The following is a 71,623-nucleotide window of genomic DNA, read 5'->3' as shown; positions in this document are numbered from 1 at the left end:
AGTCTAACTCTTACTCTAGTCTAGGTCTAGGTCTAACCCTTACTCTAGTCTAACTCTTACTCTTACTCTAGCCTGGGTCTAACCCTTACTCTAGTCTAGGTCTAACTCTAGCCTGGGTCTAACCCTTACTCTAGGTCTAACCCTTAGCCTAGGTCTAACTCTAGTCTGGGTCTAACCCTTACTTTAGGTCTAACTCTAGCCTGGGTCTAACCCTAACTCTAGGTCTAGCCTTGGGATGGCGCCATAACAACGATGTCCGAGATGCATTCACACAGTTAGCTGAAGATGTTAGCAACCCTTTGCTTTAGAGTGTTAGAATGGAATCATTTCTCTTTAAGTGTTGTCAGGATACAGACGTATTGAAACGATTAAATAAAAGGTTAATACATGTTGGGGGAAAGAACATTTAGAGCATCTGTTCAGGTCTCATTATTGACCATAGAGCCACAAAGCACACTGTGTTCTCCCAGGGTCCCTGAATGTAGCACGAGGTTTGACAGCTACACAGCCAAACATGGCGGCTGCTAGCTAGCGCACCAGAACCACCGTATTCTGTCCGCGTCCAGCGGGCCGCACAGCAGCAGGCCGGGGGACGGTGAGAGAAAGACCGTGGCCCGTCGCCCACCTCTCCGGGGTCTTATCCCGCCTCTCCGGGGTCCTATCCCGCCTCTCCGGGGTCCTATCCCGCCGCTCGGCTCTCTGGTAACGTTACGTGAAGCGGGCTGCGAGCCTAACGCCGCAGCGCAGCGGGCTGCGGCGCACTGGTCCTGCAGGCTTTCTCCTCTGTTGGCCGGCATGTTCCTCAGGTAAGACCCGGTGACACGGTGTGTCGGTACCTTCTTCATGTGCGGCTGTGTGACCGTCAGCAGAATGTCAGATAATAGAGGATATGTTGACAAGATAAGAGCTTATATGTACCTCCACAGAAGGAGCACTTATTAATTACGTCGTTGTATTGTATGCTCAAATAAACGGCATCCTTTAGTTTGTAGACAGCGACCTGCACTCAAACTAGTTATGCTCCACCTTGGAGGAGTCATGTTCATCACGTCATGTTTATCATCTCATATTCCTGCTCCCAGACTAAGCACGGGCACAACAGCCTACTGTCAACTATCAGATCTCACAATGCATGGAGGCATGCCCATAGGATACATGACGTCAGAGGCCCTTCCTATGACGTCAGAGTCCTTCCTGTAGTGGCGTTCCAGGAGCCCATAGCATACATGACGTCTGAGTCCTTCCTGTAGAATCCTGAGAGGGTTTCCATCTCTGCAGCTCTCACCACAGTTACTGTACAAAGATCCAGCAACTAGTTCTGAATGTTCCTGAAGAAAGACATGTGAACCAGCTGAAGTCCATAGGACCAGTCCTTGCTGTGTAGAGGGGCTGGTCCTACCTGTCTAGCTAGCTACCTACCTACCTACCTACTTACCTGTCTAGCTACCTACCTACCTGTCTAGCTAGCTACCTACCTACCTGTCTAGCTAGCTAGCTACCTACCTACCTACTTACCTGTCTAGCTACCTACCTACCTGTCTAGCTAGCTACCTACCTACCTACCTACCTACTTACCTGTCTAGCTACCTACCTACCTGTCTAGCTAGCTAGCTAGCTACCTACCTACCTGTCTAGCTAGCTAGCTACCTACCTACCTACCTACCTACCTGTCTAGCTACATACATACCTACCTACCTACCTGCCTAGCTACCTACCTGTCTACCTACCTACCTGTCTAGCTACATACCTACCTGCCTAGCTACCTACCTGCCTAGCTACCTACCTGTCTAGCTACCTACCTGTCTACCTACGTACCTGTCTAGCTAGCTAGCTGATGGATCATGTGATCCATCATGTGAGCTACAGACAGGTGTCATTGGGATCCATCATGTGAGCTACAGACAGGTGTCATTGTGATCCATCATGTGAGCTACAGACAGGTGTCATGTCATGTGAGCTACAGACAGGTGTCATGTCATGTGAGCTACAGACAGGTGTCATGTGAGCTACAGACAGGTGTCATGTCATGTGAGCTACAGACAGGTGTCATGTGAGCTACAGACAGGTGTCATGTCATGTGAGCTACAGACAGGTGTCATGTGAGCTACAGACAGGTGTCATGTCATGTGAGCTACAGACAGGTGTCATGTGAGCTACAGACAGGTGTCATGTCATGTGAGCTACAGACAGGTGTCATGTCATATGAGCTACAGACAGGTGTCATGTCATGTGAGCTACAGACAGGTGTCATGTGATCATCATGTGAGCTACAGACAGGTGTCATGTGATCATCATGTGAGCTACAGACAGCTGTCATGTGAGCTACAGACAGGTGTCATGTCATGTGAGCTACAGACAGGTGTCATGTGATCATCATGTGAGCTACAGACAGGTGTCATGTGAGCTACAGACAGGTGTCATGTAATCATCATGTGAGCTACAGACAGGTGTCATGTGAGCTACAGACAGGTGTCATGTGATCATCATGTGAGCTACAGACAGGTGTCATGTGAGCTACAGACAGGTGTTATGTGATCATCATGTGAGCTACAGACAGGTGTCATGTGAGCTACAGACAGGTGTCATGTGATCATCATGTGAGCTACAGACAGGTGTCATGTGATCATCATGTGAGCTACAGACAGGTGTCATGTGATCATCATGTGAGCTACAGACAGGTGTCATATGATCATCATGTGAGCTACAGACAGGTGTCATGTGATCATCATGTGAGCTACAGACAGGTGTCATGTGATCATCATGTGAGCTACAGACAGGTGTCATGTGATCATCATGTGAGCTACAGACAGGTGTCATATGATCATCATGTGAGCTACAGACAGGTGTCATGTGATCATCATGTGAGCTACAGACAGGTGTCATGTGAGCTACAGACAGGTGTTATGTGATCATCATGTGAGCTACAGACAGGTGTCATGTGAGCTACAGACAGGTGTCATGTGATCATCATGTGAGCTACAGACAGGTGTCATGTGATCATCATGTGAGCTACAGACAGGTGTCATGTGATCATCATGTGAGCTACAGACAGGTGTCATATGATCATCATGTGAGCTACAGACAGGTGTCATGTGATCATCATGTGAGCTACAGACAGGTGTCATATGATCATCATGTGAGCTACAGACAGGTTAGGGTTAGGCTGGAACATGGAAACCTTCCATGAAAACCTCACCAACGCTTTGCAGTGACCTTTGTATCTCTGAGCTCTGCTTATCTCCTGCTGCCTTCTATAAACTCTTTATCATGTGATGAGGTCATCAACCATTTGGCTCTGTTGCATACATGTTATCCAGTTTTCCTATGAATGGACTAACCATTTCTACCCCTGTCTGTAGCTCACATGATGCATCACATGACACCTGTCTGTAGCTCACATGACACCTGTCTGTAGCTCACATGATGCATCACATGACACCTGTCTGTAGCTCACATGACACCTGTCTGTAGCTCACATGATGATCACATGACACCTGTCTGTCACATCACATTCTCTCTGGCATCTGGGTGGAGTCCAGCATTCCATAAGTGGATACCCAGCCACAAGTGACTTCATGTTGTCTGTAACCGGCCCTGCCTCCTGACTCCCTCTGCTTCCTGTGATGTTGTCCCTCTGCAGGTGATCTCAGGTGATCTCAGGTGACCTCAGGTCTCTGTGAAAGCTGATGATGTCATCGGCAGCAGCAAAGCCCCCCTCCACCTCCCGGCCCCCCGGATCCCGAGGGGACTCTCTGTCCATGTCTTCGCTCCTGTCTGGGGACCTGGAGGATGAAGGTGAGGGAGGAGGAGGAGTCGGGCTGGCAGACCTGGAGGTGAACCCGTATGACGGCCTGCCCTTCTCCTCGCGCTACTACGCCCTGCTGGAGGAGCGCCGCCGCTTCCCCGTCTGGAGGCTCAGGCGCCGGCTGCTGGAGCGCCTGGAGGCCCACAGCATGCTGCTGCTCAGCGGGAGGAGCGGAGCGGGCAAGAGCACCCAGGTTGTTAACGATCTTTTACACTGAAATAAGACGTGACCACGTTTCACCTCAACCGGAGCTCAATGCCCTCGCACTGACATGAAGGCAGCCGCTCTCTCACCGCTTTCATTCGCTTGCTTTTGATAATTTATTAGCTAAATGAAAAACACAGGTTTCGCATTTTGCTAATAAATGAAACGCACATATAAATTCACATTTATAGCAGCAATGAGCTGCTATTCAGCTTGTGTTGAGGATGAATGGAGTCCGTGAGAGGGGGCGGGGCCACAGGACCCCCACAGAGAGAGGTGGGGTCACACAGAGGGGCGGGGCCACAGGACCCCCACAGAGAGGGGTGGGGTCACATAGAGGGGCGGGGCCACAGGACCCCCACAGAGAGAGGTGGGGTCACATAGAGGGGCGGGGCCACAGGACCCCCACAGAGAGGGGTGGGGTCACATAGAGGGGCGGGGCCACAGGACCCCCACAGAGAGAGGTGGGGTCACATAGAGGGGCGGGGCCACAGGACCCCCACAGAGAGGGGTGGGGGTCACATAGAGGGGTGGGGCCACATGACCGTAGAGAGGGGTGGGGCCACATGACCATAGAGAGGGGCGGGGCCACATGACCGTAGAGAGGGGCGGGGCCACATGGCCGTAGAAAGGGGCAGGGCCACATGACTGTAGAGAGGGGTGGGGCCACATGACCATAGAGAGGGGCGGGGCCACATGACCGTAGAGAGGGGTGGGGCCACATGACCATAGAGAGGGGCGGGGCCACATGACCGTAGAGAGGGGTGGGGCCACATGACCATAGAGAGGGGCGGGGCCACATGACCGTAGAGAGGGGCGGGGCCACATGGCCGTAGAAAGGGGCGGGGCCACATGACTGTAGACCCCACGCTACAAAGACTTGTCCTCAGTCGCTGCTCCACCTTCATGTTCAAGTGTCCAGTGTTCTGTTCACTTCCTGCTGACCTGTCTGTCTTCTTTAAAGTGTCCAGTGTTCTGTTCACCTCCTCCTCACCGGTCCTCTCTCCTCTGCAGGTGCCCCAGTGGTGTGTGGAGTATGCGTTGTCCTATGACTTCTCTCAGGGCCTGGTGTGTTGTTCTCAGCCCTCCTCGGTGACAGCGGTGAGTCTGGCGCTGCGCGTGGCGGATGAGATGGACCTCAGTCTGGGCCTGGAGGTGGGCTACCGGGTGTCTCACGACGACAGCTGCACGCCCGACACCCTGCTCAGGTTAGCGTGCACTGATGCTAGCATCTAACTAACATCTGACCATGTTGGGCGTGACTCTGGTTTCCAGCTACCGGCCACTGTCCCCATCAGTCATTCAGTGGAGGTAACGAGCCACCAAGAAGGAAAAGAGCCAATCAGAGCTGAGCTGCAGCTGTCAGTCACTCCGATCAAACTGCCAAGCAGTTCAAATATGAATCAATATTATATGTTCGTTACTGTCTATTCTAAACTGAGAAGGCATGTTCCGGCCAGTGGGCGGGGCTTAGTTCTGGCTTAACAGTTTTTAACTCGGAGGCCGGGTTTCATTTTACAGCAAACACATTAAACAGCAGCTGAAATGTTTCTTGCAGCTGATCATCTGTCTCGTGTTATAGTGACAGGATGGAGTGAAATCTGATATAACTCTTCGCTCTTAGAGGCTGACATCAAAGCAGTGTCATCTGCATCTTCAACTCACTGATAGTGAAGCTATGCACATTTATCTTTATAGACCAACATGTCAAACATTTATTTACAAATGACATAAACTTGAACTGTTTAAAAGATGAATGAATGAATGAATATATACTTTATTAATCCCCAAGGGGAAATTTAGTGTCACGTAGCAGCCATTTACACAGAAAATAAGATAAGATATAAAAACAACAGGGATGAAAGATATATGCAATAATAATACTAATAGAATAAAGATAAAAATAACAACAACAATAAAATAGCTGTATGAAAGAAAGAATAACAGACTATTAATTTAGGAATTAAATTAACTTAAACAGTAGAAGTGCAAGAGTATGTAAGTATGTATGTGCATATTAAGGTGTAAATAAAAATAACAACAACAAACAATAGGAGAGTGCAAAAATGCAGTAAATGTATATAATATGATATGTTAAGTGTTAAATGTAGGTAACTATGAACATGTACAGTGTTTACAGTGTTTAATCCACAGAGGAACTAGCAAGCGGTGACTTGTTGTAAAGCCGTATAGCTGACAGCAGGAATGTTTTCCTGTAGCGGTCCTTGTTGCAGCGGAGCGTGAGGAACCTGTTAGAGAAAGTGCTGCTCTGGCCCTGCAGCAGGTGGTAGAGAGGGTCGTCCAGGTTGTCCAATATGGACAAAAGTTTCTTCAGCGTCCTCCTCTCCACCACCTGCTCCACAAACTCCTGCTTGCAGCCGATGATGGAGCCGGCTTTCTTCATTAGCTTGTTAAGTCTGTTGGTGTCACCGGCTCCAATGCTGCTCCCCAGCAGACGATGGAGAAGTACAGGGCGCTGGAAACCACCGACTGGTAGAACATCTCCAGCATCTTCTGCACACATTGAAGGATCCAAGCTTCCTCAGGAAAAAGAGTCGACTCATCCCCTTCTTGTACACAGCGTTGATGTTGGCCTTCCAGTTCAGTCGGCTGTCGATGGAAACACCAGGTACCTGTACTCCTCCACCATGTGATGAGACACCAGGTACCTGTACTCCTCCATGTGATGAAACACCAGGTACCTGTACTCCTCCATGTGATGAGACACCAGGTACCTGTACTCCTCCACCATGTGATGAGACACCAGGTACCTGTACTCCTCCACCATGTGATGAAACACCAGGTACCTGTACTCCTCCATGTGATGAAACACCAGGTACCTGTACTCCTCCATGTGATGAAACACCAGGTACCTGTACTCCTCCATGTGATGAGACACCAGGTACCTGTACTCCTCCATGTGATGAGACACCAGGTACCTGTACTCCTCCATGTGATGAAACACCAGGTACCTGTACTCCACCATGTGATGAGACACCAGGTACCTGTACTCCTCCACCATGTGATGAGACACCAGGTACCTGTACTCCTCCACCATGTGATGAGACACCAGGTACCTGTACTCCTCCACCATGTGATGAGACACCAGGTACCTGTACTCCTCCACCATGTGATGAGACACCAGGTACCTGTACTCCTCCATGTGATGAAACACCAGGTACCTGTACTCCTCCAAGTGATGAGACACCAGGTACCTGTACTCCTCCACCATGTGATGAAACACCAGGTACCTGTACTCCTCCATGTGATGAAACACCAGGTACCTGTACTCCTCCACCATGTGATGAGACACCAGGTACCTGTACTCCTCCAAGTGATGAGACACCAGGTACCTGTACTCCTCCTCCATGTGATGAGACACCAGGTACCTGTACTCCTCCTCCATGTGATGAGACACCAGGTACCTGTACTCCTCCTCCATGTGATGAGACACCAGGTACCTGTACTCCTCCTCCATGTGATGAGACACCAGGTACCTGTACTCCTCCAAGTGATGAAACACCAGGTACCTGTACTCCTCCAAGTGATGAAACACTAGGTACCTGTACTCCTCCACCATGTGATGAGACACCAGGTACCTGTACTCCTCCAAGTGATGAGACACCAGGTACCTGTACTCCTCCAAGTGATGAAACACCAGGTACCTGTACTCCTCCTCCATGTGATGAGACACCAGGTACCTGTACTCCTCCAAGTGATGAGACACCAGGTACCTGTACTCCTCCAAGTGATGAGACACCAGGTACCTGTACTCCTCCACCATGTGATGAAACACCAGGTACCTGTACTCCTCCACCATGTGATGAGACACCAGGTACCTGTACTCCTCCAAGTGATGAAACACCAGGTACCTGTACTCCTCCAAGTGATGAAACACTAGGTACCTGTACTCCTCCACCATGTGATGAGACACCAGGTACCTGTACTCCTCCAAGTGATGAAACACCAGGTACCTGTACTCCTCCATGTGATGAGACACCAGGTACCTGTACTCCTCCACCATGTGATGAGACACCAGGTACCTGTACTCCTCCAAGTGATGAGACACCAGGTACCTGTACTCCTCCAAGTGATGAGACACCAGGTACCTGTACTCCTCCACCATGTGATGAAACACCAGGTACCTGTACTCCTCCAAGTGATGAAACACCAGGTACCTGTACTCCTCCACCATGTGATGAAACACCAGGTACCTGTACTCCTCCAAGTGATGAAACACCAGGTACCTGTACTCCTCCACCATGTGATGAAACACCAGGTACCTGTACTCCTCCACCATGTGATGAAACACCAGGTACCTGTACTCCTCCACCATGTGATGAGACACCAGGTACCTGTACTCCTCCACCATGTGATGAAACACCAGGTACCTGTACTCCTCCACCATGTGATGAGACACCAGGTACCTGTACTCCTCCTCCATGTGATGAGACACCAGGTACCTGTACTCCTCCAAGTGATGAAACACCAGGTACCTGTACTCCTCCACCATGTGATGAAACACCAGGTACCTGTACTCCTCCACCATGTGATGAGACACCAGGTACCTGTACTCCTCCAAGTGATGAAACACCAGGTACCTGTACTCCTCCACCATGTGATGAAACACCAGGTACCTGTACTCCTCCACCATGTGATGAAACACCAGGTACCTGTACTCCTCCACCATGTGATGAGACACCAGGTACCTGTACTCCTCCACCATGTGATGAAACACCAGGTACCTGTACTCCTCCACCATGTGATGAGACACCAGGTACCTGTACTCCTCCTCCATGTGATGAGACACCAGGTACCTGTACTCCTCCAAGTGATGAAACACCAGGTACCTGTACTCCTCCTCCATGTGATGAGACACCAGGTACCTGTACTCCTCCATGTGATGAGACACCAGGTACCTGTACTCCTCCATGTGATGAGACACCAGGTACCTGTACTCCTCCATGTGATGAGACACCAGGTACCTGTACTCCTCCATGTGATGAGACACCAGGTACCTGTACTCCTCCAAGTGATGAGACACCAGGTACCTGTACTCCTCCTCCATGTGATGAAACACCAGGTACCTGTACTCCTCCATGTGATGAAACACCAGGTACCTGTACTCCTCCATGTGATGAGACACCAGGTACCTGTACTCCTCCTCCATGTGATGAAACACCAGGTACCTGTACTCCTCCACCATGTGATGAAACACCAGGTACCTGTACTCCTCCATGTGATGAAACACCAGGTACCTGTACTCCTCCACTATGTGATGAGACACCAGGTACCTGTACTCCTCCACTATGTGATGAGACACCAGGTACCTGTACTCCTCCACTATGTGATGAGACACCAGGTACCTGTACTCCTCCACTATGTGATGAGACACCAGGTACCTGTACTCCTCCATGTGATGAAACACCAGGTACCTGTACTCCTCCACTATGTGATGAAACACCAGGTACCTGTACTCCACCATGTGATGAGACACCAGGTACCTGTACTCCTCCTCCATGTGATGGAGACACCAGGTACCTGTACTCCTCCTCCATGTGATGAGACACCAGGTACCTGTACTCCTCCTCCATGTGATGAAACACCAGGTACCTGTACTCCACCATGTGATGAGACACCAGGTACCTGTACTCCTCCATGTGATGAGACACCAGGTACCTGTACTCCACCATGTGATGAGACACCAGGTACCTGTACTCCACCATGTGATGAAACACCAGGTACCTGTACTCCACCATGTGATGAGACACCAGGTACCTGTACTCCACCATGTGATGAGACACCAGGTACCTGTACTCCACCATGTGATGAAACACCAGGTACCTGTACTCCACCATGTGATGAGACACCAGGTACCTGTACTCCTCCATGTGATGAGACACCAGGTACCTGTACTCCACCATGTGATGAGACACCAGGTACCTGTACTCCTCCATGTGATGGAGACAACCAGGTACCTGTACTCCTCCACTGTGTCTACGTCCTCTCCCAGAACACTCAGAGGACTCGGAGCTGGTCTTGGCCACGTTCAGAAGCAGGTGATTCTCACCGGCCCACTCCACAAAGTCACTCACTACTGCCCTGTCCTCCTCCTCCCGTCCATCCCTAATACACCCGACCACTGCAGAGTCATCAGAGAACTTCTGCAGATGGCATGACTCTGTGTTGTACTGGAAGTCAGTGGTGTACAGGGTGAACAGGAAGGGAGACAGAACAGTTCCCTGTGGGGCTCCAGCATCACTGACCACCGTCCCAGACAGCACACGGCCCATTCTGACACACTGTGGTCTGCCTGTGAGGTAGTCAGTGATCCAGGAGATGGTGGACGAGTCTACCCCCACCACCCGCAGCTTCTCCCCCAGTAGCAGTGGTTGGATGGTGTTAAATGCACTGGAGAAGTCAAAGAAAGTGACTCTCACAGAGACACCGGTTCCATCCAGGTGCGACTGAGCTCGTTGCAGCAGGTAGATGATGGCGTCGTCCACACCCACATGAGGCTGGTAAGCAAATTGTAGAGGGTCCAGCGACGATTTCACCTGCGGTCGGAGGTGAGCCAAGACCAGCCTCTCCAGCACCTTTATCACATGGGAGGTGAGGGCTACCGGTCGGTAGTCGTTGAGGACGGATGGAATCGACTTCTTCGGGACAGGGACCAGGCACGACGTCTTCCACAGCACCGGGACCTCCTCCTGCCTCAGGCTGAGGTTGTAGAGGTGCTGCAGGACACCAGACAGCTGGGTGGCGCAGGTCTTTAGGACCCTGGGGCTGATGCCATCAGGTCCTTCAGCTTTGCCTTGGGGGAGTTTCTCCAGCTGTCTTCTCACCTGGTCAGTCGTCACAGAGAGAGGGGAGAGGGTGGAGGAGCCCATTGTTGTTGAGGGCTCATTGGGAGAGCCACCAAGTGTTGAGGGCTCAATGGAAGAGCCATCGGGTGTTGAGGGCTCATTGGGAGAGCCATTTGGTGTTGAGGGCTCATTGGGAGAGCCACCGGGTGTTGAGGGCTCAATGGAAGAGCCACCGGGTGTTGAGGGCTCATTGGGAGAGCCACCGGGTGTTGAGGGCTCAGCGAAGGTGCAGCTCAACAGGGGGGCACAGGGGGAGGTGTGGAGGTGAGGTGAGAGGAGGAGACGGATGAGGGCTGTGAACTAAACCTATTGAAGAAACAGTTCAGCTCGTTGGCCCTCTCCAGGGAGCCCCCTGGTTGTCTCCCTCCCACCTTGAAGCCGGTAATCTGCTTCATCCCGGTCCACACCTCCCTCGTGTTGTTCTGCTGGAGTTTGGCCTCCAGCTTCCTCCTGTAGGAGTCCTAGCCCTCCCTGAGCTTCACCTTCAGGTCACGCTGGACTCTCCTGAGCTCATCCCTGTCCCCAGACCTGAAAGCAGCTTTCTTCTTATTAAGAAGAGCCTTCAGGTCCCTGGTGATCCAGGGCTTGTTGTTGGGGAAGCAGCGCACAGTCCGGGATGGTATGGTGGTGTGTTCACAGAACTTGATGTATTCTGTGATGCAGTCTGTCATGCTGTTGATGTCCTCCCCATGTGGTCCACACAGCACATCCCAGTCCGTCGACTCAAAGCAGTCCTGCAGGGCGTCGTTAACCTCCTGAGACCACCTCCTAACAGTCCTGGTGGTCGCAGGCAGCCTCTGCACCAGAGGAACATACCTGGGTGTCAGCAGGACCAGGTCGTGATCAGACCTGCCGAGGGGGGGAAGGGCAGTGGCCCTGTATGCATCCTTAGTGTTTGCATACAGGAGGTACAGAGTTGTATTGTTTCTTGTGGGGCAGTCAACATACTGTATACAAGTAGGCAGAGCTTTGTCCAGTGTTGTGTGATTAAAGTCACCAGTTATTGTCATAAAAGCACCTGGCTGTTGACTCAGCAGTCCAGACACAGTGGAGTGGATGGTGTCCACTGCTTCCTCAGTGTCAGCTGATGGTGGCACGTAAACGGCGACAACAATGGCAGACGTAAACTCTCTCGGCAAATAATACGGGCGCATCCCCACGGCTAACAGTTCAATGTTCGGGCTGCAGAAACGCTCCTTCACACAAACATGGTCGGGACTGCACCACCTCTCGTTCACATACACTGCAATCCCTCCCCCTCTCTTTTTGCCGCTCAGTGTAGCGTCTCTGTCCGCCCGTACAGTCCTGAAGCCGGGCACCGACGCACTGTGGTCCGGAAAATCCGTGTGCAGCCATGTCTCCGTGAAACACAAGATGCTGCACTCACGGAAGATCCTCTCAGTCTTTACCAGCGCGCCTAGCTCGTCCGTCTTATTCGCCAAAGACCTCACGTTCCCCGTTATAATGACCGGTACCGAGGGTTTGTATTTCCTCTTTTTTGCCCTCCTTTTGGCACCCGACCTGCAGCCCCGAGCCCTTCTCCGGAGCTCCAGAGGGATCACAGGCCCGGCTCCGGGCTGCGGTTTGCACAGCGCAATCAGCTGAGCGCGAGAAAAAACAATAGTTCCAGTCATTGTTTGTTTGTGGCTCTCCGTTGCAAGCGGAAAAGTATTCAGAAAGCCACGAGAAGGTTGAGAAAAAGTTACGGTCCATTGTCCAGGCGTAATTTAAACCAAACATGAAATAAAAGAAAAAGAAGAAGAGAGGAAAGTAGAAAAAAAAGACTATAAAATAAAGAAACATCAGGCAGCTGCTGCGACAGGCAGCCGCTGGCACGGCGCCATCTTGTGCAATCCCAAGATGATCAAATACAGGCCATGTAAGAGTAACAAAGGCTGATAGTGCAGTCATTGTTGGACGAGGCTCTTTTGGAGGTTGAGACGGTTTGAATGCAGGGGCAACAAAAACATATCCATATCAAGATGTGCTCCACCAAACTGTAGAACCCATGAAGGGAGTCCTGCCTTGCACAACGCTGATCCGTGTCTGATAGTCCTCTCCTTGTTATACGACCGCTTCCCTTCCAGCGACACCTTGCCTCTTTGTTCCTCAGTCTGCCCCAGGCCTCAGGCCTCAGTAAAGTACACAGTGCATTCACTGAACACTGATCCCTGGGTCCTTTCCTCCCAGTGACTATGCAGATACATGTAGATCCATAAACATTTTGCTTTCAGACATGTAGGCGTCACGTCGTCTCTTAGTCATGTGAGGTTTGGGCCACTGGATCCTCAGATCTGTGTTTGTTGTTAAAGGATCCTGGATACCATCAAATGTGGGTTATAAGCCGCTACTTTTTTCGTCAACTTTGACCCGTGCGGCTTAAATATCGGTGCGGCTAATTTTTGCGCTAGCTGGTGAGCGCTAGCTGGTAAACGCTAGCTTGCGAGTGCTAGCTGGCCAGCGGGGAGCTAACACTGCTGTTTACTTGTTCTCAAACAGTGCAGCCTTCAATTCTTTCATTCCCCAGGTTTGTCAGCGACGCGCTGCTGCTGGAGGAGATGATGTCGGACCCCCTGCTGCACCAATACGGCGTGGTGGTGCTGGACGAGCTGCAGGAGCGCACCGTGGCCACCGACGTGCTGCTGGGCCTGCTGTGTGACGTCTGCCGCCAGAGGCCGGACAACTTCCGGGTGGTTCTCCTCACGCACCCGGCGCTGGCGCCCCGCCTCTCCGCCTTCCTGGGCCCGTCGGTGCCGCACCTCTCGCTGGACGGCGTGCTCACAGACGCCTGCAGCACAGACCAGGAGCTGCAGGTGGAGCTGCCCGCCGTGGAGACGCTGTACAGAGAGCTTCCCTCGGGGAAGGACCCCGCGGCCGCTGCCTGTCTCATGGTGCTGGATCTGCACCGACGGGGAGAGGAGGGAGACGTGATGGTGTTTCTGGCCAGTGCTCAGGTACAAGTCTCACTTTACACTGTGAGGAGAGAAGCTCGGTGAACCTTCTTAAACCTCACGTCACTGTTTGATGAATCTGAGCTCACAACCTGTCTGACGTCTTCCTGTGCAGAAGACTGAGACAATGAAGACACTTTAATGCAAAAAGGGTTTCACATCATTTTAATGTTCAGGAACATTAACAGCTGGTAAATCCAATAATGATTTTCAGGTAGAGAACTATTAACATGCCCTAAGAGTTAATCTGTGTTATTGAGGCCCTGGCTCACTTTCAGTGGTTCATAACTGAAGAGCTCAACACTTCTTTGTGCACTAATAGTTTCTGTTTATTGGAAGAAACCCGATCAGGTTACTCTTAAGTCTTTTTGTTCCTGAACAAGAGGAAAGCTCTGAGTTTCACCACCTTTGTCTTGAAGAGGAGAAACGAGAGGACACACGCACATGCACACGCACACCCTGCCGGTCATGTGTTCTGTATCCTGACCTACAGTTAATCCAACTCCCTCATGCACATTAAACTCCCTCTATGTCAACATCAGCACGCCTTGTCAACGCTGCTTCTCTTTAAGACCGAGCCGGTTGGATGGGCCACACACACACGCACACACACACGCACACGCACACGCGCACACACACTTGATGGTGATGTGAGTGGGTTCAGAGTGCGGCTCTGTGTCCTGCAGGAGGTTGAGGAGTGTGCGGCGCTGCTGGAGAAGGAGTGTGTGGCGCTGAGTCCTCAGCTCGGTGCTCTCAGGGTCCTGCCCCTCCACGCCGGCCTGGGTGGGCTGGTCCAGCGGGTCTACGAGTCCGGCCCCGAGGAGTCCGGCCCCGAGGAGTCCGGCCCCGAGGAGTCTGCGCTGAGGGAGAGCGAAGGCCCGGCCGGCTCGGTGCCGGGAGCCAGAGGGCGGGGCGGGAGGAGGAAGGTCGTCCTCTCCGACGCCCTGGCAGAGGCTTCCTTCTCCCTGCCAGACGTCCGCTACGTCATAGACACGGGCCTCCAGCTCAAGACTGTGGGTTTGCTTTAATATTATGACTATTACACTTTGTTGAAGGAAAATAAGCCCTGTGTCTGTTTCTTATGTTTGTCATAAAAGCTTGTTATATAATATTTAATGTGAAGTTATTGCTGGGACTAAAGTGAATCACAGTCACCATGTTCAGAATGTCACGTAAAGACATCTTGTGCCACAGGTTTACAACACCCAGATCAGAGCGAACTCTCAGGTGGTGAGGACCATCAGCCGGCAGCAGGCCGACATGCGGACTCAGAGGGTGAACAGCCGGCTCCCCGGTAGGTCAAAGGTCACCGCTGCTGCTCCTATGAGTTCAATGTGGGCTAACATCTCATCTGCAAAGTCATGCAGGTGTTTTCTGTGTAGCTTCACACAGAGCAGCGTCTCATCGCGTGTCTGGAGGAAGCTCCTCAACCCAGCTGCTGTGTCAGAGATCCATGGATGACGTTGTTTCATGACTGTTCCCGTGGTCTCCTTGGTCTCCAGGGCTGTGTCTGCGCCTCTACCCCCAGGCCCTGTATGATGGGATGGAGGAGGCTCACTGCCCCGGCGTGGTGGAGGAGGACCTGAGCCACCTGGTGCTGCTGCTCAAGAGGCTGGACATTGCCGACATGGGACAGTGCAAGTTCCTGGACAGACCAGGTATGAAGAGCACTGAGGCTCCACCTGCTGAGCCGTCCTGGTGACGGGATGCTGCTGGTCTGTCAGGTCTTTAGCAGCATAGAGGCTGAGTTTAGTTTTAACTGAAGAAACAGCAGCCAGCCCACCTGAGAGGTAAGCAGGTGTGTTCTGGTCAGTCTCCTCATGTCTCTCTCTTTCTCTCTCTCTCTCTCTCTCTCTCCTCTCTCTCTCTCTCTCTCTCCCTCCTCTCTCTCTCTCTCCCTCCTCTCTCCTCTCTCTCTCCCCCTCCTCTCCCTCCCTCTCTCCTCTCTCTCTCTCCTCTCTCTCTCCTCTCTCTCCTCTCTCTCTCTCTCTCTCCCTCCTCTCTCTCTCTCTCCCTCCTCTCCCCCTCCTCTCCCCCTCATCTCTCCCCCTCTGTCCCCCTCTCTCCCCCTCCTCTCTCCCTCTCCCCCTACTCTACCCAGCCCCTGAGGCTCTGATGCAGGCTCTGGAGGACCTGGACTACCTGGCGGCTCTGGATGACGATGGGAACCTGTCTGAGGTGGGCATCATCATGTCGGAGCTTCCTCTGGAGCCGCCGCTGGCTAAAGCGCTGATCGCTGCCTGCGAGTACGACTGTGTGGATGAGCTGCTCACCATCGCCGCCATGCTTACAGGTAAGAGGAGAGAATCACAAAACCACAATGACATCACCGACTCTCATTCCTGGAGGTATGTTCCCTCTGACACACTGGAATGATGCGTGTTTATAATCGGCGTTGATTGAATGCGTGCAGCTCCTCTTCTGATGCGCTTCCATGTTGCGTACATGTGTGTGTTTTCTCCGTCAGCTCCTTCCTGCTTCGTGACGGCAGAAGCCAGCAGAGAGGAGGCGGCTGTCGGCTGCTGGAGACCCCTGATGCACGCAGAGGGAGACCACATGACGCTCATCAACATCTACCACTCCTTCACAGAGCGTACGCACCTTCAGCCTCCACACGTCACGGTCTTACTAATGTCCACTACGTTTACGAGTCACCACAAGGAATATAGAGCTGGGTTTATCTTCACGCCCACATGAGAGCCTTAATGAGGCTTTACAACATCCATCAGTATTAGTATTATGAGTTGACATTGAATGGTCTCTGTGGTGGTTGCAGATAACCAGGATGAGGCGTGGTGCACGACTAACTTCCTCAGTCACGCCGCCTTGCGCCTGGCGGTGGTGATCAGGGCGGAGCTGCTGGAGGTGATGCAGCGAATAGAGCTTCCTGTTTCTCCTCCTGCCTTCGGATGCCAAGACAACTGCACCAACATCAAGCGCGCCCTCATCTCAGGCTTCTTCCTTAAGGTAAACACCCTGTTTTATAAAGCTGAGCCTGTACACCTCTGTTCTGATCTTCAGACTCGAAGCGCTTTCACAATACTCATCATCGTTCACCCCTGATGGGAGGGGCTAAGGTTCCACCTGCCAATCAGGAGTCGCTAACGTTGTGTTAGCGGGCTAATATGCTAAAATAAGAAGGGTGAACAGTCTACCTGTTTAATGTCAACATGTTAGCATTGTGAGCAAACGTTAGCACCATGAAGGTACCACCTGTCCATCAGGACTAACTAACATTCACACTGATGGGAGGAGCTACCATGAAGGTACCACCTGTCCATCAGGACTAACTAACATTCACACTGATGGGAGGAGCTACCATGAAGGAACCACCTGTCCATCAGGACTAACTAACATTCATACTGATGGGAGGAGCTGCCATGAAGGTACCACCTGTCCATCAGGACCAACTGGGAGCCGGGGCTCCTCTGAGTCACAATCGCCCGTATATAGTTCCATTATATTTGAGAGAAGGCAGACATCTCTAAAGCCAATATCTCCAGCACTCACACCAAAACAATCTGGATTGATAACCCCAGTGTGTTGGTCTAACTCTACTTTGTGTGTATTATTACTACAGGTTTGGCTCAACACGTCTTCCAGTCCTTCACCCATCCTCCCATATAAGATTCATCAGTTCTTCTCCTCCCCAGGTGGCTCATGATGTGGATGGCTCCGGTAACTACCTGCTGCTGACTCACCGCCACGTGGCTCACCTGCATCCCTTCTCCTCCTACCTGTGCCGGCAGCCGTGCCCCAGACCCCCGAGCTGGGTCCTGTACCACGAGTTCACCATCTCCTGTGATAACTGCATCCGCATCGCTTCAGAAGTCCACCCTCAGATGTGAGTCAACCTGTGGCATTGTGCAAGTTCCTGTTATGGAACTTTGTTATTTCAGCTTTCCTTGATCAAACCGTTAAGATCATGAACATCCATCTCTTCCAGTCTGTTTATGATGAAGCAGGACAAAGTCAAGCCCAAATGATATTCCTTGTAGGCAAACTCTAGCTAAAGAACGTCTAGAGGAAGATTTTCATAATGCTGCAATATCCATCCACTTACGCATCTACTTACGCATCCACTCACGCATCCACTGACGCATCCACTCACGCATCCACTCACACATCCACTTACGCATCCACTTACGCATCCACTTACGCATCCACTGACGCATCCACTCACGCATCCACTCACGCATCCACTCACGCATCCACTCACGCATCCACTCACGCATCCACTCACGCATCCACTCACGCATCCACTGACGCATCCACTGACGCATCCACTCACGCATCCACTCACGCATCCACTCACGCATCCACTTACGCATCCACTGACGCATCCACTCACACATCCACTCACGCATCCACTTACGCATCCACTGACGCATCCACTCACGCATCCACTTACGCATCCACTGACGCATCCACTCACGCATCCACTTACGCATCCACTGACGCATCCACTCATGCATCCACTGACGCATCCACTGACGCATCCACTGACGCATCCACTCACACATCCACTCACGCATCCACTTACGCATCCACTGACGCATCCACTCACGCATCCACTTACGCATCCACTGACGCATCCACTCACGCATCCACTTACGCATCCACTGACGCATCCACTTACGCATCCACTCACACATCCACTCACGCATCCACTCACGCATCCACTTACGCATCCACTGACGCATCCACTGACGCATCCACTGACGCATCCACTGACGCATCCACTGACGCATCCACTCACGCATCCACTCACGCATCCACTCACACATCCACTCACGCATCCACTTACGCATCCACTGACGCATCCACTCACGCATCCACTTACGCATCCACTGACGCATCCACTCACGCATCCACTTACGCATCCACTCACGCATCCACTTACGCATCCACTTACGCATCCACTGACGCATCCACTGACGCATCCACTCACACATCCACTCACGCATCCACTGACGCATCCACTCACGCATCCACTCACGCATCCACTCACACATCCACTCACACATCCACTCACACATCCACTCACACATCCACTCACGCATCCACTGACGCATCCACTCACACATCCACTCACGCATCCACTCACACATCCACTCACGCATCCACTCACGCATCCACTTATGCATCCACTTATGCATCCACTTATGCATCACTTACGCATCCACTTATGCATCACTTGCGCATCACTTGCACACTCAGGCATCCACTTACGCTTCATTTACTCGGCTAGTTCTCCTCCTGCATTTAGAAAATATACGTATGGGCTTTCCTTGAGCCAGGAGGCGATTAGCCTCCTGGATCCCCATCCTAATGACCTCCTCTCTACAGGCTCATGGAGCTGGCCCCTCAGTATTACCTGGGGAACCTTCCATCCAGCGACGGCAAAGAGCTGCTCATGGAGCTGAGGCGGAGTCTGGAACCCCGTCCCTACGAGCCGGACCGGGGGTCAGACCGGGGATCAGACCGGGGTTCAGACCAGACCAGCAAGGCCCACAGGGACGCAGACGGGTCCGGAGGCACCGAGCTCTGTGTGGTCCAATGAGACGGAAGAAGACCCTCTGTGTGGTCCACTGAGACGGAAGAAGACCCTCTGGTCCAATGAGACAGAAAAAGACCCTCTGTGTGGTCCAATGAGGCGGAAAAAGACCCTCTGTGTGGTCCAATGAGGCGGAAAAAGACCCTCTGTGTGGTCCAATTAGATGGAAGAAGACCCTCTGGTCCAATGAGACGGAAGAAGACCCTCTGGTCCAATGAGACGGAAGAAGACCCTAAAGCTGTCACTTTATAGTTTGATCTGAGATTCGGTACTTTGTATAAATTAAGGTTTAATCATTTTGATGTGTGATTTCAAATGTACAATGATGTATTGTTAATATATCTTATATGCAGTTTGGGAAATATTCAAACCCCTTAATTTTCTCCTTGTGCTCTGGATTGACCTAATTACATTTTTTATTTTTAATATTTTTTTATTTAATGGGGGACTTCTGTTGTTCTATACAAGTCATTTAATAATAGTCTGATCTTCTCACTATGAAACCCTGAAGTGTCGGTTGTGTTAAACACTACAGAGACTTCAGTGAGCAGAGACACTGTTGACCTTTGACCTCTATGCAGAGGGCTTCTCAGGGCTCACTGATGCACAGAGCTTCTATTTTCAATGTTTTGATACTGTTTTTAAATGTTTTGGGTTTCCTGCTTAGATTCTGCCTTTTTCTCTCCATCTTTGTGTCAGTAATGAAAAATCATATTTAATAGGATGTCTGTCAATACTTCAAATAAAAGTGTTTTTTCATGTTGGAAGAATCTCAGCTGAGTGATTTGACTTTAAAGCTGCTGTAGTTAGTTATGGACTGGCAATATACAGATGTATTTGTCAGCTGAGCTCCGGTGACACGTTTCAAACCAGAAGCATCTCTTCTCGTGAGGTCCTGTTGGAGCCGAGCCGCCATCGAGCAGTGACTCCATCCAGACGTCAAACTGCACTTCAGAACTCGTAGCATGAGAGATGCTTTAAAGTTGAATGTGGCCACGAGTTCATGAAACGTTCATGTGGCCATGAGGGCTAGAAACAATTCATGTGACTACGAGGTCTAGAAACATTCATGTGGCCACGAGGTCCAGAAACGTTCATGTGGCCGTGAGGTCTAGAAACGTTCATGTGACCACAAAGTCTAGAAACATTCATGTGGCCACAAAGTCTAGAAACATTCATGTGGCCACAAGGTCTAGAAACGTTCATGTGGCCACGAGTTCAAGAAACGTTCATATGGCCACGAGGTCTAGAAACAATTCATGTGACTACGAAGTCTAGAAACATTCATGGGGCCACGAGGTCTAGAAACATTCATGTGGTCACGAGGTCTAGAAACGTTCATGTGGTCACGAGGTCTAGAAACGTTCATGTGGCCACGAAGTCTAGAAATGTTCATGTGGCCACGAGGTCTAGAAACAATTCATGTGACTACGAAGTCTAGAAACATTCATGGGGCCACGAGGTCTAGAAACATTCATGTGGTCACGAGGTCTAGAAACGGTCATGTGGCCACGAGGTCTAGAAACAATTCATGTGGCCACGAGGTCTAGAAACGTTCATGTGGCCACGAGTTCAAGAAATGTTCATGTGGCCACGAGGTCTAGAAACAATTCATGTGACTAAGAAGTCAAGAAACATTCATGTGGCCATGAGGTCTAGAAACATTCATGGGGCCACGAGGTCTAGAAACATTCATGTGGCCACGAGGTATAGAAACGTTCATGTGGCCACGAGGTCTAGAAACGTTCATGTGGTCACGAGTTCAAGAAAGGTTCATGTGGCCACGAGGTCTAGAAACAATTCATGTGACTACGAAGTCTAGAAACTTTCATGTGGCCTCGAGGTCTAGAAACAATTTATGTGACTACGAGGTCTAGAAACGTTCATGTGGCCACGAAGTCTAGAAACGTTCATGTGGCCACGAGGTCTAGAAATGTTCATGTGGCCACGAAGTCTAGAAACGTTCATGTGGCCACGAAGTCTAGAAATGTTCATGTGGCCACAAGTTCAAGAAACGTTCATGTGGCCACGACGTCTAGAAACAATTTATGTGACTACGAAGTCTAGAAACATTCATGTGACTACTAGGTCTAGAAACGTTCATGTGGCCATGAAGTCTAGAAACATTCATGTGGCCACGAGGTCGAGAAACATTCATGTGGCCACGAAGTCTAGAAATGTTCATGTGGCCACGAGGTCTAGAAACGTTCATGTGGCCACGAGTTCAAGAAATGTTCATGTGGCCACGAGGTCTAGAAACAATTCATGTGACTACGAAGTCTAGAAACATTCATGGGGCCACGAGGTCTAGAAATATTCATATGGTCACGAGGTCTAGAAACGGTCATGTGGCCACGAGGTCTAGAAACAATTCATGTGACTACGAGGTCTAGAAACGTTCATGTGGCCACGAAGTCTAGAAACGATCATGTGGCCACGAGGTCTAGAAACGTTCATGTGGCCACGAGTTCAAGAAATGTTCATGTGGCCACGAGGTCTAGAAACAATTCATGTGACTAAGAAGTCAAGAAACATTCATGTGGCCATGAGGTCTAGAAACATTCATGGGGCCAGGAGGTCTAGAAACATTCATGTGGCCACGAGGTATAGAAACGTTCATGTGGCCACGAGGTCTAGAAACGTTCATGTGGTCACGAGTTCAAGAAAGGTTCATGTGGCCACGAGGTCTAGAAACAATTCATGTGACTACGAAGTCTAGAAACTTTCATGTAGCCTCGAGGTCTAGAAACAATTTATGTGACTACGAGGTCTAGAAACGTTCATGTGGCCACGAAGTCTAGAAACGTTCATGTGGCCTCGAGGTCTAGAAACAATTCATGTGACTACGAAGTCTAGAAACGTTCATGTGACTACGAGGTCTAGAAACGTTCATGTGGCCATGAAGTCTAGAAACATTCATGTGGCCACGGGGTCGAGAAACGTTCATGTGGCCACGAAGTCTAGAAATGTTCATGTGGCCACGAAGTCTAGAAATGTTCATGTGGCCACGAGTTCAAGAAACGTTCACGTGGCCACGAGTTCAAGAAACGTTCATGTGGCCACGATTTCAAGAAACGTTCATGTGGCCACAAAGTCTAGAAACATTCATGTGGCCACGAGGTCTAGAAACATTTATGTGGCCACGAGGTATAGAAACGTTCATGTGGCCACGAGGTCTAGAAACGTTCATGTGGCCTCGAGGTCTAGAAACAATTCATGTGACTACGAAGTCTAGAAACATTCATGGGGCCACGAGGTCTAGAAACATTCATGTGGCCACGAGGTCTAGAAACGTTCATGGGGCCACGAGTTCAAGAAACGTTCATGTGGCCACGAGGTATAGAAACGTTCATGTGGCCACGAGGTCTAGAAACGTTCATGTGGCCTCGAGGTCTAGAAACAATTCATGTGACTATGAGGTCTAGAAAAGTTCATGTGGCCACGAAGTCTAGAAATGTTCATGTGGCCATGAAGTCTAGAAACATTCATGTGGCCACGAGGTCTAGAAACGTTCATGTGGCCACGAAGTCTAGAAACGTTCATGTGGCCACGAGGTCTAGAAACGTTCATGTGGCCACGAGTTCAAGAGATGTTCATGTGGCCACGAGGTCTAGAAACAATTCATGTGACTAAGAAGTCAAGAAACATTCATGTGGCCATGAGGTCTAGAAACATTCATGGGGCCACGAGGTCTAGAAACATTCATGTGGCCACGAGGTATAGAAACGTTCATGTGGCCACGAGGTCTAGAAACGTTCATGTGGCCACGAGTTCAAGAAACGTTCATGTGGCCACGAGGTCTAGAAACAATTCATGTGACTACGAGGACTAGAAACGTTCATGTGGCCATGAAGTCTAGAAACATTCATGTGGCCACGAGGTCTAGAAACGTTCATGTGGCCACGAAGTCTAGAAATGTTCATGTGGCCACGAAGTCTAGAAATGTTCATGTGGCCACGATTTCAAGAAACGTTCATGTGGCCACGAGTTCAAGAAACGTTCATGTGGCCACGAGTTCAAGAAACGTTCATGTGGCCACAAAGTCTAGAAACATTCATGTGGCCACAAGTTCAAGAAACGTTCATGTGGCCACGACGTCTAGAAACAATTTATGTGACTACGAGGTCTAGAAACGTTCATGTGGCCATGAAGTCTAGAAACATTCATGTGGCCACGAGGTCTAGAAACGTTCATGTGGCCACGAAGTCTAGAAACGTTCATGTGGCCACGAAGTCTAGAAACGTTCATGTGGCTACGAGTTCAAGAAACGTTCATGTGGCCACGAGGTCTAGAAACAATTCATGTGACTACGAAGTCTAGAAACATTCATGGGGCCACGAGGTCTAGAAACCTTCATGTGGCCATGATGTCTAGAAACAATTCATGTGACTACGAAGTCTAGAAACGTTCATGTGGCCTCGAGGTCTAGAAACAATTCATGTGACTACGAAGTCTAGAAACATTCATGTGACTACGGGGTCGAGAAACGTTCATGTGGCCACGAAGTCTAGAAATGTTCATGTGGCCACGAAGTCTAGAAATGTTCATGTGGCCACGAGTTCAAGAAACGTTCACATGGCCACGAGTTCAAGAAACGTTCATGTGGCCACGATTTCAAGAAACGTTCATGTGGCCACAAAGTCTAGAAACATTCATGTGGCCACGAGGTCTAGAAACATTCATGTGGCCACGAGGTATAGAAACGTTCATGTGGCCACGAGGTCTAGAAACGTTCATGTGGCCTCGAGGTCTAGAAACAATTCATGTGACTACGAAGTCTAGAAACATTCATGGGGCCACGAGGTCTAGAAACATTCATGTGGCCACGAGGTCTAGAAACGTTCATGGGGCCACGAGTTCAAGAAACGTTCATGTGGCCACGAGGTATAGAAACGTTCATGTGGCCACGAGGTCTAGAAACGTTCATGTGGCCACGAGTTCAAGAAACGTTCATGTGGCCACGAGGTCTAGAAACAATTCATGTTGCTACGAAGTCTAGAAACGTTCATGTGGCCTCGAGGTCTAGAAACAATTCATGTGACTATGAGGTCTAGAAAAGTTCATGTGGCCACAAAGTCTAGAAATGTTTATGTGGCCATGAAGTCTAGAAACATTCATGTGGCCACGAGGTCTAGAAACGTTCATGTGGCCACGAAGTCTAGAAACGTTCATGTGGCCACGAGGTCTAGAAACGTTCATGTGGCCACGAGTTCAAGAGATGTTCATGTGGCCACAAGGTCTAGAAACAATTCATGTGACTAAGAAGTCAAGAATCATTCATGTGGCCATGAGGTCTAGAAACATTCATGGGGCCACGAGGTCTAGAAACATTCATGTGGCCACGAGGTATAGAAATGTTCATGTGGCCACGAGGTCTAGAAACGTTCATGTGGCCACGAGTTCAAGAAACGTTCATGTGGCCACGAGGTCTAGAAACAATTCATGTGACTACGAGGACTAGAAACGTTCATGTGGCCATGAAGTCTAGAAACATTCATGTGGCCACGAGGTCTAGAAACGTTCATGTGGCCACGAAGTCTAGAAATGTTCATGTGGCCACGAAGTCTAGAAATGTTCATGTGGCCACGATTTCAAGAAACGTTCATGTGGCCACGAGTTCAAGAAACGTTCATGTGGCCACAAGTTCAAGAAACGTTCATGTGGCCACGAGTTCAAGAAACGTTCATGTGGCCACAAAGTCTAGAAACATTCATGTGGCCACAAGTTCAAGAAACGTTCATGTGGCCACGACGTCTAGAAACAATTTATGTGACTACGAGGTCTAGAAACGTTCATGTGGCTACGAGTTCAAGAAACGTTCATGTGGCCACGAGGTCTAGAAACAATTCATGTGACTACGAAGTCTAGAAACATTCATGGGGCCACGAGGTCTAGAAACATTCATGTGATCACGAGGTCTAGAAACATTCATGTGGTCACGAGGTCTAGAAACGTTCATGTGGCCACGAAGTCTAGAAACGTTCATGTGGCCACGAGGTCTAGAAGCGTTCATGTGGCCACGAGTTCAAGAAATGTTCATGTGGCCACGAGGTCTAGAAACAATTCATGTGACTAAGAAGTCTAGAAACATTCATGTGGCCATGAGGTCTAGAAACATTCATGGGGCCACGAGGTCTAGAATCATTCATGTGGCCACGAGGTATAGAAATGTTCATGTGGCCACAAAGTCTAGAAACGTTCATGTGGCCACAAAGTCTAGAAACATTCATGTGGCCACGAGTTCAAGAAACATTCATGTGGCCACGAGGTCTAGAAACAAGTCATGTGACGACAAAGTCTAGAAACATTCATGTGGCCACAAGGTCAAGAAACGTTCATGTGGCCACGAGGTCTAGAAACGTTTATGTGGCCACGAGGTCTAGAAACGTTCATGTGGCCACAAAGTCTAGAAACATTCATGTGGCCATGAGCTCTAGAAACGTTCATGTGGCCATGAGGTCTAGAAACAATTCATGTGACTACGAGGTCTAGAAACATTCATGTGTCCACGAAGTCTAGAAATGTTCATGTGGCCACGAGTTCAAGAAACGTTCATGTTGCCACAAAGTCTGGAAACATTCATGTGGCCACAAGGTCAAGAAACGTTCATGTGGCCACGAGGTCTAGAAACGTTCATGTGGCCATGAGGGCTAGAAACATTCATGTGGCCACGAGGTCTAGAAACATTCATGTGGCCACGAGGCCTAGAAACGTTCATGTGGCCACAAGGTCTAGAAATGTTCATGTGGCCACGAGTTCAAGAAACGTTCATGTGGCCACGAGGTCTCGAAAAAATTCATGTGACTACGAAGTCTAGAAACATTCATGTGGCCACAAGGTCTAGAAACATTCATGGGGCCACGAGGTCTAGAAACATTCATGTGGCCACAAGGTCTAGAAACGTTCATGTGGCCACGAGATTTTAGAAACGTTCATGTGGCCACGAGGTCTTGCAACTTTCATGTGGCCACAAGGTCTAGAAACGTTCATGTGGCCACAAAGTCTAGAAACGTTCATGTGGCCATGAGTTCAAGAAACGTTCATGTGGCCACGAGGTCTAGAAACGTTCATGTGGCCACTGACGTTTATCTGTAAACTATTCATACAGTCAGCTGCTTTGTCATGTTTGTTGTGTGTAGTGTAGTGTGTAGTAGTGTGTAGTGTGTAGTGTAGTATAGTGTGTAGTAGTGTGTAGTGTGTAGTCGTGTGTAGTGTGCTGGCCTAGTGAACCGTGTTGTCTTCACATGAGAAGCCGCTATCAGAGCGTTTAGTGCATCTTGAATGTCATCAGCTGCTTTAGAGGATTTAACTCTTTAACAGTTCATTGAGTCTTTAGTCTGTTCAGTTCAAGAGAATGTGGAGAAACAAGTGAACACAATCTACTACTTGAATAGTTTACTAATACATAATGTTTGTGTGGAGGATGGACTTCAGTACCAACGTTTTTATTGTAGTTAAGACTCAGGGGACTGAGTGCAGAGATTTACACACACACACACACACACACACATATATATATATATATATATATATATATATATATATATATATATATATATATATATATATATATTTAAGATGGGATCATCAGTGTTGCAGATGAGCATTGCTTGCGGAGGTTTCCTCTTTCTGCTTGAAGGTCTTCAGCTCCATCTCAGTCTGCATGCGCATCGACTGAAGGCATAAAAACAGGATTACTGTGAGACTGTAGAAACACATGTAGAGGACGTGGTTATTCTGGCTGCAGCGGGTGAAGCCGTACCTCCAGGTCTCTGGTGACGTGGTGGTTGGGTCCGTGCGTCACCAGCAGGATGCCGTAGGCCTTGCAGATCAGACCGTGACCCGCCTCCACCTGCCCCGCATGCCAGTGGGTGACGCCGGCCCGCATGACGGCCAGGCCCAGCTGGGCGTTGTTGGGGTGGTACAGCTTCCTGCAGAAACAAACATATAACATCCCGCTGTGGATACCAAGCCTTATTGATACGTCCCACAGAGCTCCGTGCTGTCACAGCACATTTAAAAACACATCAATGAGACGCTAGAAACTCACCCAATGGGGATTATTCCTGCTGAAAATAGTCCCCGACAAATGCACTAATTCTTACTGTTTGAAGAACATTTGTCAAAAACTAGCGACATTAATGAGGCTTTCATAACAATGATTGATATGTTTGTGTGACTTCCTGCTGTCAGTCTGACTGTGAGACCTCCATGACGTCCAGCTGGAGAGATTCAAGCTCCCAACGCTAACTTCTGCTGACAGAGCAGTTTCTATGCATCTGGAACACGGGGACTTTAAACATGAATCCTAACTTCACCCTGGACAGTGTGTCTGTCTGTCTGTGTGTGTGTGTGTGTGTGTGTGTGTGTGTGTGTGTGTGTGTGTGTGTGTTCAGTGTGGTCGTAGTAGTGGTCGAGGTGTGTGTTTCCTCACATGTATCCCTCCACCATCCGGCGGGCGTATTCCGCCGCCTCAGAGAAGGCCTGCAGGTAGCAGAGCACCTCGCTGGCCTCGCTCAGCACGCGCAGCTTCAGCAGGTGAGTGTCGGCCAAGACGCCGTCCTGCTTCTGCAGACACTCACGACACAACCTCACCACCTGAGGGAGGAAGCAGAGGAAGTGAGGCGACCACAGAGAGAGGCAGGAAGCTGAGAGCGGCGTTGGGTACCTGGCGGTAATCCTTCTCCACGCGGGACCTCTGGATGCTCTGCAGGAGCTCCTGACTGAAGGCGGTTCCCTCCTTCAGCTGGGCAGCAGAGGGCTGAGAGGGACACAGACATGCAGCGTGTCATCATCATGAAGGTAAAGTAAAGTAAAGACTGTCATCATCATGAAGGTAAAGTAAAGTAAAGACTGTCATCATATAGAACCCACCGTGTTCCCCCCGCTCTCCTCGGCCGCCGCCATTAGGTCGTCCTTGATGCGGCCGCTGCAGTGCTCACAGCTGCACAGGAAGTGGAACTGCTCCTTCAGCTTCTGCTGCCGTTCAGCGGCCAGGCGGAGGACGTCCACGTAGCTGATGGTCAGCTCCTCGCCTTCTGAGATCTTACCTAGCGCCCGCAGCTCCACCCTGAGACACACGGCTTTTACTTCCTGTAGCAGTTCATTAGCATTCAATGACATCATCGTCTGTGTTAATCCAAGCAACACATCAGTGTGTGAGTGGTCTTGATATCGGTCATAATTGATGTTGTAATTGTGTCTAGTTTTAATAGAACATATCATACATGTACTACTTACCTCCTCTGAGAATGGAGAGCAGAACTCACAGCTGACTGGCTGCAGAAGAAAGCAACAGTCCGTTCTGGTCTTTTGTTTATTGTGTTTGTCATTATGACCACAGCTGCATTATTGTACATAATACATCTCAGAGTCTCTGGCTAGATGCAGCAGTGTTGGTACCTACTTTCCGTGGTTGAGGACAGCGCTGCAGTTGGGCCAGCAGTCGTGGTTGACCAGACAGAGGTTGGGGAACAGACCCAGACCCACCGCCTGAAGGCCTCTCTGGTCACTGAGCGTGAAGCCGTTACACTGGATCTACAGAGATAGCACTGTATAACTACACTGTATCTACAGAGATGAAGCTCTTTCCTAGCACACTTTACAAACATAACAAGGCACTGAGGAATAACAACTCCTTCATTCTTACGATGCCAAAGATGTGTGAGATGTCGTCAGCGAGGTGCTGCTTCCTCCCATTGGACCAGTACTCCTGGAAGGTGTGCACGTCAGTGTGCAGCTGCTTGAGGTCTTCTTCAGGGAGGTCCATCACATGGTCCTCCAGCTGCTCCACTGAGACCAGCTGGCTGTCCGACACGATGCCAGAGTCCCTGTGGACGCGCCACAGCACCCGAGCTGCCAGACTGGGACATGGAGAGGGTTCATTCTATAGTATAATATAATATACTATACTATACTATATTATATTATACTATAGTATACTATATACTATATAGTATAGTATATACTGCAACTTCCTGCTGCTGAACTCGGACAGGACTGAAGTTATTCTACTCGGCCCAGAACACCTCAGAAATCAAGTATCTGATGATATGGTTTCTCTGGATGGCATCGCTCTGGCATCTACCACCACCGTAAGGAATCTCTAAGTTATTTTTGACCAGGACCTATCCTTTGGCTCCCACGTGAAACAGATCTCAAGGACCGCCTTTTTTCACCTACGGAACATCTCAAAGATCCGGCACATCCTGTCCCAAAGCGATGCAGAAACATTGATCCACGTATTTGTTACTTCAAGACTGGATTACTGTAACTCCGTATTATCAGGCTGCCCTGGTAAATCCCTTGGATCTCTCTAACTGATCCAGAATGCTGCAGCTCGTGTACTAACGAGGACGCGGAAGAGAGATCACATTACTCATGTACTAGCCGCTCTCCACTGGCTTCCTGTAAGATCGAGAATCCTTCTCCTTACCTACAAAGCCTTAACTGGTGATGCACCATCATATCTTAAGGAGATCATAGTACCATATTACCCCACGAGAGCATTACGCTCACTGAATGCAGGGTTACTTGTGGTTCCCAGAGTGTTCAAAAGTAGGTTGGGGGCTAGAGCTTTCAGTTGTCAGGCTCCTCTTCTGTGGAATCAGCTTCCACTTTCAGTCCGGGGGGCAGACAGTCACCTCATTTAAGAGTAGACTTAAGACTTTCCTCTTTGATAGCGCTTATAGATAGGGCTGTTTCAGGCTTATAGTTAGGGCTGGCTCAGGTTTGCCCTGGTCCAACCCCCAGATATGCTGCTCTAGGCCTAGACTGCTGGGGGACATCTTAGGATACACTGAGCTCCTCTTCTCCTCTTCTTTCTCTCCTTCTGGATAAATTATTGTCTCTTCAATGCACATTACTAACTCTACTTTTCCCCCATGGATTCATGGCTGTCTGGAACCGGTCCTGCCTGCTGCCATGTCCCTGCTGATGCCCTTCCTCTCTACCTCCTTCTGCTTCATGGATCGTGGTTATCTGGATCATGGACCATGCCTACTACTCATTATATGAATAATTTCTGTCATATTCATGCAATGTGTGTGTGTGTGTGTGTGTGTAACTCTGTTACGTTATTCATTCTGGTCACATGACATCTATTATTCTGTCCATCCTTGAGAGGGATCCTCCTCTGTTGCTCTATGAAGGTTCTTCCTGTTTTCCCTGTGAAAGGGTTTTTACTATCTTTATTTGGGGAGTTTTTCCTGATCCGATGTGAGGTCCTGGGACAGGATGTTATGTTACAGATTGTTAATTTGTTCCAACCATAGATGTTAAACTCTAATGTAATGTAACCATATATGTGATATTGGGTGACATAATTAGATAACATAACTTTACACGGTATCATATTTGAGACAAAAAGAAGGCCTTGTTCTGTAAAACAAGGCTTTATTTCCTTGCACTTCTGTATCACAGATATGTTGTTCTGTATCACAGATATGTTGTTCTGTATCACAGACATGTTATGTATCACAGACATGTTATGTATCACAGATATGTTGTTCTGTGTCACAGATATGTTGTTATGTATCACAGACAGATGTTCCTGTATCAGACAGAGTGTTCTGTATCACAGACATGTTGTTCTGTATCACAGACATGTTGTTCTGTATCACAGACAGATGGTTCTGAATCACAGACAGAACCAGTTCATGCAGTGAACGGTGTGTTCATGGTCTCCTGAGATTCCTCTGGTCTTCTCCTTACCGGACGTTCCCGCTGGGCGCTTTGCCCATCTTCTTGATGGCTGCACATTCCTGCTTGTGTTCCTCCCAGCATGCACTCTGGCAGGTGCGGTCGCAGTAATGGGCAAACTTACATAGAGCGCAGCGGTGCAGCTTGGCCTGGCGTCGGAAACAGCTGTGGCACACCTGAGAGGCCAGACTGAGGAAACCAGAGAGAAGCATCGTCATTGACTGCAGTGAGACTAAAGAAGTGAAACTAAAGAACTAAAGAAGTGAGACTAAAGAACTAAAGAAGTGAGACTAAAGAAGTGAAACTAAAGAACTAAAGAAGTGAGACTAAAGAACTAAAGAAGTGAGACTAAAGAAGTGAAACTAAAGAACTAAAGAAGTGAGACTAAAGAAGTGAAACTAAAGAACTAAAGAAGTGAGACTAAAGAACTAAATAAGTGAGTCTAAAGAAGTGAAACTAAAGAACTAAAGAAGTGAGACTAAAGAACTAAAGAAGTGAGACTAAAGAAGTGAAACTAAAGAACTAATGAAGTGAAACTAAATAACTAAATAAGTGAGACTAAATAAGTGAGACTAAAGAAGTGAGACTAAAGAAGTGAAACTAAAGAACTAAAGAAGTGAGACTAAAGAACTAAAGAAGTGAGACTAAATCAGTGAAACTAAAGAACTAAAGAAGTGAGACTAAAGAACTAAAGAAGTGAAACTAAAGAAGTGAGACTAAAGAACTAAAGAAGTGAAACTAAAGAAGTGAGACTAAATAAGTGAAACTAAAGAACTAAAGAAGTGAGACTAAAGAACTAAAGAAGTGAGACTAAAGAACTAAAGAAGTGAAACTAAAGAAGTGAGACTAAAGAACTAAAGAAGTGAAACTAAATAACTAAAGAAGTGAGACTAAAGAACTAAAGAAGTGAGACTAAAGAACTAAAGAAGTGAAACTAAAGAAGTGAGACTAAATAAGTGAAACTAAAGAACTAAAGAAGTGAGACTAAAGAACTAAAGAAGTGAAACTAAAGAAGTGAGACTAAAGAACTAAAGAAGTGAAACTAAATAACTAAAGAAGTGAGACTAAAGAACTAAATGAGTGAAACTAAAGAACTAAAGAAGTGAAACTAAATAAGTGAGACTAAAGAACTAAAGAAGTGAAACTAACGAACTAAAGAAGTGAGACTAAAGAACTAAATAAGTGAAACTAAAGAACAAAAGAAGTGAACCTAAAGAAGTGAGACTAAAGAAGTGAAACTAAATAACTAAAGAAGTGAGACTAAAGAACTAAAGAAGTGAGACTAAAGAACTAAAGAAGTGAAACTAAAGAAGTGAGACTAAATAAGTGAAACTAAAGAACTAAAGAAGTGAGACTAAAGAACTAAAGAAGTGAAACTAAATAACTAAAGAAGTGAGACTAAAGAACTAAATAAGTGAAACTAAAGAACTAAAGAAGTGAAACTAAATAACTAAAGAAGTGAGACTAAAGAACTAAAGAAGTGAAACTAAAGAACTAAAGAAGTGAGACTAAAGAACTAAATAAGTGAAACTAAAGAAGTGAAACTAAAGAAGTGAGACTAAAGAACTAAAGAAGTGAAACTAAATAACTAAAGAAGTGAGACTAAAGAACTAAAGAAGTGAAACTAAATAACTAAAGAAGTGAGACTAAAGAACTAAAGAACTAAAGAAGTGAAACTAAATAACTAAAGAAGTGAGACTAAAGAACTAAATGAGTGAAACTAAAGAACTAAAGAAGTGAAACTAAAGAAGTGAGACTAAAGAACTAAAGAAGTGAAACTAAAGAACTAAAAAAGTGAGACTAAAGAACTAAAGAAGTGAGACTAAAGAAGTGAAACTAAAGAACTAAATAAGTGAAACTAAAGAAGTGAGACTAAAGAACTAAAGAAGTGAAACTAAAGAACTAAAGAAGTGAGACTATGTAAGTGAGACTAAAGAACTAAAGAAGTGAGACTAAAGAAGTGAGACTAAAGAACTAAAGAAATGAGACTAAAGAAATGTATAAAGAAACACATCTAGTTATCCTCACCTCTACTCTGAGAACTCCACGGTGTTAATATGAAGCTCTGAGAGCTCATCCCATGACGTCATCACACCTCATGGTGTCAGACATTAAACATCACATTTTGATTTGTTAAAGTTCACTAACTTTGTCTCAAAAGCAACAACTTCTTAAAGATGATTCACTTAGTAGTTGACTGACCCAACATTATGTTGCACTACATAGTAAGTATTTATGTGTAAGTGATTTATGAATCTTATTATAGATGATGACAGTCTGAACATTTTAATGAAACTTCTTCTAGTTTCGGAATTTTTTGACATTTTTGTTTGAAAACTGGTTCTGGCTTTATTGAATGTGTCTTTGGGAAAGGTTGTATGCAGTTATTCAGTTATCTGCATACTAAATACTACTCTACCGTAAGTACTATTTAGCTGTAATATCATTAAATATACAGTATGCATAAACAAAACACCGATACACGAGCACATAAATATCACATATAGATTATCTGTCAGTTAGATCCAGCTTGTAGACGTGATAACATGTGTTTCCTGTTATAGGACCATGAAGACACACACACACACACACACACACACACACACACACACACACACACACACACAGGCTCCCAGTCACTCGCAGCTCTTTTCTTACGCTGACTCGGCAGATCCATTAGTCGTTAGCGTTAGCCGTTAGTGTCGTATGGCTCAGACTCAACGCCACCAGATCTGTGTCTAGCATTCCAGCACATAGACCGGCCCGCTGACCTCAGCTGTAATGCCACATACTATTTACAGAAAGGTCCACACACTGTAACTGTTGCAGAATTCAAAAGCTGCATTGCATTACTTTCCAGCTTTAAAAAAGAAGACAAAAGGTCAGCTGATCAAAAGTCAAACGATGACAATAACATGATTAGGATATGTTAAGGCATGTTAGTTATGAGCCATTCTTGCCTCATTCACAAAAGTCCCAGGACATGGTAGTTACACGTCTAAACTAACACTTTACTCAGATCATGAAACATGGCAGTACAGCTGACCATAATATTGCAGACAATTGGCTTTGGTCTCTTACAACAACTGAACAAATCATTAGATGTGCCAACACTTCCTCCAGTTAATGGAATATTAAATAAATAAGAAGATGGCACTCTGTGCCGTGGTCAGCATGGAGCTGGAGCCCAGAGAGGACGAGTTCAGCTCGGTATGAAGACAGGAAGCTGCTCCTTGTTCCATGGGAGCTTTCAGCTTCAGTGCATTAGTTAATAAATGACTAGTGAACTTTGGACGGAGACAGACTCACTGCTTCAATGTCCTTCCAATCTTTATGGCCAGGACATAATAACCTGTTGGCTATCATTCAGAGTCTTTCTCAATGTGATTGATAAAACAGGAATACTTCTTTGGGGTCAAAGAATAGTGACACCGTGAATCCCAAACGTTAAACCACAAACTAAGCCAAATTTCTTGGTACTGTGGACATTTTGACGTCTCTTTAAAACTCGTTCAAATAGAGCTCATCATCCAGGACTTCAGGTTTCACAACACTGCGGTTGAGTAATCAAGCCGGTCTCTCTCTATCAACATGTCTGGTCCGACACAGGGAACTCTCTGCTCTGCTGCCGGACTCCAAACTAAACATGGGGGTTTCATATTCATTTTCTTTTTTCTGAATAACTTTTTTATGAACTTTTAGCAGTTGTGACAATAATCCTACTGTAGTATGAAGCATATGAACAGTGTCAGAAAAAAAGAGGTTTGACCGATCGAGACCCAGGCGACATTAATCTACTGCATATAGAGAAAGAAATGTCATGTCCTGCTACTGAGATGTTCCCATATGAGCTCAATGGAATAATAATGCTGATCTCCGGTAGAGAAAAAGCCTACGAGCGTGAGGGGTTGTCTTCCTGTCTGAACTCACGCTAGAGCTTCATGTGTTTATACGAAACAAATAATAACCGGTTGCTGTGGCGTCATAATGAGGTGATTAGGTTTTTCAGCTTGTAGAGAAAGCACTGAATGCGCAGGTAGAAATCCACGGCCCGCCACAGATTTTTAATATTAGAAATTTATTTGAAAGCTTGCAAGGTGTCAAAACAATGCAGTGGCAGAGCCTCCATTGAACACTAAACCCAAAAGTATATCAGCTCACGACGTCTCCCACTGCTGGTGTCATGAGAATTCATCTAGAAATGAGGTAACCTGACCTCTTGCACCACACAGTGTCAGCCAAGTGTGCAGACATGCCGAGTCCTCCTGCCAATCCATCTAGTCTAAGACCATAACAACCGGGAGCCTCGTACCTGTCGAAGACCACAGCAGAGAAACTGGGCTCGGCGAAGACCACTTCCCCGGCATTGAGCTCTTTGGTGGCCCTCAGGCCTCGACCCTTCTTCCCAGCATCAAACAGCTGAGCACTCTCCATGTTCCCCACAGTCATACTGGCCAAACCAAACCAGAGGCAGAAGGCTGGGACTGGGATGAGGGTCTAAACCAGCTGCAGGGACCGGAGACTTCTCCTGAAACTCTAAGGAACACCTGAGCCAGACCCCGGCTACAGCCCAAAATAAATCTGCCCCTTGAGAGGTTGTACCAACTCCCAAGAGTGGGAAGGGGGGTCTGGTGGAGGGGGAGGTGGTCTAGGGGGCCCCTTCTTTGGGCTGGGCCCTCTGGGGGTATTTTGGTCCGGCAGCTGTGGCTGTCGGTCAGAGGCTCGTGACAGGAAACAGAGCCGCTCAACTTCAGAGCCTCTTTGCTGGTTCCTTTCCTCTGAAGCCTTTGCTTCAGTGAAGGGGGTCGCATCCCAAACACCGTCATGCTCTCTGTAACACAACATGGACACCCTGAGTGAAGGGGGTCGCGTCCCAAACGCCGTCATGCTCTCTGTCCCGCAGGACGTGGACATGTCCATGGTGCAGCGGCAACATTTCGTCCATAGATCATCATTTGGTCCTAACTGCTGGTAATTGATCTGTGGACGTTCACGCTAACCTTTGACCTTTCCTGTAACACCAGGGCCGTTTCTCAATCAGCGTTCTTCTCTGTACTCGTGTTCTCTGTACTCGTGAAACGTCATCAGTCGCGGCCCAAGTACTGTTCCAATTCAAAAGTCCGCTTCTCGCCAAGAACGGTGAAAACCCCCGGATGTGACTTGATCCACCCATTTTACCGGGGACGCATCAGAGCAGACTTGAGCGTTCTTGAGAGAGCCAATATCCCAGAATGCATTTCGGACCAGCAAACGGGGAACAATGACGGATGAGAAAACTCACAACTGAAAGTTGACGTTCTCTGAATACTACCGTTGTTGAGTCACAGAATTTAATTTTAGGATGTTTTCAGGCGAGAAGTTAGTTGTTTAAGCGTCAAATCTGTGGTCGCTTTCTCAAGAATCGGCCGACTTAAAAAGATGCGCCGACGGGTTGAGGTTCTGCTCGCGGACCGTGAGCCCCGCAGCACCGGGCCGTCAGCGCTCTGCTGCCCGCCGAGAGCAGCCTGATCTCGGCTGGACTTTTTGAAATGATCCGCTGGCTCCGATGTCTCCGTATCGATTAAACATGAGATATAATTCTGTTTCGAGGTTTAACAAGCAATCATTATTATTTATGCACAGTCACATTAAATCAGTTTAACTGAGGTAAAGGTTAAGGTTTATAACTTAAGATTTTAATTTAACTTTTACTTTGAACTACAGCAGTGTCTTATTACTTTTGAGCGAATTGTTTGCAATTATATGTGTATATATATATAATACATATTTATAAACATATAATATATACAATTATATGTGTATCTATATAAATGTATAAGTATATATAAAACACATTTATAAACATATATCTACAATTATATGTGTATCTATATAAGTATTTATATAAAATACATATTTATAAACACAATATATATACAATGAGATGTGTATCTGTGTGTATATATATATATATATATATATATTTATATATATATATATATATATATATATATATATATATTTATATATATATATATATATATATTTATAAACACAATAATATATATACACACAATATATATGCAATGATATGTGTATGTCTGTGAAACCAGTACAAAAAAAGCAGGGTTGTTATATTTTGTTTGAATGTAAAAATACTTTACAGTGAAGAATCAGAGTAACCATGACAACAACAGCTGAGGTGGTGACGTCATCAAGTCAGCTGCTGTTCCAAATGCAGAAAGACCGTCCTGCGTTCTCCTGTCTTTGAGAGTCTGGACTCCCAAGTCCAGACTCCAAAAGTTCACAAGTCCGTACTTGGGTATTGAGAAACGGCCCAGCACTCTCTGGGGTCACGTCTCAGCCCGACAGTGACGAGCTGCTGAACATATGAGCATCTAAAGGATCTGGGGAATATATACTCGGTTATAGATTATTACTGATTTAGAAGTATTAAGTGATTTCTTATCATTAAATAAATAATCAAAACCTGTTCATAATTGTGGTTATAAGTTGGACCTTTATGATATAATTCAATTATAACACCGTGATATTTTTGGAGATAAGATTATTGACGATGAAAAAAAAGACAAAGAAAGAGAATCTCAGTATTCCATTTATGTAACAATTCAATTCAATTCAGTTTATTTTGTATAGCCCAACATCACAAATACAAGTTTGCCTCGGAGGGCTTTACAATCTGTACACATGACATCCCTGTCCCGGGACCTCACATCGGATCAGGAACAACTCCCCCAAAAAGATAGTAAAAACCCTTTCACAGTGAAAAAAAGGGGAAGAAACCTGAGGGAGAGCAACAGAGGAGGATCCCTCTCCCCGGATGGACAGAAGCAATAGATGTCATGTGGCCAGAATGAATAACAACAGGATCAAGATTACAAAGCAGAATAACAGCTGAAGGAAAAGCACACATAAAGCAATAACATGAAAAGAATAAGACTATTTTGAGTGGAGTCCCGTATTGAAATGCTCATCATCACTGTTCACTGAACATCTCCTCAGATATCACGAGTTGGGCCCTGTCCGGCCCCGGGCTTCACTCGGGTTAGACTGGACCCACAAGAGGGTTCAGCTCAGTTAAGGTCACCAGTTTAACAAAGATGGCTATTCTTGTTTCTCTCCTCTTCAACTGTTCTATAATGTGCCGGATGTGATGGCGTCTAGTGGAGCTTTAACTGGGCCGATAGACCCATCTCACACTGAACCAGGTCCCTCTATAAATCATCTCACACCGAACCAGGTCCCAAGACTATTTGGGACCTTATCAAGTCGATACAGAGATTGATCCTTTTAGATCCTACGATCCACACGAGCTTGTGAATTTAGACGAGCTGACCTTTAAACACTGAACTGGTAACTGTGGACACACACCAGGTGAGTGACCTGCTCCCTTTGCAGATGAGAAGGAACCACAACAGCTCTTCGTCCACTCTGCTGAGAGCGGCATCGTCAGCTTCGTGCTCCGGGCTTTCTACAGCGTCTTTCTGACAAAAACAAAATAAAAACTGGAATGTGAAGAAGTGAACTCCTGACTCCAGGCTGCTGCCGGTCTGTGTAGACGGGGTCTTCCTCACATGACCCACCAGCTGAGCCGGGCTCCCACCCAGAAGCCCTCAGGGGCCAGCGCCACAACAACAAGTTCGTTTCATGTCTTATGCATCAAGATAATGAGGACCTGTTTCCACTCCTGATAATGAAAACGGAATCATGAATACTTTATTATATTTATGCCCATGAATCCCCCTTAAGGCTACACACGCGGCTTCAGATGAAAAGACGTGACGAGGCCCGGTCCTGTGTGAGCCGGACCTTTACAAACGGTCCTGACACAAGCAAAGCCTGGACTGAGACCCTGTGACCTTCATCACTGTGACCTTCAGCACTGTGACCTTCAGCACGCCTGTCAGGGGTGACGTGGATCAACTTCTGCACTGGAATGTGTTGAACATACATTTGATGAATTGATATTCAGGCATATTGGTCCATTTCAAAATAGAAGGCTACAACCTACAGAAGTAAAATTGACAGTGCATTTTGAGTCAAACATTAAGTGTTCCACTTGGAACTGAAGTATAAGAGGTAAGCGGCAGATTTAAATCAAGGCACAAAGAGAAACCCTCTGGAAATCCTCATCTAGAGGTCGTAGACGTCGATTAGAAGTCGTAGACGTCGTCTAGAGGTCTAATGCCGTGTTCACACCAAAACAGTTGCGAAATATTCGCGCGTCCAGATTTCATGTTAAGTCAATGCACAGCTGCGTTAGGTTGCGAAAAAGCGGATTTTTCGCCGGGCGTCGCGATAGAGGCGAAACAGCGTTGCAAATATTCGCAACTCCGCTTTTCCGCTTTTTCGCCGGCGTTCAAATATTTCAACTCCAGCAAATAATTCACATGACGCGGAGTTGCGAAAGCCAATCAGCGTTGAGAAGCTCCGCCCGGCATCACCGCCGTTACTGAATGAAACTGCTGGTCCTGAAGGAGCGCTGGAAACGGCTTCATTCAGACACTCGTCCTGGAGGAGTCGAGCTGTGTGCGACTACGGATAATGTTATGAACCCAGACACGGGGCAGTTGATGTTCCGACGTGTGTGGGACTTCCTCAACAAGTATAAAGCAGAACTAGTGGTTATTTACCTGGTGGATGAAGGAAATAGTAAATGTTTTCAAGACACAGAGATAAGCCCCGCCCCCTTTCCCCAGCGATGGTTGCGAAAAAACGGATTAACCACATAGAGCGAATTTTTCACCTGCGGCGCGATATAGGCAAAGTGGCGTTGCGAAAATTCGCAACTGTTTTGGTGTGAACACGGCATTAGACGTCGTCTAGGGGTCGTAGAAGTCGTCTAGGGGTTGTGGACGTCGTCTAGGGGTCGTAGAAGTCGTCTAGGGGTTGTGGACGTCGTCTAGGGGTCGTAGATGTCGTCTAGGGGTTGTGGACGTCGTCTAGGGGTCATAGATGTCGTCTAGGGGTCGTGGACATCGTCTAGGGGTCGTAGATGTCGTCTAGGGGTCGTAGATGTCGTCTAGGGGTCGTAGAAGTCGTCTAGGGGTCGTAGATGTCGTCTAGGGGTTGTGGACGTCGTCTAGGGGTTGTGGACGTCGTCTAGGGGTCGTGGACGTCGTCTAGGGGTCGTAGAAGTCGTCTAGGGGTCGTAGATGTCGTCTAGGGGTCGTGGACGTCGTCTAGGGGTCGTAGAAGTCGTCTAGGGGTCGTGGACGTCGTCTAGGGGTTGTGGACGTCGTCTAGGGGTCGTGGATGTCGTCTAGGGGTCGTGGACGTCGTCTAGGGGTCGTAGACGTCGTCTAGGGGTCGTAGATGTCGTCTAGGGGTTGTGGACGTCGTCTAGGGGTCGTAGATGTCGTCTAGGGGTTGTGGACGTCGTCTAGGGGTCGTAGATGTCGTCTAGGGGTCGTAGAAGTCGTCTAGGGGTTGTGGACGTCGTCTAGGGGTCGTAGATGTCGTCAAGGGGTTGTGGACGTCGTCTAGGGGTCGTAGATGTCGTCTAGGGGTTGTGGACGTCGTCTAGGGGTCGTAGATGTCGTCTAGGGGTCGTAGAAGTCGTCTAGGGGTTGTGGACGTCGTCTAGGGGTCGTAGATGTCGTCTAGGGGTCTTGGACGTCGTCTAGGGGTCGTAGATGTCGTCTAGGGGTCGTGGACGTCGTCTAGGGGTCGTAGATGTCGTCTAGGGGTCGTGGACGTCGTCTAGGGGTCGTAGATGTCGTCTAGGGGTCGTGGACGTTGTCTAGGGGTCGTAGAAGTCGTCTAGGGGTCGTAGATGTCGTCTAGGGGTCGTGGACGTTGTCTAGGGGTCGTAGATGTCGTCCAGGGGTCGTGGACGTCGTCTAGGGGTCGTAGACGTCGACGTGAGCTCCCGTGGTGTAGGTGTCTTCCAGGAGCAGCTTCATCAGCTTGGCACAGGATACCTCACAGGTGAGCAGCTGGCCCTCAGCGAACATGTCTGAAAACGACTTCCTGATGTCGAGATCAGCGGTTCTGGATCTGGCCAACGTCTGCATGGCTGTGTCCAGCGGCCCTGGGTCAACACAGAGGAACAACATGGACTGTTCACCAACCCCTCAATGCTAAGTAATGAGTGACCCCTTAACTCAACTATGGTGCCCTTCTAGCCTCAGATACAGAATCCTATTTGGATCTTTTTTAGGGATATAATTACCCATCCAGTACATCTACCTCAACCTCAGTGCTGTTTTATCCCTAACCACAAGTTCATCGTGGTTTTCCAGCCCTAGTCACAATTTCAGAACCCTAATTGAGTCATATTTAAGTGATTTAGGAGGAGTCCTTACACTCTCGGTCATGTTTGCCACTGTTTATGGGATGTGTTATTGTTTTTCATGCACAAATTGTCTACCTATATGTACATTTGTTTATGGTTCTGTACATCCTCCACATTTCCTCTGCCTTTAAAAGACCGGAGCTATCGGAGCGATCGAATTAAGTCTTTAAAAGTCTTTCAAATGAAAACATACCCTTTCAAAGCTGGACCGGACTGACCCAGGTGGAGTAAAGCTGACCCAGGTGGACCTAAGCTGGACCGGACTGACCCAGGTGGACCTAAGCTGGACCGGACTGACCCAGGTGGACCTAAGTTGACCCAGGTGGACCTAAACTGACCCAGGTGGACCTAAGCTGGACCGGACTGACCAAGGTGGACCTAAGCTGGACCGGACTGACCCAGGTGGACCTAAGCTGACCCAGGTGGACCTAAACTGACCCAGGTGGACCTAAGCTGGACCGGACTGACCCGGCACAAATGGGTCCTCACCTGGGGCGTAGCTGAGCACCCGGAGGTCTGGCTCCTCTTCGGCCAGCACCCTGAACATCATCTCTCGGGCCGCCTTGCCGGTGCAGTACAGCACCCAGGATCTGAAGGGCTGCAGCGCGCACAGCGAGGTGACGTTGACCACGGTGCGGCGCTGGCCGGGCCGCTGAGGGAACGCCTGCAGGACGCGGGCCGTGAGGCACAGGGAGGAGCTCACGTTCAGAGACAAGTACGAGTCCACCTCGGCCATGTCGCTGAAGCCTCTGGTGTAGCGGGACACGTCCCCCAGAGAGGCTGAGAGGACGCAGGGGACAGGGTTAGAGTGTGTCTCTTCCAACAATATATATATATATATATATATATATATATATATATATATATATATAGTATAATGTACATGTATTTGTATATTACTCACCTGCGTTGTTGACCAGCATCACGTGGTCCATGTCTTTATATATATATGTTGTATATATATATATGTATGTTGTATAATGTATATGTATGTTGTATAATGTATATTGTATAATGTATATGTATGTTGTATGTTGTATAATGTATATTGTATAATGTATATGTATGTATATGTGTGGTGACTCACCTGCGTTGTTGACCAGCATCACGTGGTCCATGTCCTGGCAGAAGGCTTCTCGCGCAGCGGTGACGATGCTCTCTAGTCCCTGCGTCTGGCTCAGGTCCGCCACCACACATTGAACCACCAGGCCGGCTCTACCTGCCTCTGACGCGGCCAGCTCCGCCTGCAGAGCCCGCAGGTCGTCAGCGGACCGGGCCGTCAGGATGAGCGCTGATCCCGGCTTCACCAGCCGAGACACCTCGATGGCTACGGTCCGGCCGAAACCTCTGGAGGAGCCGGTGACGACGCAGAGCGCGCGACCAAGGTCCGCGCGCGCAGGGGCCGACATGGCGGAGGCACACGCGGAGGAACGGCGGAGGAACACGGCGAAGGGACACGCGGAGGAACGGCTCAGTGCTGGCTGTTAGGGCCGGGACACGCTCTGCTACAGTGAGCGTGACGGCCCAGTCCCAAACCCTGGAGGGGGAGGAGCCTCAGACGGGCTCTGAGGCTCCTCCCCCTCCTTGAGGGTTTTACCCACAATTCATAGCAATGTGACGTTAAACACCAGTTACCATGGAAGCATGGAGAAGTAAAAAAGGTAAACAAAGAGGCACGTGGTGTTCAACATTAAGGATTAAAGATGAACATAAAAACACATGAAATCAGAGGAATGCAAGCAGATATTATATATATATATATATATATATATATATATATATATATATATATATATATATATATATATATATATATATATATATTATATAACCTCCCTCAGAACAGAGTGGGGCCCATGTGTGCAGATTCAAATGTATCAATACTATTTGTAGTACTTTATAAATAGGTGAAGGAAGGTACTTCTTCAGGTTCTTGTTTGTCAGGTTGGCTGGATGCTCTCTCAGCCTGCGGGCCTTTGAGCTCGCAGGCGGACAGAACTGCACGTTTCACCTCTGATGGCTGAAGTCTTAATATATACTGTAAAATACAAGTACTTACTTCAACTAGGCTTAGAATGTCATTAAGTTTAGGGCTGCAACTAACGATTATTTTAATAATCGATTAATCGGTTGATTATTTTTTTGATTAATCGATGAATCGGATAAAAAAGAATTTGTATCAAAAAAGCGTTCATTTCCAACCCTTTATTCAAAAACAGAAGTGACAGTGCAAAACATCTTCAGAAAGTGAACCAACAGGTTGCTCCTTGAACATCCCTGAGCTGTTCATTAAAACAACAAAATGGACTAACACTAAAAACATACACATGTATGCTTTACATCTGCCAAATGTGAGCCCTTTTTACTGTAATTGATCCCTCCAGAGGCTGCATTTACATACCCTGCTTTATCAATATGTATGAAATACTGGACAGAGGGAAGCTGTACTGCTCCATATAGAGCGTCCTCTTCCTTAAACTCTTTCATTCTGGGTCTCTTATGACCACGACGTCACGTTGTTGGCTGAACCCAACGACGTGATTTGCTTCATTCTACTTTGAGTAAAAAAAACAAAAACCTTTAGCCAGATCCTCCGGTGAGCCGGTTTAACGTTAACGAGTGACAGCGTGAACTGAACCAGACCGGGGGGTGACGGCATGTTTCATCACGTTACGATTTTCTACAAGCAAGACTGAACTGTAACGGAACATAACGGAACTTTAACGACGATACACAACCCAAACACGTTAGCTAACGCGATAGCAAGCTGACTAACTTCCATGAAAAACAAGTTTGAGGAACATGAAGACGCTGGAAACATCTTAACTCTGATTGGCCAAGACTCGTCAAAGATCTTCTATTTTTGAGAAGATCACGACCTCAGCTTTTCTCGTGTCTCACTCCAATCTCAGAAACGCTGGCCGGCCAGGTGCTCTGCTCCGCTCTTTTTTCTTCTCCGCGACTTATTGCCCGGCGTAATAATCGCGCGACACAACGAATCGATAATGAAATTCGTTGCCAACACTTTTGATAATCAATTTTTGTTGATTTTTGTCGATTTTATCGAATCGTTGTTGCAGCCCTACTCTTTTCTTTTGGTTGCCATGGGTTTAACACTCTGGGGTCTGGGTTAATTTTCTGGATTTTACATCATTTTTAAACGTCTCTTTTTAAAATCACTTGCATATGATACATACATACAACAATTACAGAAGAATCTCAGCTATCTACTATCTATATAATGAGGCACCATTGTCCCAAGGCACAAGTGTAAAGAGAAAATATGACTAAAGCTGAAAAATGTAATCTTGATTTTGGAAATGTTTCATATTTGTTGTGAAAACATAACTTTACTCATGTGGTATAACGGTTTAGGTGATGGAAATTGGTTTACCAAAGGTCTTAGGTTCACAAAAGCAGTGGAATATATGAATAAAATAGTAGACACATGTAAATAAATGTCTAAAATCAAATGTATTATTATACGGGGGGGATGATGAGCTGTGGCTGGCTTTGAGGCCTGCTATGGTGATGTGTTGGCAGGCAGACGGACTGGAGGCTGCTGCAGCTGCATGCTGTCCTCTGGACCCTCACAGCTCTGAATCCACTCTGTAAAATACATTAATACAAGTCAGTATGAGTTCACTGAAATAAAGTTAACGGTGATAGAGACAACAGTTGATTACCCACCGTTCATAGCTGTAGTCAGCTATCTCCGTTAGCTCTCGTAAGCTCTCGTTAGCTCGCGCCGTGTTAGCAGCACCTAACGTGACATAAACACTACTGTAGTAACGATTAACGGAGATCCAACACTACTGGTCGTACTAAGTTCACTGTAAGAAAGTTAACGGTGATCGGTACAACAGTTGAGTATGCACCGTTCAGTCGTAGACACGAAAGAGACATCCAAAACGGGGCTATCTAGTGACGCGCTAACGCTAAGCTATCATCAACAAACACACGTTAGTTACGGTCTTACAAACACATAATGGAGGTCCAACACTACTGGTCGTACTAAGTTCACTGTAAGAAAGTTAACGGTGATAGGGGCAACAATTGATTACTCACCGTTCAGTCTCACAGAAACGCTGTAGCCAGCTATCTGGCCCGTTAGCTCCGGCTAGCTCCTTGTTAGCGAATCCTTCAGGCACTGGAGCTGCGCCGTCTGTCCCCTCCAATATATTTGCTCAGGACTCTTTGCTTGGCATCTTCTGACTCACACTGAAGCTTTGCACACGTCGTAAGACACGTCCATGTACAGATGGTCAGATATGGAAACCATATCCGCCAGATTTTAAACCATATCTCTGTGACGTATTATTGTGATGATAGAATTTTTATTAAAAACTTAAACACCTGCCCGGCCGCGTCGACGCGGCCCCCGCCCCCAAAGGGTTAAGTGTCTTCCTGTTTGGATTCCCAGTTTGTGGTCACTGATTACTTTCTAATCTACTAGCTTTTAGTTTCTTCACTTCAGTTCATTTTGTATAGCCCAAAATCACAATACAAACTCCCCTCAGGGCTTTACATTCTGTAACATAACAGCCTGTCCCGGGACCTCACATCGGATCAGGAACAACTCCCCAAATAAAGATAGTAAAAACCCTATTTTTATGTTTCTTCTTTCCAATGTTCTAGATACCCTTCTTTATAATCTCCTCTCTCTCTTTATTTATTTTAATTGTTTAATCAATGTAAATGATCCCTGACATGATAAATAAAAGGGAGACAGACAGGAAATGTTTTCTCTCTTTATTTCACTAAAGTTATAATAAACTAAAACAACAGTTGTTTTTTTCTTCACACATTCGTAATAAACCAGAGGCTTAACATGCATTAACGACCTAACATACTCACTGGTCTCATATCTGCTGTGGATCAGCAATGTTGGTAAAGAAAGTCACACAATGAACACGTGAATGTGAACATACAGTTTCTGTCTGTGTGAACCTACTGAACATAAACACCATAACATGCTTGTAGTAACCTGTAAAGCCACAATATTAACCCTCTACTGTTGGGACCATACATACATTTTAATTGGACTTTAGTTAGTCCTGGTGGGAACCAATGTTCCCTCTAATTTCTTCCAGCACTGAGCGAATTTTTTTTTTTCTGAGCGCACATTTCAGCACTGTGAGCAATTCTCAACCACGCGACCTGCCGAAAATGACCACAAGCCTGGTTAGCCATAGGGGATTCAAAGAGATGACAGCAAATGCATCAATATGTATACAAGGTTGATATTTATTCAATATCCTTTATAATGGCTGGACTTTGGGAACATTTTAATGATGGTGTTTTACCAGTCAGTTTAGTTGAACTTAAAGAATCTTTGTTGAACTTCAATAAGGGGAGGTTATGACTGGTTCACTGGTTATGACTGATAATGATATATATAAAATAAAAGTATCAAAGGTGTTTAGTCATTTCTCAGCAGGTACAACATTAAAGTGGAACTTCATTGAAAGAAAAATGCTAATGCAGTGCTTAACAATAAGTATAGGCCTATTAAATTGACATGGTGTTATTTTTCCTAAAGGTAGCCAATATAAACAATTTAATAACTTCATATTCTTCATATTTAAATATGTCTGAAAGTGTCATCCTACCTGTGTCAGTTTGGACTATTTCATCTAGCCACTCATGTTAAACGTTAGGCAGACCTTTTTCTGGGGCGCCTGCTCTGCCTTTCTTTTCTCCATGGTAGCCTATAGCTGCTGGAGCAGGGCCCGCCAAGAGGAGCCTAAACAGCGCCGGCCCGAGCTCATGTGGCGCTCTGGGCGAGCTTCACTCCTGGCGCCCGGAGGAGGACAGCGGGGTCGGGGGTGCTAACGAAGGCAGAGCGCTAGCAGAGGTACAGAGAGCGCATGTCGAGAAACGGGACGCTGATTGGCCAAGAAGACTCGACACGTCACATCAAATATCTTATTATTGCGAAGATGGCTCACTCCCATTTCAGAAACACTGCCGCAAAAAAGTTTTTAACCCCTGAAAAAAATCTTTTGTGCGGTCAGAAAAATGTGCCCGGTCTGAAAAATCTATTGCGCGGCCGCGCACGCACGCTGCTTAGAGGGAACACTGGTGGGAACATGGTTAGAGTCCAAATATATAATTTCTTAACATGATATAACACTGTGGTTTAAAGCCCATCTTTCACTGCAGTGTCTTCATCCAACACACACAAACTTACTTCCAGCTCCAACTCTACAGGAGGGTCATATGAAGTTAAAATATTCATTTAAGTAGTAAACAAACAAAACAGAAACTACCAGTCCTATTTGGAAAAAACACAGCAAAGAATGTCACCATTGTCATTTTGGATGAAAGAGATAATAAAGGAATGCTAACAAATCAAAAAGGTGTGACATAATATGAGTAGCAATATGGTTGGCAGTTAGGTCCCTACTCCCAACACAGACCGGCTGTAGTGCTTTCATTAATGATGTTCAGCTACATGTTGGATTCACTGTGAGCACGTTTGTCGTTTTCAAAATCACTGTCCTGGGAGATGAGCTTGTAGGGTTTCTTCCTCTCCTCCAGCACCGAGTTCCCCATCTCCACGTCTTTGCTGCGGAGCTCGTGTCGGGACAGGAACTCCACGATGCCGGCGCCAATGGAATCCCCCAAGACGTTGGTGGTGGTGCGCAGACGGTCCCTGCAGCACGAAGACAATGAAGGGCAAACATGGTTAAACCTTTAGCCCTCACCCTAACCCTGTGTCTTCTTTGAGTTGTGTTTAGAGGCTGTACATGGGGACTATACATTATTGTAGCCCTGATTTGTATGTTTAATTTGATACCTAACATGTTTTTGGGGGATTTATACCATGTTTTCTTCTTGATTTGTACCTTGTGACCTCATATAAAAGGACCCCATTGTTGGGAACCTAAGGGCAGAGTTGTTTTTTTCATTTAGTTGTATGCAACTAAAACTAGGTCAAATACTAATAAAATACCATTTATTATTATCTTTAATTTATGAAATGATAATAATGATTATGTCCTGGACTATTTCTTTGCAGAGACTTTCTGAAATCTGCTCTCGGCCGAGAGGGAGAATAGTTAGTTCCACCGAGGCGTAATCTTTTGAAAGAGAGCTGAATCTAACAAGCCTTAAGCCTGAGGGGAAGCTAAGCTTCACCACTAGCCTGACTGGACCAGACTAGGCTCACGGAAACTATGGTAACTTAGACCAGACTTGAAACCGGAAGATAAGCCTGGTTCTTGCTTTATAAAACACTGCAGCTTTAGAACATACTAAACATACAGACTTCTGTCCTCGTGTGAGGAGCTTTGACAGGAAGTCAGACCGGTGCATCCAGTCAAAGGAGAGAAGGGTATTCTTCTTATTACCCCAGTTAGCTGAGTACTTTCAGGGAAGGGTATTCTAATTGAAATGATTAATTTGGGAAACCTAATTATGTTTCTATGTTAAAACTCATAGCAAAAATATTGAATACAAAAGGGAAGATGTGGAACAAGCCTCCGGGGAGAGAGAAGTGTGTCATAGTGGTAGTAGATCTGCTTTGACCTTTAAGACAACGTCAGTTAAAGTTATTGCTCTTCACAGAGGAACATGGCACTCATGTTTCAAACATGGATTATTGTTCACATGTTCGCGGTCCAGGAAGCCACTCACAGAAACCAATCAACCGCAATGATGAGAGTGATGTCATCAGTGGGAAGTCCAACAGAGGTCAGTACGATCACCATGGTGACCAGGCCGGCCTGAGGGATGCCAGCAGCGCCGATGCTGGCTGCAGTCGCCGTAATGCTAGAAGAGAAGCAGACAGATAGGGTTACCCTGACGGCATACGCATAACCTCTGATCCTCCTCGGCCTTTACCTGATGGTGATGATCTGACCAAAGTTCATCTCCATGTTGTTGACCTGGGCAATGAAGATGGCTGCCAGCGCCTCGTACAGAGCTGTCCCATCCATGTTGATGGTGGCGCCCACAGGCAGCACGAAGCGTGTGATCCGCTTGTCAATCTTGTTGTTCTCCTCCAGACATTTGAAGGTGACAGGGAGGGTGGCTGAGCTGAGAGGTGGAAGGAGGCAGCGGGTTAAAAGAACTGTTGGGAAACATGCTTCGGAGCTGGAGATTCACTTTGCTTGAATCATTGCATTCTGTTCACGTGTTGCTTAGTTCCCTTCTTGTGGAGCTCAGCACCTGGAGCATGAAGTCTACTGTGCACCTGTCTACCTACCTACCTGTCTACTTACCTACCTACCTACCTACCTACCTGTCTACCTACATTCAGTTCACGTGTTGCTTAGTTCCCTTCTTGTGGAGCTCAGCGCCTGGAGCATGAAGTCTACTGATCAGTCAGGGATCGTCTCACCTCTAGAAGTGTTCAGCACATGAACCGACACGTCTTTAAGAACATCTTCAAACTGAACTGACTACACTTAATCACCATTCAATCAAAAGAAGGTTGGACAGACTACCTACCTGTCTACCAGCCTACCTGTCTACCTACCTACCAACTTACCTGTCTACCTACCTGTTTACCAACCTACCTGTCTACCTACCTTCCTGTTTACCTACCTACCTGTCTACCTACTTACCTGTCTACCTACCTTCCTGTCTACCTACCTTCCTGTCTACCTACCTGTCTACCTACCTGTCTACCAACTTACCTGTCTACCTACCTGTCTACCAACCTACCTGTCTACCTACCTGTCTACCTACCTACCTACCAACTTACCTGTCTACCTACCTGTCTACCTACCTACCTGTCTACCTACCTTCCTGTCTACCTACCTACCTACCTGTCTACCAACTTACCTGTCTACCTACCTGTCTACCAACCTACCTGTCTACCTACCTGTCTACCTACCTACCTGTCTACCTACCGATCTGTCTACCTACCTGTCTACCTACCTGTCTACCTACCTACCTGTCTACCTACCGATCTGTCTACCTACCTGTCTACCTACCTGTCTACCTACCTACCTACCTGTCTACCAACTTACCTGTCTACCCACCTGTCTACCAACCTACCTGTCTACCTACCGATCTGTCTACCTACCTGTCTACCTACCTACCAACTTACCTGTCTACCAACCGGTCTACCTACCTTCCTGTCTACCAACCTACCTACCTACCTGTCTACCTACCTACCTGTCTACCAACCTGTCTACCTACCTACCTGTCTACCAACCTATCTACCTACCTGTCTACCTACCGACCTGTCTACCTACCTACCTACCTACCTACCTACCTACCTACCTACCTACCTGTCTACCTGTCTACCTACCTATCTGTCTACCAACCTATCTACCGACCTGTCTACCTACCTACCTGTCTATCTACCTACCTGTCTATCTACCTACCTGTCTATCTTTCCGACCTTCCTGTCTAACAGTAGCCATGTTTGTTGTTTATGTGTATAATGATCATTTTGGGGAGTGTCTTGTGGAGGTAGGCTTAAAGGGACAAACTAGAGGTGTTGCAGACATTCTAGCTAGATTTAAGGACTTTGGGATTTAGTGCTGTTAGCTACTTTCATTGTAAAATAGTGGGCTGGGTTTTTATTTCATTCACAAACTTTTAATACATGTAGGCTACTTATTTACTTTCCACCATTGCCTATAGGAACTGTTGCTAGCTGGCAGACTCATTTACAGCAGAGCGCTGGCTGTCACTGCCTGTGAGGCGTTTCACTTGGCCTTAAAGCACCTCGCTAACCCCACATCCTGTTTTCACTTAGGCCGAGGGTCTCACTCTCATGGCATCAAAGACAGACTCTTGGGCAGTAGCCCTCTGTGTCTCATACCGACAGACAAGAGACAAGAGACAAGAGTCAAGGGACAAGAGACAAGTGACAAGGGACAAGAGACAAGTGACAAGGGACAAGAGACAAGGGACAAGGGACAAGCGTCCTATGAGACGCAGCAGTCTTTCAACTAACTCAGCGTTTGTGTCCTGTGTGAAACCAAAAGTTTAGTTACTTTTACTGAGTCACATCCGTAGCTTCAGTTACGGAAACTAAGATCTTTTGTTCTAATCCTAATCAAGTTTGGTTGGTTCCCTGAACATTAAGCATGTGTTACCACGTTAACATGTGTAAACCTTCTGCACCGTGAGACTATGCGTCAGGCCGGCCGAGCAGCAACATGTGACCAGGAAGGGTGAGGTCATGTTGCTTCAGCCTTCAAACACACATGCATACTACAACATGTGTATATGTACCATGTCGTATCATATGTCTTCATGTTGCATTCAACGTGTCTGGAAAGTAATGTGATTGTATGATAATGAAAAACTAAAAGTTTCAAACTTTCCCCCCTGGACGCAGCCGCCACCATTCTGAAGTGAAAAGGGTTTAGACTGAAGCATCCAAACACGTTTAGCAGACACAACGGGCTTTGGGTCATTCAAAGGCCAAGTCCCAAAATGTTTTACGGAATAGTTGTGATGTATTTATTGCAGTGTGTTGGACACGACTCACCTGGAGGAGGTCCCCAGGGCTGTTACCAAGGCTTGCAGGAGCCCAGCGATGAAGATGAAAGGGTTTTGCCGAGTGATAACGAAATAGAGAGTGGGAAGAACAAGAACTGCATGTATCAGTAAGCCAATGATAACGGTGATGGTGTACATGCCCAGCTGGCCGCCCATCTGTGTGAGATCATCCATCTCCACAATCTTTCCTGCAATCAGGAACAGGATACCAATGGGGCAATACCTGAGAGGACGAGAGAACGGCGAGTTATTGAAGTTGAGGTGAACGTTGGCTCCGCACCTCCTACTGAAAGCAGAGTCTCACCACATGATGATGGCAACCAGGCGCATGATAGATTCATTGAGGCTGTCGAAGAAGTCCCTCAGGATCTGGCCCTGCTCCTTCATGTTGCCAATTATTAGACCAAAGCACATGGAGAAGACCACCAGCCCGAGGGCATTGACCCCGTTCACCTGACCCGACACCGGGATGACTTCCTCCCGGGTGATCTCCATGACCTCCTGGGTGCCATTGGTCGAGTTGAAGAGGGTATCATTCACTGTCACGGTCACATGGACCGTTCGCTTTCCATATTTGGTTTTGAACTGGAGAATGAGAGGATTAAAGGACTTCGGTTATACTAGTGGACTTTGCTAGAGTTGAAACTTAATTAACATTCAGAATCAAGGAGATTAGCTTTGAGTTAAATTACTGTTTCATGCCTGGCTCACCCACATCTTCTAGTAGTTTTAATTGGCATAGCACAATCAGGTCAAAAACATTCTTTAACAAACACTTTGGCCTATGAACAGAAACAGTATTTTTTTCAAAACTAACCCTGCTCCAATTATTTATGTTTCCCAGAGGACGAGACCTTATGATATAAGTGACCATTGACCTATCATCTAACACCAGTCTCAAGTCAACGTCTTCTTGGTTCACAATTAAAAATTGATTATAACATTTGCTGAGTAAATCAACAAATACTATCAACCAGTTACTGCAGTCTTTTTTGATTAATAGGATATCTCTTTAGTTACGAAAAAACATTTAAAAAAAATGCAATTCGAGCAGTAACACTTTGCTAGCTAAACTATGCTAGTAGCGTTAGCCAAGCTCCCAAGCTGCAGTTACATGTTTGTTATAGTAAACGTGTGATGCTACATCAAACATGCTTCCTCCTTTGTGAAGGAAACAGTGCTTGAGAGAGTTTTGCAATTCAATTGAAGAAGGTAGGAGTAGATTGATCTTCACCTGTGTGACTCTTAAAAACTCTCAGCTGATTATGGGGTTCAGCTTAACTCAAACCAACCAGATTCTTCCACGATCTCCCAAAGCCAATCATATTGTTGCTGTCACATTTTAAAGCTGTTCTCCTTTCTGCTGCTGTCAGTTGTCATTTCAGTACAGACCGATATTTTAGGCCTTCAATGATAAAAGGTACAGGAAAGTGATATCCGTTGTGAGCTCACCTGCTGTGTGCAGGCTTGGACCAAGTTTGGTGGAAACATATTTCTGAAATGATAAATCACACAGTGAGTAAGAGATGGTGTTGGCCAGTTCCCTTCCAACGCTGTGTGTCCTTCACATGTGCAGGTTACCTGATGAGATCTAAGAAGGCATCAACAGGACTGACTTGCTCTATCTTCTGCTGCTTTCCAAACTCCACTTTTGACCCTTTTCCTGGGTGGATGATGAGGACGACGATGATGCCAGTGAAGACTGCGATAACGGTCGTGGTCATGTAGTAAATCACGGCTCTCATGCCCATCTTTCCTGAGGCTTTGCTGTCTAAAGCTGCCATTCCTAAAGGACAGAGGGTCAGAGCATTAAGACGTGTCAGCACCGGTTCTGTTTGAATCAGTGGGCAGATTATGAATTCATTGCACAACAGTGGGTCGGCAGATGTTATCTTGAAAGTAACTCTTTGGAGTGGATTATGCTTTTTGTAATTCAAAAGAAGAGCATTTACATTATTTGGTTTTCCTGGTTATGATGTGTGCTTGTGTGCTGGTCTTCCAGCTGTTTCAGCACATTATGGCCGATATATGAGCCGTGAATAGAATTAAAGGGTTTAAAAGAGCAACTCTACACTACATATTGAAGAAGGGAACATCCTTGTGGCACCCAGCTGTGATGAAGCATTGACCACAGTTCCCTTTACATATTCCCCCAGCCGATCGGAGAAAAAAACTGTTGTGACAAAAACTAAAACCAAGTCCTCTACTGAGGACCTGCTATGAAGTCCCAAATATTACTTTTTTTTTAAACCAACACGTTCACTATCACTAGGTCAGTGTTGGATTATTAAAGCAACTGTGGTGCAGTGTTGGATTCTGAAGTGTTTCATGTCCAGCTCTGAATCCCAAGGAGCTTCTGAAGTCTGGAGCACTGGAGGCCAAACTAAAGGAAAAGCTTTCACAAGATGGCAGACGGCCTTAAAACAAGTTGAGGGCCACTTCTGCAAACCTTCTGTAACCAGGTGGTGCCTCCTCAGGGGCCTAAAGCATGACCTCCCTGTGAACCACCGCGTTCTCTCCCAGCATCTCTTACCGCACCGATCTGAGATGCTGTTGGTCATTTCACAATGAGACAAATACAAGTTCCCACATTGTTACAGTCCAGTCACACAAGGTTTTCTTAAAGACTCGTTTCACCACCGTGATGGAAACACATTCTGTCTGTTCAAGGAATGGCATATCGCCTCGCTCAATTTGTACAACGTATATTAAAATGTATTTGACAAAAAGAGCAAAGATGATAAACTACAGTCACATCTGTACATGCTGGTATTAGTCCACGTCATGTGTTTACTGTCACCGTTTTCCTTTTTCCTTGCTAACAGATATTGACCACAAAACCTCATGTGGACACCCGAACCAAAAGATGAGATCTGAGTCTTTAGTCAGAACCGTCTTTGCTTTCTGACTGCTGACCCAGCATTTCTTTTCTCATTCATTGTAATAGCAGAGGTGCTGTGTAGTGTCTGATGAAGACGTGGTGCTAAAGGGACAGCTGACCAATCACATGAACATAGAACATAGAAGAGCTCTGAGGAGAACCAAGGGAATGTTAACAAGTCCTGTGTCCACTGACCGATGCCGTACCTGTTATCAGACTAGATACCAGTAAGGGGAGAACCAGCATCTGCAGCATTCTCATCAACAGCTCTCCGGGAAAGGAGAAGTACTTCACCTCTCGGTAGGTCATCTTGTATGGGCGCAGCGTGAATCCCAGAACAATACCTGCAGAGAGAGGGGCAGCATGACGTGCTCCATGTGGACCTCTCTGCGGAGTGATGGTAATGCAGACTGAGCAGAGGCATACACACCTACAATAACTGCCCCAACTGTAAAGAGCACAAAAGCATTCTTCTTGAAGAAGGCCTGGACGTCCTCTTTGGAGATCTCCTCCACTTTCCTCTTTGCCTTCATTGTACGAATGTGAACGCCTTCCCTGAGTCGCTGCATCCTGCTGTAGTGAAGCACAACATGTGCATTAGTGCAGACAGCAGGCTGCTCACTACAGAGAGGGCTCTATGTTTACCAAGGACATTTGGGATTACAGGTTTGGATCTGATAAATTTGACTCAATATTTTCCAGCTCATTCTGGGAGACCCCGGGGAAGACCCAGGACACGCTGGAGGGATTATATCTCCCGGCTGGCCTTGGAACGCCTCGGGGTCCCAGAATGAGCTGGAAAATGTTGTGGGTGAGAGGGAAGCCTGAGTCGGCCTGATGGACCTGCTGCCACCGAGACCAGACCCCGGATAAGCGGCTGAAAATGGATGGATGGAAGTTTGACTCAACACAATACTTACATGACTTTCTGGGTGAACAGCTATTTATACTGCTGCCGGCCTCTGGAGTCGTGCTGCAGAGCTCTTTGCTAGACAGGACCACCGAAACAACTTAGAGGAAATCACAGACCTGATATGTTTGTGACTGAAAATGCAGAGCAAGGTAGTCGGGAAATGGTCCAACACTGGGATCATGAATGCCTGTCCCCCAATGATGATGTATAAACAATGCCTGTTTGTCCCATCTCCAGCCGGCCTGACTTCATGCCCAATACTCTCCACTACCCCCCAGACCGAGCATCCTGTGCAGCCGGTCCCTCAGACCTACCTGACCCCCGTCACCTGCCTCTCATTCCCCCATCAGCCTGGTACATGTATCAGCCGTTTCTCCATCAGTTGTCAGTGTTGCTACACACCTTTGCATTCTACGGCTGAGAGTCCTCAGCTTTCATGAAGTCGCCTGTTGATGCAGTCGTCCAAGAAACAAACGCTGCACAATACCACTTTTTCCAGAGCGCTCTGCCTGTTTTCTTTCCATTTCTTTCTTTGTCACAAAAATATCCTGTTTGTTTGTTTTTGTTTGCTTTCTTTCATTTTTGTTCTGTTCTGTTTGTCTTTGTCTCTTGTCCATAATGTAAAGCGTCTTTGAGTATCCTGAAAAGCGCTATATACATTGAAATTATTATTATTATTATTGTTTCCTGTTGCAACCCGAGAGCTTCAATTTTAGAACTTTTCAGAAACGTTTGTGTCCCAGCGCCCTGCTGGCCTTTTCTTCCTGAGAAAGGAGCTACATGGTAAATGGTAAAAACAAGAGGAAGGGATCTCTGCAGAAGTACAGAAAGCAGCTTCACACATAGAGTGTTAGCTCAGAATAAAATCTGTGTATATTATAAAAGATTAAAAAAGGAAACGGATCACTTCAGGGCCAGTATGAACAGGAAGAAGAATTAGAGTCCAATAACTCTTTGAACGTATACAAAACCAGAACGCAGCTTTAAAGTAATGTGCAACAGCCTTTAACCCTTTAAGCCCACACCCTAACATGCAGCCAACATGTATTTCATTGAGTCGAACATTTACAAGATTAAATGACAACATAAGAGAGGAGTTTATAAATTCACTAGAGGTCTAATAGTCATCGTTTACCCAGCATTCCTTCTGCTAAAGTGCTGCATAATGCTGACCATCTTTACAAATGAAACCCAAACTATCTGAATGCTTTTATTGATTAGGTAAACTGATCCGTTCATATCCATGTTTCCCTTCTTAGACTCATATTTCAAGTCAAGACATAAAAATGAGATGAACCAGCGTCCGATCTGCAATGAAAACCCATGGTATCATTCAGGATCCAGCGGAGCACACGCAGATCTTCTGGGTCACATACCTGTTCAGACGCTGGGAGTTCTTCAGGTCTCAGAGATCCAGGATGGTGGAGCTCTGTCATGAAGCACTGGACTGTGTGGGGAGACGGCAAGCATGGACCTTTGTAATCGCAAAACCAGGGAGGGAGACCTCCAGAAGAGAGGGAGAGAGGGGGAGACAGAGGGAGGGAGGGAGATAGAGAGGGAAGAAGGGAGAGACAGAGGGAGGGAGGGAGATAGAGAGAGAGGGAGGGAGAGAGAGGGAGGGAGACATAGAGGGAGACCTCCAGAAGAGAGACAGACGGAGAAAGGAAGGCTGAGGAGACATTAGAAGGCTCCTCCCACAATACCACGTTAGCCCTGTGACACAGTTTCAGGTGAAGCCCAGATTGATGAAAAACTTTGTTGAGAGTTGTTATGAAAATCATCATTATTCTGGAATGGTCCGTCTAAAGCTTGACACCTTCCTCACCACATCTCCTCCTCCTCCTCCTCCTCCTCCTCACTATACGCTGTACATTAAACAGACACACATCATAAAACAATACAAAAAGTGAAATTGATACGCATCGCCTCACTTGGGACGTGTTATAGTTTGAGGTAATTCCACAGAGGAAATGACACCACAATTAGCTGAATAAGTAGAGCTGGTGCAGTAATACGTGACCTCACTGTATGGAAACATATTCCCTGGTGAAGTTGAATATAATTAGTGAAGAATATCCCTCAAATCAGGTCATACAGCCTTTACGATCACTACTCACTGTCACATTATGAATGAAAGCTTTCTCAGAAATGTACGCTTCAGTTTAGCTTTCTGTCCTAGTTTGTACCTGAAGATGAGCTGTGTGTTCATTTTAAGAATTTATGATCAAATTCCAAATTTGTTTTCATATCTCATGACCACATTTTAAGGGCAGAAAAAACAATGTTCCCTCACAAATAAACAACAAGCTGAAACAAGTACAAAAAATGAGTATGGTTACAAAGTATACAGATACCATCTGTATTTAATAAGTGTATGTCTATTCATAGAGAAAGCAAGACATTAGTTCAAAGGGCGATGAAACAAATGCACCAGTGGTGGCCGTCAGGGCCTGCAAAGCCTTCTCTGTTGAACTAAACAGAATCACGAAGTTATAGCTATTTTATAATGTAATTGTTTTTCACAAATACACTACATGTATTATAATATGTTTTTCCTATTAGCTTATTTTCTCATGTACAGCTCCTGTCTTCCTCTGCTCTGCTTCCAGCCTGCTGCGCCTGAAGCTTTTTTTAAGGAGAGCTTTCATTCAATTAGATTTCACCTCAATGTCTCTATGGAAGCAAAGCGCTTCTAGCTGGTCTTTGCAAATTAAAGTACACAGAGACGTTATCGTTGATTGTCATAGTCTTCAACCAATCAGATCTTTAGTTCGACATGCTGGGCGTATTCTTTGACGTGCAGCGCCTGCATGCTGGCACTGCACGTATGATTGGTCAGTGGGCCAGCGTGACATTAACATGCGCTGTGATTGGTCAGTGGGCCAGCGTGTTTCTGTCAACAGAAAGCTAGCTAGCTGCTAGCAGAACTCAGTAGTAGTCAGAGAATTTAAGACATTGTTAGTTTTTTTTAACACTCAATGGCTGAAGAAGGGGGAGAAACGGACTTGCTGGTCGATTTACTGATGACGCCTTTCTGACAGAGGGTTACGGGCATGTTTGGCGGTTGATCCTAATATTGACTGCCACTGTGGAGCATTTTCAGCCCTAAAACTGGTGGCTCCACTGTCCTCACTGGTCCATGGCCATCAAGAAGGAGCTGGGACTGAAGCGCACCGATAAACTGTACAACTGCGTCACTGAACTGTTTAACAAAGAGAGGAGGATGGACTTTGTCTTTAAGTGAACAGCAGCTGGTGAGTGAACTGCTGTTTGTGTTTTTACATCTGCTGTAGCGTTGTGTTAATGTGTCTCTGGTGTTTGTAACGAACCTCCGTTACCCGCGCGAGTCTCGGGGACACAAAGGGCAAGAAACCGCAAGGATTTGCGGTTTCTTAATAGCTATTATTCATCAGCTGTACGGTGTGCGCTCCCGGCCTGACGCCTGCCTTGGCTCGTCTTCTCCTCTGACTGCAACAGCTGTTGCAGTCACTCTGCTCAACGCTCTCTCCCGTTCCTAAGACACTACTCCTGCTTTAACGGGGAGAGAGAGACACACACATTGCCCAGCTGAGGCTGATGACACCTCATCCCTGCACCTGTTCCCTGAACCCTCGCTCAGTTCCCTCTGCAGCTGAGCCCAACCGCGCCCCCGCAGTGTTGTTTTATTATATAGTTAATATCGTTCCTTCTGATCGTGGCTCGTGCTCTTAATTCTGCAGAGTTTTAGTGCGCGGCATCCCGTCATGCGCGTATTTATGTAAACGATATCAGACAGCAGAGAAGGCCCAGGTAGAAAATGCACAGCCCGCCACTGAAATGCAATGATTCATGTAACAGGTGGCTTTCTTTACAGGTATGTGGATCTGAACACACAATGAATGTTAGAGGCTCACTGACAGTAAATGACTGATGTTTGTGCTCATCAGAGGCGGCCTGCAGGAAGAACCTCTTCTTGTGTGGTGAGGGTTCTGCAGCCTCCATGAGGGGAGCCGCTGGAACAGGCTGTGTAAGGGGGTCAGGGTCTGCAGGGACAATCCTGAACCTGGAGGAGGGCAGACTGGCACCAGTGATTGATCTGCAGTCCTGAGTAACTCATGCAGGCGCTCGTGTGCTCTGTGGTCTAGTCGATGGGTCCCCAGTGTGAGGGACTGGTTCCTGTATGTGCTGTTGTCCTCAGGCCTCTCCCCACTGACACCACCTCGTTGGCTGAAAACCAGTTTTTCCGGTTGTACAGGATTCTGGCTCCACTACTGTAGACCTCCTCGGTCTGGCAAAGCTGTCTACATTTTGTAGTAAACCAGGATTCATTGTTGTTGTATGTGCAGAAGGCAAGGTGAGGCAAGTTTATTTGTGTAGCATATTTCAACAACAAGGCGATTCAAAGTGCTTCACATAAAACCATTAAAAGCATCAAAACATAATGCAGATTTAAAAACAGTTAAGAAAACATTAAAACAGTCAAAACGCAAAATAAAATTTGAATAAAAGTTGCAGTGCAGTTTAAGAAATAAAATGCAGTAGTGAGATGCAGTAATTGAATCTGGATCAATTAAAGACAGCAGCAAACATAAAAGTCTTCAATCTGGATTTAAAGGAGCTGAGGGTCTCAGCAGACCTGCAGCTTTCAGGGACCTTGTTCCAGATATGTGGAGCAGAAAAGCTGTACGCTGCTTCTCCATGTTTAGTTCTGGCTCTTGGGACAGAAAGTAGACCAGAACCAGACCACCTGAGGTTCATTAGGTAGACCAGTCACAGACCACCTGAGGGGTCAGGATAGTTCATAAGGTAGACCAGTCCCAGACCACCTGAGGGGTCAGATGGTTCATAAGGTAGACCAGTCTCAGACCACCTGAGGGGCAGGGATGGTTCATAAAGTAGATCAGTCCCAGACGACCTGAGGGGTCAGGATGGTTCATAAGGTAGACCAGTCCCAGACCACCTGAGGGGTCAGGATGGTTCATAAGGTAGACCAGTCCCAGACCACCTGAGGGGTCAGGATGGTTCATAAGGTAGACCAGTCCCAGACCACCTGAGGGGTCATGATGGTTCATAAGGTACACCAGTCCCAGACCACCTGAGGGGTCAGGATGGTTCATAAGGTAGACCAGTCCCAGACCACCTGAGGGGTCAGGATGGTTCATAAGGTAGCAGTAGATCACACACATATTTAGGCCCTAAACCATTCAGTGCTTTATAAACCAGCAGCAGGATTTTAAAGTCAATTCTTTGTTTGACAGGAAGTCAGTGCAAAGACCTCAGAACTGGAGGGATGTGATCCACTTTCCTGGTCTTAGTGAGGACTCGAGCTGAAGATAAATGACCTGTGAACACACCGTTACAGTAGTCCAGTCTACTGGAGATAAATGACCTGTGAAAACACCATTACAGTAGTCCAGTCTACTGAAGATAAATGACCTGTGAACACACCGTTACAGTAGTCAAGTCTCCATCCATCCATCCATTATCAGCCGCTTATCCGGGGTCGGGTCGCAGTGGCAGCAGGTTCAGCAGGCCGACCCAGGTTTCTTTCTCACCCGCAACACTTTCCAGCTCATTCTGGGGGATCCCGAGGCGTTTCAAGGCCAGCCGGGAGATATAATCCCTCCAGTGTGTCCTTGGTCTTCCCCGGGGTCTCCTACCAGTTGGACGTGCCTGGAAAACCTCTAATGGGAGGCGTCCAGAAGGCATCCTGACTAGATGCCCGAACCACCTCAGCTGACTCCTTTCGACACAAAGGAGCAGCGACTCGACTCCAAGCTCCCCCCCTGATGTCCGAGCTCCTTACCCTATCTCTAAGGCTGAGCCCGGCCACCCTACGGAGGAAGCTCATTTCGGCCGCTTCTATCCGAGATCTCGTTCTTTCGGTCACGACCCAGAGTTTGTGACCATAGGTGAGGGTTGGAACGTAGACCGTCCAGTAAATGGAGAGCTTTGCCTTCCGGCTCAGATTCTCTTCACCAAGACGGACCGGTACAGCGCCTGTTTAACTGCTGCAGCCGCACCGATCCGCCTGTCGATCTCCCGCCCCACCTTACCCTCACTCGTGAACAAGACCCCGAGATACTTGAACTCCTTCGCTTGGGGTAGGCAGTTTGTCCCCACCTGGAGGGAGCAATCCACCGGTTTCCGGCAGAGCAACATGGCCTCAGATTTGGAGGGGCTAACTCTCATCCCTGCCACTTCACACTCGGCTGCAAAACGCCCCAGTGAATGCTGGAGGTCACGGTCCGAAGAGGCAAACAGGACCACATCATCCGCGAACAGCAGAGAGGCGATCCCGAGACTCCCGAACCGGATCCTCTCTGCCCCCTGGCTGCGCCTAGATATCCTGTCCATGAAGGTCACGAACAGGACCGGTGATAAAGGGCAGCCCTGGCGGAGGCCAACACCCACCGGGAACGTGTCTGACTTACTACCAAGGATACAAACACAGCTCCTACTGCAGGCGTACGGAGACCGGATGGCCCATGCCAACGGGTCTGGCACCCCATACTCCCGCAGCACCCCCCACAAAAACCCCAGAGGGACCCGGTCGAAAGCCTTCTCCAGGTCCACAAAGCACATGTAGGCTGGTTGGCAAACTCCCAGGATCCCTCCAGTAATCTTGCGAGGGTAAAGAGCTGGTCCACTGTTCCACGACCGGGACGGAATCCGCACTGCTTGTCTTGAATCTGAGGTTCGACAAGCGGTCGGAGCCTCCTTTCAGCACCCTGGCATAAGCTTTTCCCGGGAGGCTGAGCAGTGTGATACCACGATAGTTGCTAGCACACTCTCCGGTCCCCCTTCTTGAAGATGGGAACCACCACCCCGGTCTGCCAGTCCATGGGCACTGTTCCCGACCCCCATGCGACACTGAAAAGGCGTGTCAACCAAGACCAACAATGTCCAGCGCTTTCAGCATCTCAGGGCGGATCTCATCCACCCCTGACAGAAGTCCAACAACAAAACACCATTCGGGTTCAGATCGGGCAAGCCGTTCCTCCCAATCAGCCCCCGCCAGGTTTCTCTGTCATTGCCTACGTGAGCATTGAAGTCTCCCAGGAGAACTATGGAGTCGGCAGGTGGCGCCCTTTCCAGGACCCCTCCCACCGACTCCAAGAAGGCCGGATACCCGGTTAGGGTTGCTGTACGGTGCATAAGCACAAACAACAGTCAGAGCCTTACTCCCCGCAACCCGTAGGCGCAGGGAGGCGACCCTCTCGTTCTGCGGGGAAAACTCCAACACAGCGGCGCTCAGCCGGGGGCTCGATCCCCACTCTCGCCCGGCGCCTCTCACCCTGGGCAACTCCAGAAAAGGACAAAGTCCAACCCTTCTCCAGGAGCTTGGTTCCAGAGCCCATGCTGTGCGTGGAGGTGAGCCCAACTATATCTAGCTGGTACCGCTCCACCTCCTGCACCAGCTCCGTCTCTTTCCCCGCTAGCGAGGTGACGTTCCACGTCCCTAGAGCTAGTCTATGCTGCCGGAGATCGGCTGGCCCAGGTCTCCCGCCTGGCCCACCGCCCGGTCTACATAGCAACCCAATCCGGTGCGCCAGTTTTCTTCCGCTCCCGGCTCTCAGCCTCCGAGCCCGGTCGGACGGTATGGCCAGGAGCGCGCCCGCTCTCCTTCCTCGGCCCCTCCCCCGTTGGAACCGGAGCCGATGCAGCTCGGGCGCATTCACCTCTCTCCGGAGGAGAGAGAGAGACGCCTCCGCACAGGAAGCTGCCTGTACTGCGGGGAGTCGGGACACCGCAGGGCCGTGTGCCCCGCTCGGCCAAAAGAGAGAGCTCGTTAGTAGGAGTGGGGGTGCTGGCGAGTGGGTCAAGGAGAACTCCCCATTCTGAGTCTCGGTCATTATTTCCTGCCACCCTGAGGCTGTCATCGGGCCCTGTGCACCTGTCAGCCCTCATTGATTCCGGGGCTGAACAGAACTTTTTGGACACTGACTTTATTAGGAGCCAAGGGATTCCTGTGGAGGCGCTAGAGCGCACTCTGCTGGTAAGCGCATTGGATGGTAGTTTACTGGCGGAGATAACACACTGGACTCAGCCAATTTCCCTGCACGTGTCTGGCAATCACAGCCAGAGTACCCGGTTCTATGCGTTTCCGTCCCCCCAGACACCCTTGGTTCTGGGACTTCCCTGGCTCAGGGAGCATAATCCTCAGATTGATTGGGCTGGAGGTAGGATCACCGGTTGGAGTTCTGCCTGTCATTCTCGCTGCCTCAGGTCTGCGCTGCCCCGTCAGGTTATTTCTCCCAGCAGGCCTGACACCGGTCCTGGCCTCGTCGCAGTGCCTCAGGAGTATGTGGATTTGGGAGAGGCGTTCAGCAAGGAGCGGGCTCTTTCACTTCCCCCTCATCGTCCATACGATTGTGCCATTGACCTGCTCCCGGGCGCTCCACTTCCCTCGAGCTGGTTATATAATCTCTCCCGGCCAGAGCGTGAGTCTATGGAGAGGTACATCACAGACTCGGTCGCCGCTGGAATCATACGCCCCTCTTCATCACCTGTGGGAGCGGGTTTCTTCTTCGTCTCGAAGGACAAGAGCCTCCGTCCCTGCATCGACTACAGAGGTTTGAATCAAATCACTATTAAGAATAAGTATCCGTTGCCGTTGATGTCCTCTGTTTTCGAATCCCTAGCTGGAGCCAAGATATTCACCATGCTGGATCTCCGCAACGCTTACCACCTGGTCCGAATTCGCGAGGGGGACGAATGGAAGACGGCCTTTAACACACCTCTGGGACACTTTGAATATTTGGTGATGCCGTTTGGACTAACTAATGCCCCTGCCGTCTTTCAGGCCCTGGTGAACGATGTCCTCCGCGACTTCTTGAACCGTTTTGTGTTTGTGTATATTGACGATATTCTCATCTTCTCCCCGAATCCCCAGGAGCACACCAACCATGTTCGCCTGGTTTTGCAACGGCTGTTGGAGAATCAGCTCTTCGTGAAGGCTGAGAAGTGTGAGTTTCACGTTACATCTGTGCAGTTCCTGGGGGTCTTTATCGAGGAGGGTCAGGTGAGAAAGGACCCCGAGAAGGTTAAGGCAGTAACGGAGTGGCCGGTGCCCACTTCAAGAAAGAAGCTTCAGCAGTTTCTGGGGTTCGCCAATTTCTATCGTCGGTTCATCCGGAACTACAGCCGAACGGCAGAACCACTGACACGACTCACCTCTTCCACGGTCCGTTTCTCATGGACCCCAGAGGCCGATGAGGCCTTTCGTGCCCTCAAGGATCGGTTCGTCTCGGCCCCGATTCTGGTCCACCCAGACGAGACCCGCCAGTTTGTCGTCGAGGTGGACGCCTCGGACACCGGAGTCGGAGCGGTACTTTCCCAGCGGTCCGCTTCTGACTCCAAGCTCCATCCTTATGCCTTCTTCTCCCGCAGATTGTCCCCGGCGGAGAGGAATTATGACGTTGGCAACCGCGAACTGTTGGCGGTCAAGTTAGCCTTGGAGGAGTGGAGGCACTGGCTGGAGGGATCGGTGCTTCCCTTCATTGTATGGACCGACCACCACAATTTGGAATACATCCATTCGGCGAGACGCCTCAATTCCCGCCAGGCCCGCTGGGCTTTGTTCTTCACACGCTTCAACTTCACCATCACCTTCCGGCCGGGGCACAAGAACACCAAGCCGGACGCACTCTCCCGTCAGTTTGCTCCGGAGGAGGGAGGTTCTACTCTCGACACCATCCTGCCCGCCTCGTGCGTGCTGGGTGCAGTCACCTGGGAGATTGAGAGGGTGGTACGTGAGGCCCAGCACACCCAGCCTGACCCCGGAGGAGGTCCCCCGAACCACCTGTTTGTTCCTGAGGCCGCCCGTTCCCAAGTCCTGCGGTGGGCCCACGAGTCCCGTCTCTCGGGCCACCCGGGCATCCGCCGAACCATAAACTGGCTCTGACGCATCTTTTGGTGGCCGTCTCTCGAGGAGGATACACGTTCGTACGTGCTGGCCTGCACTACGTGCGCCCGCAACAAGGCTTTGCATCGACCTTCCGTGGGGTTACTCAGACCACTTCCTGTGCCCCAACGCCCGTGGTCCCATATCGGGGTGGATTTCGTTACTGGTTTCCCTCCATCTGACACCAACACCGTCATTCTGACGGTTATTCTTTGGGTTTTCAGCCTCCCCTGTTCCCCAGCCAGGAGGTTGAGGTTGCCGTACCTTCGGTCCAAAGCAATGCCCGTCGTTGTAGGTGCGTGTGGAGAGAGACTCGGGCCGCTCTACTTCGCACAGCAGAGCAGAACAGGAGATCGGCGAATCGACGGCGTGTTCCAGCCCCGGACTACCGTGTTGGTCAATTGGTGTGGCTTTCGGCCAAGGACATCCCCCTCCGCACCGAGTGTAGGAAGCTCTCCCCCAGATATGTCGGTCCTTATCCCATCATCTCCATCGTCAACCCGGTGTCGGTAAAACTTCAGCTGCCTCGTTCCATGAGAATTCACCCAGTATTTCATGTCTCTCTCCTCAAACCCGTTGTCTCCAGTCCCTTAAATCCTCCGCCTGTACCCCCTCAACCCCCCCATCTCATTGAGGGGGGCCCCGTCTACACGGTCAATCGCCTCCTGGATGTCCGCCGGCAGGGTAGGGGATATCAGTACCTGGTAGACTGGGAGGGGTATGGCCCAGAGGAACGGTGCTGGGTGCCCCGTTCTCGGATTCTTGATCCGGGGCTCATTAGAGACTACCATCGACAGAACCCTGGTAGATCCGGTGGTTCGCCAAGAGGCTCCCGTTAAGGGGGGCGTACTGTTGGATTCCCTGTCTGCTCGTCAGTCCCCACCCCCAGTTTCCGCCCACTGCCACGCCCCTCTCCTTCATCCCAGCTGTTGTGCATTGCCTTGATCACCGGCAGGTGATTTAGGGACCACTGCATACCTGGCTCATTTGTCGGGTTGTTCCAGTTCCAGTCTGGTTTGCTGCTTCAAGAGCATTGACTACAGGAGCGGTTGAGTTGCCCTCCCGACTCTGGAGCGGTGTCCGTCCGGCGTGCTTCAGGAGCATTGTTCACAAGAGCGGTTGAGTTGCCCTCCCGACTCTGGAGCGGTATCCGGCCGGCGTGCTTCAGGAACATTGTTCACAAGAGCGGTAAAGTTGCCCTCCCGACTCTGGAGCAGGGGAGGTGGATCCCCTTTTGTTCGCTGGACATTACCGGTGGTATTTGTTTGTGTCTATTCGTTGTGTTTTGTTTTTGTCGCAATAAAGTCCGCCCTAGGAACTTGAACTGCTGCGTCTGTGCATTTGGGTCCTCAACACCACACACCGCTTAACACCGTTACAGTAGTCAAGTCTACTGAAGATAAAGTCATGGACAAGTTTCTCCAGATCCTGTTGACATAAGTCCTCTTGATATATTCTTCAGGTGATAGTAGGCTGATTTTGTAATTGTCTTGATATGGCTGTCCAGGTTGAGGTCTGAATCCATAACTACACCTAGATTTCTAGCTTGGTTTGAGGTTTTTAACATTAGTGATTGAAGCTGAGCGCTGACTTTCAATCGTTCTCCTTGGGAACAAAAACAATTACTTCTGTTTTTTCTTTATTTAATTGAAAACTCTGTTACATCCAGTTATTGATTCATTCAATGCATTTAGCCAGCCCTTGTATGGGACTATAGTCCCCTGGTGATATAGTTATGTAGAGTTGTGTGTCATCTGCATAATTATGATAACACACTTTGTTGTTTTTCATAATCTGAGCCAGTGGAAGCATGTAGATGTTGAACAGAAGAGGCCCCAGTATTGAACCTTGGGGAACACCACATGTCATCCTAGTCAGCTCTGATGTGTAATTAGCTACTGACACAAAGTATTGTCGGTCCTTCAAGTAGGATTAAACCAGTTAAGTGCTGCGCCAGAGAGTCCTACCCAGACTTTCAGTCTGTCTAGTAGTATGTCATGATCAATCGTGTCGATTGCAGCACTGAGATCCAGTAATACTAAGACTGAGGTTCTGCCACTGTCTGTGTTTAAGAGGATGTCGTTGAAAACCTTAACAAGAGCAGTTTCAGTACTGTGGTGCTGACGAAAGCCGGACTGGAAGACATCAACACAGTTATTTTAGGCCAATAAGTTGTTCAGCTGTGAAAACCACATGGAAACCACTTTTTCCATTATTTTACTTAAGAATGGGAGGTTTGATATTGGTCTATAGTTTTTCAATATTTCGGGGTCTGAACTTGCCTTCTTTAGAAGTGGTTTAATAACTGCAGTTTTTAGGAATTGTGTGAAGACACCTGAGAGAAGGGATGTGTTTACAATTTGTAAAAGATCAGCAGTCATGCAGTGTGAAATATTTTTGAAAAAGTGTGTTGGTAGAATATCCAAGCAGCAGGAGGATGTGTTTAGATGTTGTATAATGTCTTCTAGGCTTCTTTGGTTAATTGAGTGAAATTGTGTCATGATATTTAAATGGATGCTATTTAAAGATGGGGACAACACATATCCTGTGGTTGCTGTGGAGCCACCGACTGCTTGTCTAATTCTCTGAATTTTATCAGCAAAATAGGAGTCAGATTGATTGCATGTCCAGGTGGATTGGAGCGTAGCCGTTACCGACACCGGAGGGTTTGTTAGCCTGTCCACGGTAGCAAATAAGGCACGTGTATTGTTTTTGTTTTTGGTTATGATGTCAGAGAAGAAGGCCTGTCTTGCATTTCTAAGTTCCAAATTATAATTGTGAAGTCTCTCTTTATAGATACCACAGTGAACCTGGATGTTAGTTTTTCGCCACCTGCGTTCAGCTTTCCGACCCTCTCTTTTCTCTATTCTGACCAGCGTGGCATTTCTCCAAGGGGATCTTTTCTTACCCGAGACAACCTTCACCTTAGTGGGTGCAATGGCATCAATAACATTTTTAACTTTAGAATTGAAGCCATCCACAAGCTCATTGACTGAGAAGCAAGAGAGGGCTGATGTGGCGCAGAACTTCTGAATAAATAGTTCACTGGTGTTTTCAGTGATGTAACACTTTGTCACAACCTTGGTTTGGACATTTGTGTGCAGGGAGATTGCACTCTCAAAGAAAACACAGGAATGATCAGAGACAGCAACCTTGGAAATGTCCAGACCTTTGGTGATGATTAGGTCTATAGTGTGCCCCTTGTTGTGGGTGGGACCTGTTACATGCTGAGTCAGGTCATAGTTATCAAGGACACCACATAGCTCTATAGACCCTCTGTCCTGGGGATTATCAACATGGATATCAAAATCACCAACAATGACAACACAATCAAAATCAATACAGATTATAGACAGCAGTTCAGTAAACTCATCAAAGAAGGTTGCACAGTATTTAGGTGGTCTGTAAATGTTGAGGAATAAAACATGCGTGGAATTGAGAGCCACAAATTCAAAGGAAGTAAAATGACCAAAAGACATCTGCTTGCATTGAAGAGACTCATTATATAAAATAGCAACTCCACCTCCTTTCTTATGCGCTCTTGTTTCACTCATGAAACTGAAGTTGGGAGGTGTTGCTTCAATAAGAACAGCTGCACTGTTATCTTGGTCTAACCAAGTTTCGGTTAAAAACAAAAAATCAAGTTTTCAAGTTTGAGAAAGAGGAGACGGAGCGGGAGCACAGAGGCCCATCGCAGAGTCAAGGTGAAAAAAGAGTAAACGAGAGTGAGCATCAGACTGGGGAAAAAAAGAGGAAATATGATGACAATTATCTGGGTCTGGGCTTCACTTGGATTGGCGATGCAGATTGCCCGAAGCCACAGTGCATGTTGTGCAGTGAGGTTCTGGCTAACAGCTGTCTGAAGCCTCTTATTTGCGCCGCCACCTGAACACCAAGCATGCCAGTGCAAGTCAGAAGCCCCTTACATTTTTTAGATCAAAATTGAAAGAGTTACAAAACAGCCAAAAACAATTGCAGTCTCATTCATGTGTTGGGTCTACACCAGGGATTCCCAAAGTGTGGTGCGCACCCCTGGAGCCTCCTCTTTTTATTTATATCTGTTTCTGAGCCTATGTGCCACTCTTTGTTCTTTACGTGGCTTACTGTGTTTAAGTAAATAAATGTGAAATGCAATCTGCCTCTGAGCCTGTGCGTGTGTCCTCGCCATCCTTATTGCTCTTTAAAAGTGACGCCTTGTGTAACTGACATTTATACATTGGACTAAATCTTGTAACAAACGCCACGCGCGAGCAAACAGTTCTCGCATTGGTCCGATTTCATGCGGCTATAAATAGGCTCTGTTGCGTTTTTTCAAGGTGTGGGGGATTGGGGGTGCGTGAACCCGGTCGGGATGTAGAAGGGGGTGCGTGGCCTAAAAAGTTTGGGAACCGCTGTTGTAGATAATCAGTGGTGTCATTAACCTTGTAGTCCGGACTCAAAAGATATCAATCAATGTCTTTATCAGGTCGTGTAGATAGAGGATGGTTGTGGAGATGTTGTGGAGGTGGGGGAGGGGCACGGCGCTTTAACTTCGGTGTTTGCGTCAAAGCACTTAGAACCAGTGACGGAGGTCTCGCTGGAGGGGTTTCAGCACAGGAAGTGGGAGTGCGCAGGGGAGTGAGTTTGGTTCCAGCAATGACCATCTCGTTCATGCGGTCAGTGAACTCCATGAGTGGGGAGGATGGGGAGGAGGGAGAGAGTAGAGAGGAGAGGGACCTGGATGAAGTGTGGGGGGTGGAAGTAGGTGCTGGTGAGGAAGGTTTTAGTCCGCACACACATGTCCTCACAGTGTTAGAGAGGGTCCAGGTCCATCACAGTCTGGAGCACATGTTAGTGTCTGCCTGGAGGTGAGAAGGAGAACCAGACCGAGAGTCCCGAAGCCACCCAGGGAACAGAGGGGTCCAGTTTGGTCCCTGCTAGGACACAACATGTCCTGGCTCACAAAACGCTGTTATCTGTTCATTGGTAAACCACTTGTGCCCATTGCTCTGTCATTAGCTTGGAGCTACAGAGAGGTTTAATGGTGCGTGGTCTGAAAAAGGTCCCACGGCTCCTGAAGCCCAGTGCGGTGCCTTCAGGCGCTGTGGGACGGCTTGAATCCAGTTCCTGTGTCACTGAACTGTGAACGGCTGCTGCTGTGACCTCATGTCACGACCATACTGCAATGCACTTTATACACTGATTGTGCGATACCGCTATCATATGTTTGTACCTTATTTTTGTGCAACACTCTTATATGTTGTGCCTTATTTTGTTTACCTTAAGTTTATTGTAATGTTGTGTGTTAGAGGACCCAGCAAAACAAGCTTTTCATTGTACAGAGTAACTCTGTTATCTGTACATATGACAATACAAATATCTTGAATCTTGAATCTTGTCAAAACTTTGTTTTGTTTATTTCTTTCATTTAATGACATTCTATTAAGGTTGGGTTTGCCTCATTTCTGAGGTCATTGTTATTTTCCGTTGATATTTACGCGGTTGCGTGGGAACTTACGTGCGTCGCTTCACGTCACGCAGCCTCGCGCAGGCTGCTGGTGCAGGCTGGTGGTGCATGCTGGTGGTGGTGCAGGCTGGTGGTGCAGGCTGGTGGTGCAGGCTGATGGTGGAGGCTGGTGGTGGTGCAGGCTGTTGGTGCAGGCTGGTGGTGGAGCAGGCTGGTGGTGGTGCAGGCTAGTGGTGGTGCAGGCTGGTGGTGGTGCAGGCTGCTGGTGGTGGTGCAGGCTGGTGGTGCAGACTGCAGGCTAATGGTGGAGGAGGCTGGTGGTGGTGCAGGCTGCAGGCTGGTGGTGGAGGCTGGTGGAGCAGGCTGGTGGTGGTGGAGGGTGGTGGTGGAGCAGGCTGGTGGTGGAGCAGGCTGTTGGTGCAGGCTGGTGGAGCAGGCTGGTGGTGGTGGAGGGTGGTGGTGGAGCAGGCTGGTGGTGGAGCAGGCTGTTGGTGCAGGCTGGTGGAGCAGGCTGGTGGTGGTGGAGGGTGGTGGTGGAGCAGGCTGCTGGTGGAGCAGGCTGGTGGTGGTGGAGCAGGCTGTTGGTGCAGGCTGTTGGTGCAGGCTGGTGGTGGTGCAGGCTGGTGGTGGTGCAGGCTGCTGGTGCA

General features: G+C 47.8%; 4 protein-coding genes across 4 annotated transcripts; 1 reads left to right on the top strand and 3 right to left on the bottom strand.

The window, feature by feature from the left end:
• The first annotated feature begins 637 nt into the window (after positions 1-637).
• On the top strand, positions 638-20,107 carry dqx1 (DEAQ box RNA-dependent ATPase 1). The gene is made up of 12 exons (XM_079234666.1): positions 638-806; positions 3,641-3,998; positions 5,024-5,217; positions 13,403-13,829; positions 14,513-14,839; positions 15,021-15,120; positions 15,329-15,484; positions 15,928-16,119; positions 16,294-16,419; positions 16,603-16,793; positions 17,480-17,670; positions 19,176-20,107. The coding sequence occupies exons 2-12, from the start codon at positions 3,687-3,689 to the stop codon at positions 19,387-19,389; spliced, it is 2,430 nt and encodes an 809-aa protein (XP_079090792.1). The 5' UTR covers positions 638-806; positions 3,641-3,686; the 3' UTR covers positions 19,390-20,107.
• A 6,833-nt stretch (positions 20,108-26,940) lies between these two features.
• smyd1a (SET and MYND domain containing 1a) lies at positions 26,941-35,653 on the bottom strand. The gene is made up of 10 exons (XM_079235529.1): positions 35,396-35,653; positions 31,096-31,272; positions 29,033-29,246; positions 28,790-28,920; positions 28,624-28,662; positions 28,258-28,453; positions 28,052-28,144; positions 27,818-27,981; positions 27,146-27,314; positions 26,941-27,057 (listed from the first exon to the last, which is right to left on the bottom strand). Exons 1-10 carry the CDS (start codon positions 35,530-35,532, stop codon positions 26,971-26,973), a joined length of 1,407 nt encoding a protein of 468 aa, XP_079091655.1. The 5' UTR covers positions 35,533-35,653; the 3' UTR covers positions 26,941-26,970.
• A 5,272-nt stretch (positions 35,654-40,925) lies between these two features.
• Positions 40,926-42,789, bottom strand: spra (sepiapterin reductase a; the record flags this gene model as incomplete). The annotated part of the gene is made up of 3 exons (XM_079234850.1): positions 40,926-41,116; positions 41,870-42,160; positions 42,468-42,789. The coding sequence occupies 3 exons, from the start codon at positions 42,787-42,789 to the stop codon at positions 40,926-40,928; spliced, it is 804 nt and encodes a 267-aa protein (XP_079090976.1).
• A 5,044-nt stretch (positions 42,790-47,833) lies between these two features.
• On the bottom strand, positions 47,834-55,300 carry LOC306751140 (excitatory amino acid transporter 1-like; the record flags this gene model as incomplete). The annotated part of the gene is made up of 9 exons (XM_079234679.1): positions 47,834-48,038; positions 49,022-49,156; positions 49,229-49,423; positions 51,840-52,073; positions 52,155-52,435; positions 53,303-53,345; positions 53,432-53,636; positions 54,938-55,075; positions 55,162-55,300. The coding sequence occupies 9 exons, from the start codon at positions 55,298-55,300 to the stop codon at positions 47,834-47,836; spliced, it is 1,575 nt and encodes a 524-aa protein (XP_079090805.1).
• Positions 55,301-71,623: the final 16,323 nt, after the last annotated feature.

The sequence above is a fragment of the Taurulus bubalis genome (genome assembly GCF_910589615.1).
Source record: "Taurulus bubalis genome assembly, chromosome: 19".
NCBI classification, from domain to species: Eukaryota; Metazoa; Chordata; class Actinopteri; order Perciformes; family Cottidae; genus Taurulus; species Taurulus bubalis.
This window is presented reverse-complemented; position numbering and strand designations above follow the sequence as displayed.

Bases quoted from the DNA above. Each gene is read 5' to 3' on its own strand.
- smyd1a (XM_079235529.1), bottom strand. From the start codon at position 35,532: ATGACTGTGGGGAACATGGAGAGTGCTCAGCTGTTTGATGCTGGGAAG. The intron at 28,921-29,032 runs GTAAGAATGAAG...CTATCTCTGTAG, and splicing joins TCTCACACATCTTTGGCATC to ATCCAGTGTAACGGCTTCAC. The intron at 27,058-27,145 runs GTACGGCTTCAC...TTATGCCTTCAG, and splicing joins ACGTCACCAGAGACCTGGAG to TCGATGCGCATGCAGACTGA.
- dqx1 (XM_079234666.1), top strand. From the start codon at position 3,687: ATGATGTCATCGGCAGCAGCAAAGCCCCCCTCCACCTCCCGGCCCCCC. The intron at 5,218-13,402 runs GTTAGCGTGCAC...TTCATTCCCCAG, and splicing joins ACGCCCGACACCCTGCTCAG to GTTTGTCAGCGACGCGCTGC. The intron at 14,840-15,020 runs GTGGGTTTGCTT...CTTGTGCCACAG, and splicing joins CGGGCCTCCAGCTCAAGACT to GTTTACAACACCCAGATCAG.